This window comes from Cryptomeria japonica, chromosome 9 (genome assembly GCF_030272615.1).
Source record: "Cryptomeria japonica chromosome 9, Sugi_1.0, whole genome shotgun sequence".
Classification (NCBI taxonomy): domain Eukaryota; kingdom Viridiplantae; phylum Streptophyta; class Pinopsida; order Cupressales; family Cupressaceae; genus Cryptomeria; species Cryptomeria japonica.
Window position 1 is genome coordinate 613176544 of NC_081413.1, and position 72089 is coordinate 613248632.

Consider the following 72089-nt stretch of genomic DNA (forward strand, 5'->3'; position numbering starts at 1 on the left):
TCGGTGAACAATATAACCTGCTAGTGAACACATACCGGTGATTGTGCATAAGCCACTAACCATACTGATGAACATAATGTAAACCTCCAAGAAGACAAGTGTTGACATCAATGACAAAACCAATGCAACACATGACGAAGTCATCCATAATACCAACAATCTCCCTCTTTGGCATTGATGGTAACACTAGATGGAAAAACATCTAAGTGCCAAAAACAGAATGCCAAAACCAGTAAACTAATCAATCTCCCAAAGATAGATCAATACAAAGTTTGTTACAGAACCAAAACCAAAATACATATATCCAAAGAGTATATCTCTCCCTCAAGGAATAAAATTTTTCCATAGATATCTCTCCCCCTTTGACATCAAATGCCAAAGCAGTTAAGAATTCAAAATTTAACATTCATCCAACTAGTCCCCCTGAGAAGTAGCTCTCCTCCATCAAAGTCGGAAAAAGATTTTTCTGTTAGTTCTTGTCGGTTTGATGTCAATCTTCAACATCTAAGTCTCTGCCAGTGGGGAAATTACCCCAAGCTGCTCTCTGAGATATTCAAATGTTTCCTTAGGCAAAGGCTTTGTAAAGATATCTGTAATTTGCTCTTTAGTATTCACATAAACCAATTTCACTTCATTTGCTTCAACATTCTCTTTCAAAAAATTGTACTTAATAGAAACATGCTTTGTCTTAGAGTGAAATACCAGATTCTTTGATACATCAATTGCTGCTGAATTATCACAATAAATGATTATTGGTTCTTTGCATTTTACCTTTATATCGTTTAACATTTGCTTGATCCATAATACCTTAGTACAATTAGTTGTTGTTGCAACATATTCTGATTCTATTGTTGATAATGATGTACAAGTATGTTTCTTATTGATCCATGAAATCAATCTGCTACCAAGAAAGAATGCACCGCTAGTGGTACTCTTTCTGTCATCTACATCTCCTGCCCAATTTGCATCTATGTATGCACATAAATCAAAATTTTCATCTTTAGGATACCATAAACCAAGATTTGTTGTGCCTTGTAGGTACCAAAAAATCCTTTTAACTGTTGATTCATGATTTTCTTTAAGATTGCTTTGAAATCTTGAAACAATACATACTGCGTTCATTATATCAGGTCTTGTTTGTGTCAAATACAGTAAACCTCCAATCATATATTTGTACCTTGTTGGATTAATAGGAGCTAAATCATCCTTCAATGTCAATTTGTCAGTTGTAGTCATAGGAGTACTTACCGGTTTGGAATTTTCCATACCAAATTTCTTCAAAAGTTCCTTCAAGTACTTTGTTTGACATATGAATATACCTTTATCTGTTTGTGAAATCTGCAAACCTAAAAAGAATTTTATTTCTCCAATCATAGACATTTCAAATTCTTTTTGCATCTGATTAGCAAAGTCATCCATATTTTTTTTTTTGAATGATTTAAAATTAATTTAGAGAGCCCCCTAATGTGCCACGTAGTTTGTGATTACATGATGCTCCTCGAAGCAATGAGAGAAGTAAGTTTGGTTGATTTTTCTTTACCAAGAAAGTATTAAGTACGATTGGAGTCTCCAATTTAGGCAAATTCTTTTGAACCACTTGTATCACAATTTTTGAGTCTCCTTCAACAACAAGTTTCTAATGCCTTGTCACATAAGTTACTTTGAGGCCAACAAATAGGGCCTCCTTGCGTAACCACTCCTTGATTTCCTTTCATTGCGCCATCAAAATTTAATTTAGCCTCTTCTATTGAGATATTCTATTTGTTTTTTTCTACTAGTAATCTCATGAATAGGTTCCATGCAGAGAAGAATTATTATTTGCCCAAAAAATAATTTTTTTATACACAATGTATTATCTTCATATGATTTTTTTTTCTTTTAATGATCAAATTATAAACCACAAATTGCTTCTTTCTCATTCATGAGTTAATTCGTAAGAATAAAACTTCAATTGTTTACTATTGGTAAGTTCTTTCTTGTAGCCAGTGAGTGTTAATGTCACCATGGTTAACTTTGAACTAATATATATGTGGGATTTAAGAAATAATGTTTTCTAAAACACTTTGAGTGAAGTGGATGTGTTAACAAGATATAGAAAATGGTAGTGAAGTGCAAAAGATAGACAAATAATCAAGGTTTTAGAGTATTTCCAACATTTTAGTTCAAAAAGATATAGTTAGTTCAAAAGGTGTCAAGAAAGAAAAACATATTAGTAGGACAAAATCGTTAAAAAGAGTCCATGAAGCTTAGGTGCATCCTTAGGTGGTCCATTGTCATTTGAAAGGGTGCAATTCCAGACATGCTAGTATTTAAGCTCTTACGACTTGTCATCTCTTAAAATACAAGGTGTTTAGATCTTACTCAAAATTTTGATCCGCGTTTGTTGTTACAATTTCCTGGCTTACGGATGCCCTTCACAATGCCTTTCTGGCTTCAACAACGGGTCTTACTTTTGTGGGGTCGACAACTACTTGCAAGACATACCCTCAACTTTTTAGATATGAAACTCTCTCATTATTTTTCAAACATGAAACAATGGCAAGAGATAAACAAAGACAAATCTCGAATAGACATTGTTAAATATTTTTATTATGCTTCAAAGATGATACAATGTTGATAAAGGATTTACAATATTCTCTAGGCTCTGATACCAATTTATTGCGGAAAACAATAACAATATGAGCTAGAGCCAATATCGCCAATATTACATCAAACTGTATTACATAAGATAGACTGCATAACCTATGAAAGTTAGTTTCTCATAATCCCCAAATAGAATGGAAGTGCAAGGGTAGAGGATACTTCCAAATTTCTCCTAAGAGACTCTTCACATTAGAATCTTGATACAACACAAGATATGACTAACACTTCGATGCCTACTTGATACAAGACTAACTTCACACAAGACTCGATGCCCCAAATGAGCTCACAAGGCCTCTATTTATAGTAGTTGGAAGCCAAGGGGTAGATGGATTTGAATGGTAGGTGTGAGTGGTAAGTTTTGAATTACCAGTAGGTTTAGGTGGTAGATGGAGGAACTGGTAGATTGTGGTACTGGTAGATATGAGTGGTGGATAAGAAAAGTAGATGAAAAAGTAGGAGGAACTTTTGAAGGTAGTGGAAGTGAAGTGGTAGGTGGTGGTATGTACTATGGAATATTGTCATAATAAAGTACGTACTCTGATATTTGCAAGCTCATGTAGGCCCCTTACCATTTATTTAATAATTTCTATAACTTTTCTACAAACTTACTATTTACTAATTTATTTACTATCACTTTTTATATACCTGAAAAGTGAGAACAGCTCACTTAACACCCATAAGTGGCTACATGTATCTTGCTTTTTTCATAGGTTTTGCATCCAGTTGTCAGAGCTTCACATGGCTAACATCATGGCTTTTTTAGACAAGGATGCATCCTGTTGTCAGATTTTAATGTGGTTGATTTCACGGCACAGACAAACCCTTGTGCTTGTTGAAATCGGATCCAGGTGGTAAAAGATTATCTAGAAGTGGTTCAAAAATATCATCCCAATCTTGTTGCCTTCTATGGAATGCATGGACAATTCTGATTTATTCTTCTCCTCTTAAAAAGTCCCATTCTATGCGGACAACTAATTTAACAAGAAATAAACTTGGCATTACATCTTCAATCATTACTTCTGGAAACCATGGATATGTAAGAGGATATAATTCAATTCTTGAGAGACAATATCATCCTCCTGGTTCAACCAAATAATCAACCATTCCTTCAAAAATGTAATGAAATAAATTTCCATGTATGAGATTTGTTGGTATTATGGATGACTTTGTCATGTGTTGCATTGGTTTTGTCATTGATGTCAACACTTGTCTTCTTGGAAGTTTACATTATGCTCACCGGTATGGTTAGTGGCTTATGCACAGTGACCAGTATGTGTTCACCAGCAGGTATATTATTCACCGACAGCGATGATAACTTGGAGATCATTTGGTTATGTCGAAGACATGGATTGGAAGTTTGGTTTTGGTGTTTTGCTTATTGGTCTAATCAGATTGACAGGTTTGCCTATACTGGTAGATAGGTCTAGGTTATGGACCGGTACATATTATCTACTCCAAATCAACACGACATGTTATGGAGATTGTTTGTTGATTGGTTATTGTGGTAAATGTATTGAGCCAACATGTTGTATTGCATCAAAACTTATTTGTAATTGATTTAATTGTAATATATTTAGTGAGCCGACCTATGCATTTGGTCTTAGGTTTTGTATAAATGATTGTAAGATCTTATTGAAGATTGGGGATATGGTTATGGTATGAGTGTATTCGAATATTAAAGAGCGAAAATAAGCAGATCCTTGTGTGAATCACGCAGACATTATTTGAAGGTTGGAGGAAGGTTATGAAGGTGTTTTGACACTCATGTTCAGAGCTTAACCGATACTGAATTCAGCATTGGAGATGCTATTTTGAGCAGTACATTATCATTGGATTTAACCATCCAATTGTGTAGTCAGTGTGACTCCTATTTTGTGATTGAGCAGTGAGCTCTAGGCAATTGGCCTTTTTGCATGTGCAGACCCCATTTGTATACACATACTATCTACAATAGTATCATCTGATTGTGGGTAAGGTTTCCCACCATGGTTTTTCCCTTACCGGGTTTCCACGTCAAAATCTTTGTGCTATGTGTTGCGATATTGTTTCTCTTTCTGTTTCATGCATTAAGTTAAACCGGTACTGCTATATCTGTTAATTTGTTTTACCGACACTTAAGTTTGGTTTACCGGCATTAAGTTTAAGTTGGAATAATTTGCATTTGGTTTACAATTTATTGACAACCGGTTCACAACTGATTCACCCCCGCCACCCCCCCCTCCCCCCTCCTCAATTGTCCTTCCCAAGACCTAACAATTGGTATCAGAGCTAAGTCTTCTTTTTGCAGAAGCTTAACAGCTTGAGGAGATCCTATGGCAACAAATATTTTCAAGAAGGACAGTCTGAAGCTTGATGGAACTAACTATGGCATATGGAAGATCATAATGGAAACACATATGAACTGCATTGGAGATATATGGGATGTTACAAAGAATGGCTATGTTGCTCCTTTTCCAAATCAACCTCATCCACCAACATTGACTAAGGACATGGACAGTGATTGCAAAGCAAGAGAAGCACTTCTGAGCGCATTATCAGATCAACAAATCATGGGATTATCAGACCGATCTACTGCTAAAGCTATTTGGGATAAATTGAAAACACTGAATGAAAGAGATACCACTGTCAAGATTGCAAAATTAGAATGTTACCGGGTTAGGTATGAAAATTTAAAAATTGAAGAAGATGAAAGAATTTCTGCATTTATGGAAAGAGTTAATGAAATTGTTTTAGGAATACAATGTTGTGGAGGATCCTTAAGTGAAGATTAAATTGTGTCTAAAGTTTTAAGAGCATTGCCACCGGCTTACAAAATGAAAGTAACTGCTATTAATGAAATGAGAACAATGCCTAATACTTCAGTTTCTAGAGATACTTTGGTTGGAAAACTTTCAGCATTTGAGGTTGAGGAATTTGGTCATGTTGCTACTGTAAAAACTGATTTAGCTTTCAAAGCATCATCATCGTCATCAGCATCAGCATCATCTGACAAAACTGATTGGAAAGCACTTTATGCAAAAGAACTTGAAGATATGAGGAGAGAAAATGAAGAACTTGAAAAACTTGAAGCACTATTTGCTAGGAAAATGCCTAAAGGTCCACAGGGAGTAAGTATGAAGGTAAAGCACCTTTCAAATGTTTTAACTACAATAAAGTTGGTCATATGGCATCTAGATGTCCTGATAGACATGCAAGATTAAGGGAGGAAGTAAAAAGATCATATAAGCCAAACCCTAAATATCAGAGATATAGATTCAAGAAAAACAAAAGATAAGTCATGTTACTATACAAATGAAGGTGTTACAGATGATTCAAATGAAGATCCAGCAGATAACGGATGGGCTTTTGTTGCAATAAAGGAAGATCAATCGGCACCTATTGTCAAACCGGTAGAGCAGGCACTGGCAGCGAAGAAAAAGATAAATGGATTATAGATAATGGATGCTCACATCATATAACTACTGATAAAAGAAAATTCTTATCTTTTCAAGAAATTCATGGAGGTCTAGTAAGGTTTGGAGATGATAAAGCTTGTTTAATCAAAGGAAAAGGCACTATATCTTTGGATGGTAAGCACAATACTGATAATGTTTATTATGTTGAAGGTTTAAAGCATAATCTTTTGAGTGTTGTTCAATTAGTGGAAAAAGAATTTCAATTACAGTTCAAGAATGGGAAATGCAAAATCATAAACAGAACTGGATTGGAGGTTGCAACCAATTAAGATTTTAGTGTTTAAAATTGAGTAGGCTTGAGGATGAGATTCATCTTCTTGCATGCATAAGTTGCAACTCCATTTATTACTCACTAGACCTGAAGGTAGCATGGTGTTGAAGAGTATAGGAAGGGTTTAGATGATGGTAGAAACATGTGTTAATGTCAGCTAGTGCTTAGAAGTTGCTTTATTCAAGTCATGTTGTATGCTTGTGTTCTTTGCAAAGGGACTTTTGGCTCATAAGGATAGTGGCAAATTTCAACTTAATCAAGTGTGTCTAACTTCTAGTTAAAATGGATCCAATTATTCTTAAAGGCTTTCTTAGTGGTGAAAGCAATTTTAGGGTCCAATGGGGTATATGATAATGATAGTTAGAGACCATTATGGAGGACTTTTGTCATTGAAAGGTGTTGTGATGGATGCAAAGGTCTGTGAGAACGGGAGAGCTTGCTTCTTCACCTTGATTCTAATTTGAAGAAGAATTTCAAGACTTGAAACAACCCTCTACAATAGTGTGACAAAAAATTATTCACTAGCTTAAAAAGTACTGATATGCAAGTAAAGAATTCTAGGTTTTTGGTGTTGGTGGAATATATTCATGCCATTGATGCTTTCTACAAAGATCCCAATGTGGTGAAGAAAAATGTGGTGGTTTCACATCATAAGTGAGTTTTAGAAGTGGTTAGTAGCTATCTCGTGCCTATTTTTGAAGATAAAATTATTCATGATTTACAATATGTAGAGATGATCAAAGGCATCAATTTTCAACAATTGGAGACTGTTGATGGTCCTCATGTTTCCAATGGAGCTATTGAATGTGACAAGAAGTGGAGTACACAAGGCATTTGAAAGTAGAAGTCTATCACAAGAGGTTGCAAACATGGTATGCTAAGGAATGTCTAGAGTTTGTTTATATCTTTGGGTTTTGATTGATTTTTGTATTATGATATTGCTATCAAGATTCCATTATGTAGTTTTTTAGTCAAACTCATTGACCCATGTTGCATGAATAGTGCTTCACAAGAACCCAGCTCTCATGAAAATGAATGGTACACTTAACACATTGCATCTAGATGATGCTCACAAAGGTCAATGGGTTTGACTTCAAAACTACACAGTCGAGTCCCAATAACAATGTCATTATTTGACTACTTGCAATTTCATAATTTGACTACTTGTGGAGAATTATGACTACTTGCAATTTCAGAATTTGACTAATTGTGGAGAATTATCTCCTTTCAATTGATTTTTGCATGTTGTATATCTCCAAAATGTTGCAAATTTCTATAACATTTAATAGTATTGTGCTACTAGCATGAACCTGTCCATGGGCAATATAGATGATGCTCATCTCGCTTGTCTTGTTACTAAATGCTTTGCTTGTTCTTGGATTGTTAACGCAATTCTTATATTAGTTCCTCTATGTCTAGTAGCGTAGGTGCAGAGAATATTTAACACTTTAAAGTTCATTGCAGAACCCAGGGTTCAAATTAATTAGTACGTCCTTCCATCATAGCATCCAAGGCAAAGGAAATAAAAATCCCACAATTTGGAAACAGATATATAACATCATAAGCAGGTTACCTGAATGACATTTTCTCACCAATTGGTTAATGTGTCACAGAGTAATGATAACAATTAGCCAACCAACAATTGTTCAGAAAAAATTTGGTACATTTTTTTGAAAATGCATGAAGTTGACGGCTTTAGCAAAACTCGGATTATTATTAAGCCCTATCTGTTCCCTCGAATATTAGCCAAAAAAACATAGATTACCATTTTTAATAAAATGAAACAATTCTATAACTTTCCTAATATATATATTTACCCTGAAATTCTCCTGGTGATTAGAACCCAATAATCATACTTCAAAACATATTGCACAGTTGATCTTATAATTTGTCCAACTGATTCCCTTCAGAATTTACATACAACTTCAGGCTGAAAGCACATTCATGTCAGTTCCTTTCATCAGATTAATAACCTAGGGTTAACAGCACAAGGGTAGTCAAATGAAATTCACAAATCAATAACGTTGCTAAATTATATTTTACTCAACTTGGATTTTTCAATCTAAACATGGATACATTGATCTGCATTTACAACAGATTCCAACACTGTTTTTAAAAAATTAGTCCCAATATACAACAAAGACCATCAAATGATGCAATGTTTTGCTATAATAATACCCATTTTCCTTGGATATTCCACTGTAAGTGCTATCAAAGGATAATTTGAAGCAATGGCATATATCGCACAACATATCAATAGTTACCATCATATCCCTTAATAGTAGTTGCCAGTTGACTACTGCAGATCTAAACAGAAAGGTGTTCCCATATTTGGAAAAAGCTTAGGAGCTGCACTGCCAAAAATTTCACAAGAGACTCAACCTTGCAACGGTGTATATTGTGAGATAAATGAAACTGACACACAATTTCTCCCTCAAAACACTTTTGTCGGTTTTCTATCTTGATCAACTAGAGAAAATCACACATAATGCAACTAATTTCTAATTTCTAAACTGACAGTCTAATCAAGATCACACTTGACTTCAGTATTAGAAAAGAAAACAAGAAATATACATCTTTAGATAGGAACCACTTTGCTATCTGACATATCTTCAAATCACCTCAAGATTGTCCCTAAACTAACTTGCCTCCAACATATTCCGCCCAAAACGCTTCAGTCCCCCAGATAGTCTTACTCAAAGTCAAATCAAAGATGCAACATCCCTGGTTGTCAAGTCTCAATAGAAACAAAAATAGATACAGCCTGCACCAAACTTTCCCCTGATAATATATGGGTAAATAGTTTTGACAGTCATGTAACATGGCCGTTGACTTCTTGGAGTAGCTGAAGCTGATTAATAAATATCTCCACAAATGGTTTATTAAAAATGAGAGAGCCATGAAGAGAGGCACTCGAGCCTCACAAGACCACACTGCTTTTCTTTAGAAAGTTGTGGAAGTATGAGGCTAAGCAGTTTCAGTTAATGGTACAAATTCAAGAAGACATGTTGGAAAAGCAAAGTTTAGTTGTTACTTGTTTATGATTTACCATTCTGTTTCAAAGATTGGTGATGTGGAGACAAATGAGAGCCGTTGGCTGTGGCTTTTACATACCCATTCCTTGAAGACATTCCGTTTCCATTAGAAATGTGTGATAACTGACGACTAGGGCGTTGTGACTGTAATGCTTGATAATTGAAGGATTGGCTTGCAATATCTTTTAAATTTAACAATGGTGTGAGAGCTTCAACAACATCATCCATTGAAGGCCTGGCTTTAGGGTCCCGACTGATGCAATAGTGAGCTAATTGTGCAGTCTTTAGGGCACCTTTGATGGAATAGTGACCACTCAAACGAGGATCTACAAGACGGTAAAGCTTTCTTTTCTCCATAAGGTAAGGCCGAGCCCATTCCACAAGATTATGCTCCCCACTTGGCCTATTTTTATCCATAGATCTTCGACCAGTAAGCATTTCAAGGAGAACAACACCGAAGCTGTAGACATCACTCCTTGATGTCAAATGCCCTGAAAATGAAGACAAACCAAAATCGTGAGATCAACATCCAATATAGTCTGATTCTCCCTATAATGGAAGAAAATTACGCAACTGCTTTGTACCTTTGGCATACTTTACATGAACTTCTCAATATATAAGAAGCTGACTTTGTATATCAAAAGAAGCTTCAGAGGCAACATAAGTTACAACGATCACAGATTTCTCAAGACAATACAAGACAAAATGAAAAAAGGAATAAAGATCAGTTAATATATAGATTTTAATTTGTCTTTCATACATAAAATAGTTTAAGTAGATAGCACTAAGTAAACAACATTTCTATAAAACTGATCAAATAGTCTTTCCTTATGTCAGGACCATTATTCAATCCTTGGACCTATCCCACGAGTCAAGATCATTTTATTAGTAGACTTGCATCCCTTGGAGTGCACCATTAGTTATCAAAATCTACCAAAAGAATGCTACCCTTACTTTCTCCTTTCAACATTATTTTGATGGCACTTGTAAAAGTCAATGGTTCTTCAAAATAGACACCATGTCAACTAATTGCTCCACTGCACTTCAATACAACAGAGAAACACATCCATTGAGAGTGGGTGCACACACACCAGGTAGGGATGGGTTTCCCATCTATCAAAACAAGATGACGAATCTGCACACTCATATCAAAGCCATTAAGGATACGCTTTAGCCTATGCCATAAACTAGTATCCCAAATGACAATCCACTACAACTGGATGGGGAATTAACCTCCAATGGAACTTCTAACATTAAAAAAGAGGGAAATATCTCCATCCAATCTTCTCCCCCCAGATGACCCTAACCCACAGGGAATTATGATTTAATGTTTCCATTTTGGAGTTTAAGAAACACCAAAAAATAAATTCAATTTTTCTACGAGGATTGCATTCAAAGCGACATGAAGGCTCAAGAGGGATCATATGGGGAATTACTATAGTCTATTATTTAAAAAATTTATTGATTGCTCTCATGGTAAATAATGCATCCAATGTACTATATGCATATGAGGTAGACATTATTATTATGATTAGGTGTTATAAACTTCTCATGTCCTTGTAACTCATTTTATATTTTAGTAGTGTCAAAGTGGTCCCTCATATACCAAAGGATTGTAGCTAGATTGGTTGAGCACAATTGATGAGGATTATAGTATGATCCTTGATTAAGCTATCTACCAAGATTCAAACCCCCCTGAGGTATGATATAAGGGATGAGGCTGGGATCATTGCCTAGGCAACTTTGGCATAATGGACATCCCTCAGTCCTTAGCTCTCAGCCAAGGAGGTACCAGCATAGGCCCGTGCTCCAGTATCAAGTAGCAAAATGAACTCATGGATGATATAAAATTCTAAATTAAAAAAAATAAAAAATGGCCCTTCATGGATTGCAGTGGTAGAATCTTTGAGATTCCTTGTGTTATGCATCCTGCAAATTGGATTGTATGATACGATTTGTGTAAGAGAGCATCTAATGTCATCCAATGGTGTGTAAGTGCATCTATTACATTGTAAGATACATAAGAGAATCTATGACACGTGAGAGCACTGGTAAAGGAGTTACATGGGAGACTAGGTGTAGCATCTTTGATTTGGGAGTTACATTCTATCAAGGGAGGAGTTACTCTTGGACAAGGGCGCATGGGAGTTGCATCAAACATTTGTTATGTCCCTTCCTTAGGCCAACCCAATTTCATCTTAATTAAAAAAAGTGTTTCTCAATACTGCCAACCTATGTAAATAAATAACAAATATTTAAATATGAAATATTTAATAAAAAGTAAAATTTAAATTTGAACTAGGGCACCAAATTTTGGGCCCATGAGTCCTATTTTCCAGTCATGAATAAATACAGGATCAGGCACCATTTTGGGAAGTCTTTGGAATTGAAATTCTGCTATTGTAACCAGATCACCCTGCTCTAACAGGGACGAAAACCCCTATTTTTGAGTGCCCTGAGATCAGGACGAAACCCAGCTCACTGTTTCAATCATCATAGTATTTTCTTGATTGCAGACTTCTAATCTTGACATTCATAGTTGCCGATTACATTCAATCTCTACATGTAATGTCCCCTACTAGATTTGATCAATTTTAACCATAATTAATCTATTTTCAAAGTACTTATGACTTAAACTAACTTGATTAAGAGTCGAGACTACCTTAACATGAATCAAATCTGGAATGTTCTATCTTTCTTTAGTCAATCAAATACTTGCTATCTTACCATACTAAATAGTTAAACTTATTCTGATTCATTTATAGATCATTACGTATTAATTAATTACTATTTATATGAATTATTACTAATTTCTAAAGGTATTATATTAACATTTATTATTATCAATATCTATATTTACAATCGTTATATCATTCCTTACTCTGATTTGAGTATATGTATACATAAATAAATAAGTAAATTAAGTAACTTTACCAATTATTTGTGTATTAGCTAATATCCTATTATATAAATTACTAATACTACTACTTAAACATTAGTTGTTAGTAATATGTTTGGTGGCTGGTCATGGCAGACAGATCTGACTGGTCTGCCACTCTCATGATACTTGGTATCCTTATTAAATACACGATGCACTCTATATTAATATTTTTATTAATAGTAAATTCTGCATAGAAGCACTATCGAACTTCCTATAGTAAGAATACATCCCCATGCATACCATCAAGGTCAAGAATGCTACCGCCTGTAGCTTAATACAGTTCTGATCTGTTCTGATCGGTGGTTTCTATTTGTCCACATGGTGCCTTATCACCCGCTCACAAGTCTCTAACTGTTTGGCCTATTTCAAATTAAGACAGCATGATATGTAGATATATGTCTTGAGTCGACCTATTACCTCTAGTTCTACTTCCCTCCAACGCTCCTCCGCAAGCAAACCGCATGGCCCATATATATATCTCCTTCCCGGAATGGAATGATTGGAAGCTTAAGTCTTCCAAGGGGGCGACCCTTCGTATGATGTGTTTGCCTTTGACTATATCTAAACCCGTGTCTCTCTACTAAGACCGTTGCTAATAATATCGTTCCCTTAATAATTATCATGATTGATAATTGTCTGAATGTATAGATATATTTTTTTTTATTAATTTGTTCTTCTTTAGGGTGATTACTGATTGACTTAATCAATTAGTAATTTATTATTTCTAGATATATTAAATTAAATGAGAATTTAATCAACTGCTATAACAAATATATTAAATTAATAATCAACTATCAAAACATCATCATATCAATTGATACGGGGCATGTAATATTTGTTTATAATTTATGTAATATAATATTAATTTAAATATTTCAAGAATATTATTATTGATAAATAAATATTTAATAGTTTTGAATAATCATTCGTTGATTATATTAATTAATAATAATTATTCCTTTGTTTAAGATATATATATAACGATCAAGAAGGGGTCATGACACTACACAGGTGAAGCAGACAGGCCAGGGTCAACATGTAGCAGTTTAGCAGTAGCCCTTACAAACCATTGTTAGCAGCAAGGTACCTGGCAGATCACATCATGTAAGTTTTAGGGCATTTTACCAGGAGGCCGGTATCAGATCTAGGGTATTTCAGGAGGTAACTGGAGCAACTGTGAGCTGAAACCTTCTTTGGCACATGAAAAAAAGGCAGTTTAAATTTCTGATCAGCATTTAAACCCTTTACCAAGGCAACAACTGTTCCAGACTTTAGCCGTTCAGCAGGTCTAAGACACCAGAAGGTGCAAAGGGGTTGTCATCGTCCTGGCTGAGTGAATCACCTTAGCGTCATTTTCAAGGCAGCAGAATACAAACCAGGAACAGATCACAGGCAACAACATTAAGCCAGTTCTCCAACAGAAGATCTTGTAGGAGTTATCAAAAAAACTAGGCGACAATCATTGAACCAATTTTCAACAGCAGAACTAGGCAGGAGTCTACAGGTCTGTGCAGGAACAGGCCGGGCAGGAAATCAGCAAACCAAGAGTGAGCCATCTTAGGTCAAACCTAATTTCAGAGCCAGATCAGCAAGAATCATCTGCAGACTCCAACTCCAGATCCAGACACCATCAGAAGATTGGGACCATCAAAAAGATGGCACTGTAATAGAGGGTTTCTAAAGAACCCTAGCTGGACCAGCTCATTGTGCTGAGTGACTTATTCAATCTTGACCAGGTCAAACCCTAGGGTAGTACCCAGGTGCACAAGGGATATGTTACTCATATTCAGGGGCACTATCCATTACTGCATAGTGAAATTTTGCCAGACAAATCTGACTGCAGTGTTTGACTTTGAATTATCAAGTACCCACCTGCTCGCTGTTAACCCTTATTACATTACAGTTGTATTCTGAGGGCACATTATTGAGTGATATTGTTAAAAGAACATTTTATGCTTTCAGATCTGAGTTTCAGTTTGCTAATTAATTACAGAATCGACTGTGGCCTGATTTCCTTAAATTTAAGTGCTTTGATCACCACAATTCTAGTTAATCTTCCTCACTATGAACATATTACAACGGATACATGCATAAAGTTGATTACTAAAAGGAGGTATATGGCATTTCTTGGGGCTGTTACAGCAAAGCAAATGAAGAAAATCTTTAAGGCTAAAGCATATATAATCATCTGCACTATTCAATGGCTCTTGGGAGGCGTTTCTGATAATAGACAACCACTACAGAGTAAACACTAGCACTCTGTCAATGTTTGTTAGGGTTCGTCTCAAGCTAGATGAAGAAAAGGATGTGGTTTGTGTGCTTACAGAAGCCCAGGTCAAATATAAGTTTTTGGGTGGGTTTGAATATATTTTAAACTGCACGGTGCAAGGAAAAGGCTCCCACAACAAAATTTTCCTACAAAGGAAGGCTTTCCTGCCATGAAATGGTCCTTCGATGGTGATGGACAGAATTGTAATGGAACTCTGGATCCCTTTAACCACAACAAGCAATGACAAGAAGGGAAATAGAAAGAATGAAGCGAATAAAGGTCTCAAGTTTTTAAAACGTGTAACAAGAAATACAACCCTGGAGGTGTTAAATCAGGAATTTGCATTGGAGAAGAAGATGTTTTCCTGTTATTTGACATTTTTTGACATGGGATAATGCTTGGTGGTCTTTTTCAACATGCAGCAGATATCTAGTCTTCAGTGCATTTTTCTTGAGTTTGTGTGAAAAATGAAGTTGGTGCTTCAAGGAGGGTTGGTGCTCACTTAAGTAATCAGAGTTGGAGCTCTCAGTGACTTGATGCTCACTTATGTATTTCTGAGTTGGTGATCATTTGGTAATTGAAAGCTATTGATGCGCCGTGGCTTTTCACCCGAGAGAGTTTTCCACGAGAAAATTTGTGTTTGCGTCTTGATGTTTGCTCTCTCTAATTTTTATTAGGTTTCATGTCTTTAAAAGTTTTAAAATACTGATTCCCCCCCCCCCCCTCCCAGTATTTTCTGTGTGCTTTTCATAAAAAGCATCAAATTAAACAAGATATCAACCAATAATTTCATCATCTAGGCCACTATTTCCCACAGTTAAATCTTCACCAAGAGGTCCCTTAAGAGATGCACCACCTCACCCTGCAATATCATGCTAAACTTGACCTTGTTCTCTAGCATCAAGGAACTCAGGCTGCCTGCAATTGATTTACCATGCCTTTCACATGCTCCCATGCCATCTTGTCCACCCAACACGGGTACACTCCATATTCAAAAGCAAGATGAGGACAATCAATAAGAGAAGAACAGAGGAGATGAGGCACTCAGATTCATTGCCACCATCTCCTCCAACAATATCACTTGAATGAAAAGAAACCTGACTAATCATTTTTGGTACCGCATCTTGTCTATCAGCACACCCTTCTGCATATGCATGAGTTCGTATACAGGCCAAAAAAATGCAGGAGAACCATCAACAATAGCAACTAGAAAAAACTCAGTCACCATTCCCTTCATTGAATGCACCACCATCTTCCACAATCTGAGCTGACCCAAAACTAATGTCTTACTGATGCACAAAGTAATGGTTTTTAAGGCTATTCCACCCTTAATCCATCTCAACCTCATCATAGTCAAGATCATGCTTGGTACAATCCAAGAAGAGAAACTCTTGGGAAGTTCCCTGTGCTTACCAACTAATCCCGGTAAATAGTTGTGGAGACCTTATCAAGAAACTTTCTCAGTTCAGTCTGTGAAACAATAGATTATAGTTCAAGATTGACCACTCAAGAAAACTAGAAGTACCCTCCTATTACTTTGGAACACATCTTCATTCCTAGATTTCACAAAAACCAAAGAACATCAATGGACATGACCAACCATAACTTCCTATAAAAACCAAAGAACATCAATGGACATGACCAACCGTAACTTCCTATAAAATCTGCTAACATGTCTATCACAACTACTAACACAAACAACACATGATACCATTTAAAAACAATTTTTGCGCAAACTTAACCCAAGCAATCAAGGACAATATCAAATCCATAAGAACTAATAGTGGTGCCCACATCCAAATTTTCATGAAGCATCAACCATCTAAAATGAACATTCACAGATTCAAGATAAGTAAGCCAAATAATAAAAAATCTTTTATTAAGATGAGCTGATGACCACGTTGGATTGAGCTTTAAGGGAAAATCTTTGGAAAAGGAGAATTTAAAACACAACTACCTAGATGAGATATCCAACAAAGGAGGAAAGTTAATCCATCTCAAATTATCCCAATCTGAGTGTCAAAATTGTGCCCAACACCAGAAGCAAGACTCTTGAAAACATTGGAAAGGAGAGAGTAAGTCCTTCCCTAAGACTGTTAAACCAACTTCAAAAATGGCAAAGAGCCATTTCAAATCTGTACAAAATATCAGCGTAAGTCTTAATACCTTCAGCAAACCATCATCTAGCAAGGAAACTTCTAATATTAGCTAAAAACTCACTCCTATAGGTCAAATTCCACCAAAAAGACTTGGAAATTTGGGAACAAGTATTACACCATGTGAACACATCTTATCCTACCACAAAATGTCAGTCAGATTCTCAGGCCCCACAATTTCAACCAAAAAAAGCAGACTCTGTTGGCTTTACAGAGAAAAACCCAAACAAATAGAACGTAATATTGTGTCTACAAGAACCTTTCAACTTGAAAAGATCTCAATATCCACCTTGCTGCAAGAGAGACCCCTTGAAGTCTAATATCCATTAATCCAAGTCCTAAACTCTTCGGCTAGCAAGAAACCTCCCAGGCCATAGCATGCCTTTTACCGTTTTCTTTCCCATCAAACCACAAAATGTTTTGGACCATTTTATTCAGCTTCCCGATATGAGAACTATCAAACATCCAGCATAAGGCATAATAAATACTATAATAAGAAAGTACCTGTTAATGCACCTGAAACCCTCCAAGCCAAAAAGAGTAGATAATCCTTCCAATTGGTCATGCTATTATTAATTTTATCCAAGACCCACAGCCACACATCTTTGAAAGAATAATTGAGAGCAAACGGGAACCCCAAATACCTAACAATCTTATCAGGACACCCCCACCTCCACCAAGACTATCCAATATCAAAAAATCAGTTACGGGGGAGAGCTTTCCAACACAATATCATAGACCTATGATTAGTAAATCTTAGATCTTGAGGTAGAGCAGTAAGCATCAAACCTAGAAGTCAGCTGATCAAAGTTGTTCTTATCAAGAATGGTAGGTTAAGATATATCATCAGCAAACTGGGTTTCAACCAACAAATTGATCTAGTAAAGAAGCACCCCTAACAGGGGGGCCTAAAAAGGAGTCCCTTGAAAGGTAAAAATGGTCTTCAACAGCAATGACAAAAATTGAAGGGGCTAAGGGGCATCTCTATCTATGATTCTATTAGGTCCTTGCAACACACAGAGATATATAATCTTACCATTTATCTCCACTTGATAAAAAACATTTTGAAACAATACCTCAACCATACCACCAAAAGAGCCTCTAAACCCCAGCATCTTAAACATCAACAAAATAAGGAGCCACGCAATTCTGTCATTTGCTTCTTTAAAATCAAGAAATGCCACACATGAATTCTGCCTTGAAGCTTTGGCCCAATGCATCCCTTCTCAACAAGTGATTAAATTATCCAAAATGAATCTGCCTTCATCAAAACCAATTTAAGTGGCATGATGAGTTTAGAAAATACTTTACCTACCCTATTAGCCAAAACTTTGTAAGATATGTTCAGAAGGATCTCCTATTTTTACTTGAGTTATGTCACCCTCCTTAGGGATAGCTGATACCAACTCAACTGATGTCCTTACCCAAAGACCCACCATGAAAGGCCTCCTTATATATTCAAAGAAAATCAGAAACAATCAGGATTCATACATAAGGGGGGATGATTTAGAATATTAAAGACTTCAATAAAGCTGCGTCAAATTTTATTTATTCACAAATCATGTACTTGGACTTGTCTTTTTTCATTTGCTTTTTTTAATTAAAAAACTGTTTATTTCCATTTATAGCCTTTGAATTATATGGGCAACCTTCAAAAGAACAAGAATGAAAGAGCTTTTCAAGAAGCAACCCTGTGAGCTTTTGTATGCCCAAAAAGTAAATAGCCCTCTTTTAGGAAGTCTAGCTACTCTTAACTTAAATCTTTACTTCAAAAATGATTACCAGTCATAACATATTCTGGAGCTGCATAACCATATGTCCCCATGACTCGAGTAGAGACATGAGTCTTGTCTCCTTCAGGTCCATCTTTTGCAAGCCCAAAGTCAGAAAGCTTTGCAATGTAATCCTAGACCACAAAATTGTCAGAATAACAAAAGCACAATTACATAATCGAATGCTGAGGTTTAGATATACAAATGGAGAACTCAAAAAATTGAGGTTTTAGGAACCAACCGCATCCAAAAGAATATTTGAAGTTTTAAAATCCCGATAAATCACAGGTTTTTCAGCCCCTCCATGAAGGTATGCCAGGCCCTTTGCTGCAGCCAATGCAATTTTCATCCTGGTAGACCACGGGAGAGGCAGGGCCCCTTCTGCATGCACAATGTATAGCCAAGGGAAATAAAACATCCACAAAACTATTCTATAAAGAAAAGAACTTTGAAAATCAAAGCAGAACTCCATATCCAACCTAGAATCTTTAAAAATGAAGATTTTGAAGGTTCTTTTACAGCAATGCCAGTTCCATGATGTAAAGTTCAAAATGACAGCTCTTCTAAATTTTCAATAAATGTCTTCACAAATCACTAAATGCTCGTGTACATCTGACCAGACATGACAAATATAAGACACCACAACACGATAATCTAAATACAACAAGTGTTAACCATCTGTAAATGTAGAACAACAGATAATAAAATGACTGTTCTATGAATTTGTGCTTCCCAAAGATGCTACCCCTAATTAATACTATACAACTAAATTGTGTACAACATGATCATCAACCAACAGGAAAATAAAATTAGGATACCACTCGAAAGGCCACAGAATTGAAGTAAAAAGGTTTTAATATGATATAGAATATACCCAATCCAGAATTCCACTGTTTAAACTTAGTACCTGTACAAATAACTACAAAAGTATATCAAATTAAATGAAAATTAGATTTTATAATTTTAGTATTATCAAGCCCTTATTGAAATCGGTTCTTTAAAAAAAGGAAGTTAGGAATAAAGTAAGCTACCAAGGCAAGTGGAAGGCCATGGCAAATTTTGGTTACAATTTATAATTTATTAAGATATGAGCTACAAGAAGGTGTATACATACACCACTGCAGAAAAGTATGAGAAAAATGTTAAAATATGCAACAAACACCATCCAACTTAAACATATTCTATATATGTTCTGTACTGAATTCTTCTTTGTTGCCTCTGATTCCCAGTCTACACCATGTGAATCAGAAAAATACAAAAGTTCTATCAAAATCTGATAAAAAAAATACAAGGACCCATAAGTAGAAACAAGCTAAAATTGTCAGGACATTGAAAGGAAGAAATAAATTGATGTCCACAAATGACCAAAATAGGCCATTGGGACTCAAAAGTATACCAAATACAGTAGCTAATCAGATGTACTGATCTCCAACGACCAAAACTAAAACATCTAGAACCAAAAATAGGAAGCAATAAAAGCACCCATAAGTGGAAACAAGCCAAAATTGTCAGGACATTGAAAGGAAGAATTAAAACTGATGTCCACAAATGGCCAAATAAGCCACTGGGACTCAATAGTATACCAAAATACATTAGCTAATCAGATGTGCTGATCTCTAACAACCAAGACTAAAACATCTAGAGCCAAAACTAGGACACAATAAAAGCAAAAAATGGGTTCCAATCCTAGAAGATACAGTATACAAAAAGACTGAAAAGAAATAACCCTATGAAATGAAGAACCCTTGTCAAAAGGACCACTGATAAAGCCAAGAGATGGATAATAATGCTCTAGCATGTGTCATAATCAGGAGTATGGAAGGGCCAACATCCTCATTGACCATCACGAAAGGACCAATCAGGAGTCTCATGATATCCTCAAAACAATGGCTTGAACAAAGAGGCCATGAAGAATGCTGTGAGGAAGCAGGATACTCCTGCCAGAAGCAAGGAAGTTTTTCTTAATTTTTCTTTATTATTTTTATTTTATTTAGTAGGTTATCCATGAATCCAAACTCTCCCTTCCCCCTCTCCACTCCCCTTTGACTATAGGCAGGCCCTTTCCAACAAACACATCCCCTCGTCAACATAACCACACCTAGAACTCGCATTCTTATACCAGAATTAAATTGTTTGATACAGAATTTGATGGCTTTGCAACGAACCTTTCACCAAATTCTGCCAAAAAAGCCACTCCATCATCACCAACACCATACCAATCACTCCCATCACCATCAGTCAGTTAAATTGTTCAATCAAACGTCTAATATGGTTTGTTAGGGCATCCAAGTTCAAAAGTGGATGCCACTATTTGCAATTGCTTCTTGATTATTATTCATTTTTAAATGGTTTGTAACACCTCTCTATTCTCAGTCAGATTTAATTGCCCAATTGATCATTCGGAGAGATTTGTTAGCGCCCTCCCTTCTGCCCCCTCCCTTAGGCATCAATGTTTATAATTATGTTGCTCTTTGATATTAATTGATTGTATTGGTCATATCACTTCACCAATCAGTTAAATTGTTCAAACTTCTAAAATGCTTTGTTTGGGCACCCCAGTACAAAAGTGGATGTTACTCTTTCCAATTATTACTCGAATATTATTTATTTATTATGGTTTATAACACCTCCCTATTCGCATAGTCGAGATTAATTGCCCAAATGATCACTTAGTGAGTTTCTTTGTGCCCTTTAGCCCCCTCCCTCAAGACATCAATGATCATTATTAGATTGTTCTTTGATATTAATTGTTTGTATTGATCATACTATTTCACCTATTCTCCTATTCAGGTTAGAATGCCCAATCAAAAATTTAGTGGACTTTTTGTAGTCCCATTAAAGTCCTCCCTTCAATCTCATTGAATCCCTCTCCACAGACAGCAATGTCTGTAACTTTGTTTTCTTTATTACTATTTGTTTTCCTTTGTTTATGAGGTCCTCTGCGTACTCTGTTTGGGCCCATCCACTTTTAAGCCCTTAAAGCAAACCTTTGAAAGTTCCATTGACATGCAAATTATCAGCACCATCTTCCACTGACTATACCCTGTTAGCAAAAATATTATGAGATGGTAGAAGTGGATCTAGAGAGCTGAAACTGTAGTTTAAATTGGATGAAATAGTCTCTGAATCATCAAAATATCAAAACTGGAGGAAAACACATCACCAAATATTTAGGAGTATACTAGAATATCTCATTCATATTCTGCATTCCTCACTGAAGAATATAGCACAATAGCTGCAAAACCAAATCTTTTACATCAGTTGGAAGATTTGGAATTTTACACTGGTATATTTCAGGAGCACATCTCAACTTCAAATGAGGATTTAGTTTTAGAACCCTCCGAAGGCATGCAATGATAGTATTATCAATACCTTTAAATGTGAATATTACTCTCAAATTCTGATAAAATTTTATATCATGCACCCTATTTGAAGTCTACCAGAACAGAATTTCCATCAGACACTAATTTCCTCAAATTATTGCGAATTGATAACTAGAACTTGTTATTGTGGTTCATGAGAGAAAAGCTATATTCCACAAAGACACATCCCCAGCTCTGAAATTCATGTCCCCGTCGCTAATGGTATTTTTGATATGGCAGGATGGTAGGGAATGTCCCCTGGCTGTCCCCATTTTTTTCCAAATTGCCAGAATGTCCTTTAGATCTGTACTGCAAATGCAGAACACTAAGGGGATGTTTGGACATCCTGGGGGCATCTGAGACATCTGTCAACTGTCCAAAGGACTTCTGCAACATCTGTCAGCCATCCCAAGTACATCCAAGCATATCTCTGACACTGGAAACCATTTTGTTACGTTTCTAAAGAAAGTTGAAAGTTTGAACCATTCATGGATGTGGATCATAAATAACCAGATTTTAATAGGCTGGCTAACGAAGTTACAACTTCCCACCACTATATTCTTTTTCCCTTATCTCCATTGTGATACTGGGATTCCACACACAAGTGAATTGGAGCTTAAGCATGCAGCCACAACCCCTCCAAAGTGGATTTGTTTGTCTGATGGCAGATTTGTCCGTTTTGTCTATGACACTCAGCATTGATTCTCAAGGACCCAGGGTCCATATTGCTTGAGTGGGTTAGAACATTCATTTCCATATTGAAACCTACATTGCTGGTTCAGATTCAAGAACCTGGTTCGCCAATTCAACAAAATTTAGAAAAAGGTTTTGGGTTTGTTAGTACAAAAACAATATAAAAATATGTATTATATATAATATTATATTAATAAATAATATATAATAATAATATATATATTATATTATATAACAGTATATATTATAATATATATTATTATATAATTTAAATATATGATTATTCAATATAATATATGAAATATAAAATATATGAATATACTATATAAAATATAAAAACATTAATTCATACATGTCTGGCATTCTCACAACAGTCAGGATATATAAAATACTCTGACGAGTTTTGACCTAGCTCGAGGCGAGTAAAACAGCAGAAAATTGTAGGCACAAATGCAACCCTAAATTATGCTAGCCATTTCTAAGCTTTTCCAAGCCACGACGGAGCAAGAGGAATTTCGAGATGCCGGATTGACAGATTGACCGAAACCAAAGGCGTACCAGCTCCGAACCCAGACCCAAATCGAACCGGACCAGGAGCAGGGAGTCGGGGAAGAACCCGGTAACTTAGATTGAAACTAATTCCGTAGAGATGTCCATTGGTACCAAGTTGTATGAGATATGTTCTTGCTCGTCCAGCATATTTCTTTACTTAGAAGAAGTCATTAGTTCCATTCTTCAAAAAGCAAGATGGAAGATGAGCATTAAATATCGCACATAGCTACATTACATAGTAAAGCACCGCACTTTGAATATATTTAGGGATACTAAAATTTGTACAAGTTTAACTATACATGATATCAATATGGACATTTGACTATATGTACATGTGTGAGTACTGTTGTCCTCCCCACCATCCCCAAAAGAAGCCCCTTGGACTATTGCCCTTGAAATGTCATGGAACATGGGAGAGAGAAAAACAATTGGACTGTTATGCATAGTATACAAATTTGCCGAGTACTCACAGAATTTTCACATAGGCAAGTACTCTTGAAGTTAACTTGCAATCTAGAGACCAAGTCTTTGGTGAGTCACAGGGCAGAAAAGCAGTGAGGAATAGCAAAACCTCAACACATTTGAGTGCAAAATTCACAATGTACAGTAATAACAGGTGCGCGTGAGCAGAAAAAACATTGTAAAAATGCAGTTCTATGGGGCATACTTGGCCTATGTAAAAGACAAAGTCTAGACATGTAAAAAAAGTCAAAAAAATGCAATTTTTACACTCAAAAAGCATAGCTTTTAAGTTTTACCCTCATAAAAACTGAAAATGGCATGCGCCATGAATGTCCATGTGGTCTTGAAGGTCTTCATTTGAGCTTGGTGGAGGGAGCTCCACCCCTCGACCCCACCTTATACAGTGATGGAAAACACGCCAAGGGCACTACCCCAACTCCAAAAGGGGTGCTAACTGCAAACCCTCTGCAAAGAATGTTATCCCTCGACCTCTCCAAGGTCACTACCCCAAACACCCGCCAAGACTCATTTGATATATTTTGTAACACTATATTTGGATACGATTTATATTTTTTTAAGAAGTTTAAGTACTCTTTAAGTTTCCAGGTTCTGTCAAGTTAAAAACATTTTGATCTCATCATGTCCAACTGTGCAAACCAGGCTATTATGGATTACTCATTCAATGACTCATGACATTTTGTGGAAAAATGCAACCCCCTAAAATGTTTTAACCCTTGAAGCAAGGAGTTAAGTCAATTCTCTAAAGATTTAGGTTGAAATCTTCCACATAAAGAAATAATAGCATTAAATGTTCAAAGAATGGGTTATAAATCACACACATATATTACAAGTTTTAAGTCATCAATAAATGTAACACAACAGCTCTAACTCTCGTATTAGCAACCATATAATGCATGTTAATAAACAAAGCAATTCTGTCTAACGAAATAAAGTCTTCCAAATATAAATTTACAATTAAATATCAAGTTCGTGTAATGTCATCATATAACTATAACACAATCACAACCGGATGAGGTGAACCAGATCAACCATCTAATCAAAACAGCTAGTCAAAAACTGAAAAAGACATATCACTGTTTAAATTATTGAAACAAAAAGCCTTGGCATAGCATAACTGATAAACATTAGAAAAACTCCATATTCTCAAAAATTGAAGAGAAGCAACTGTAAAGGAAGCATGTTTTTGAACAAATGGAATACAAGCTTCATGGACAGATGATGGCAAGTCAGGTACCAAAACTTAAGTTCCAAAGTCAACAAGGATAGAATGATTGCATCAACATATAGCTAAAAATTGATTAGTGGACTAATAAACACGTAAAGAAAGAAAGAAAGAAAGAATTATATTAATGTCCGTGGATGACCACAATATATCAACAGGACTCACACATACAGTCAGACTGAATCAACATAAATCATGGTAACCAAGAGACTTATACCCTACCCCTTGTACTTGTGTCCTGTATCAGAGCGAAATCCCTATCTTAAGGACACATAGAGGGATATCTCCAAGGATCCGGAGGCTTCAGATGACATTTACTTGCATTATTATTTGTCTGTATGGAATTTATGTATAAATGTCAAAAGAGGAATTTATTTTTCCTCGAGTGCTAATATATAGCGGACAAAAGCTGAATGAACTAAAGAACACAAATAGACATGATATTTTCTGATTTATGCATGAAGATTTAGGAGTTCTCTAATGACAGACTTTTTTAGTCAAATCCCAAAGAAGTATTAGCAAGAATAGAATGAAAAAGGCCTAAAATGTCTATATACACAGAAAATTTATCAATTGATTGGAAACTCCATGGTAATAAACTTGTGTTTATGAGCTTGTGTTTATGACAATTAAATTATGCAAAATATTTGTATTTTCATATATTCATACAATTTATCAGTGCTACAGGGAAGGTAATAAATTCACAGACAGGCTGGCGAACTATGCACTTGATCAATCTGACCTTGAAATCATTAGCAAAAGATTTTCTGATTGTGCAGGTTTAGGTTTAGCGGACCTAGATAATTGCTCTAGCAAAAATAGGCAAGATTCACCAGAAGTTGGTATGAGATCGGTAGACCAAGGCAAAACAAAGATGGTGGTGCTGGAGTCACGACAAGCCATACTACTCAATAGGGAATGACAGAGAAGTGCCTTTGACAGGAACAAACTCTCTTAATAGTGATAGGCCAGAGAATATGGTAACATATATTTCAACAAAGATCTTGATTGGAATTGAGTTGGAGAGGACAGGATGGCATGAGTTGAAGTGTGTGGTAAAAAGATACATTCCTATCTAAACACTGCTGTCATTTGACCAACCAAGTCATTTGTGGGTGTCATCGGCAACCACGAATTTATTATATCTCATGCCTGGAAAGTGAGACTCGGAACATTACAAGGTTTGATCTAGAATGCCTTGGGTGAGTCTTCATCATTGGCTCCCCCTCTTGTCAGAAGCATCATGTGCAAGGTAATAGGCCCAAATTTATTACAGAAATTTCTACAGCACTGCCTTAACAATTGTAGCATCAGTCTTCTTCTCAAACATGATGGGCATTTTAAGGGGCAAAGAGATGATAGGGATCATCAATAAGGCTTGCATTCACGAGATACAGATCTTGGTGCCAAAGCTTTCAGAAGCACCAAATATGGAGAGGATTGTTTTCCTTGATCTCCTGGCCACTTCAGCTGAGGCCAATTAAATTCTTCTGGCAGCCAGAAATGAGGTTGTCACAGGACATTTGGATGAATTCAAGTTAGTGTTGGGCTCTCAAGGAAAGGCTCTTTCAAGATGTATGCAAGAGTGTGTCAGAAATGGGGTCAATGCCATCTCCTTTCTGTTAAGGAATGTTGCAGCTGAGGCCAAGGTAAAGGAGAAGGAAAAGGATCTTAGGGTGCAGCAGGTCAACAACTCTGGCAACAACAACTAAGATAAGGCTCTTTCAAGATGTACGCAAGAGCGTGTCAGAAATGGGGTCAATGCCATCTCCTTTCTGTTAAGGAATGCTGCAGCTGAGGCCAAGGTAAAGGAGAAGGAAAAGGATCTTAGGGTGCAGCAGATCAACAACTCTGGCAACAACAACTAAGATGTCCTGTATCTTTTGTAATACTGAATCTATGTAACTTATATGGTGCAAGGGTTTATCCCACACAATTAATGCTCCACCTGCCTCTCTCGGTGGCAGCAGAGATTTCATATAACTTCTGTCCATATATAAAAATGGCATGCCAGTCTTGCATATCAAAAAAAAATGGTGTCCCATCCCAGGCCCTTTCGACTGTCTCCAATGACTCTGGTTTAACTAGCAGAAGGGAGTGAAAAAAAGCTCCAAAGGGAGGCTATAAGCCAAAGCTAAATTAAATGCATGATAGAGCCTAGTTACCCATGGGGTGAACTCAAAGTAAGCATAAAATTGCCAAAATGACGACAGGTACAAGGTGTCTTCAGTTAACTATAAAGAACAAAAGATATATTAACAAATTTAATGCAAAAACTAGTATGGATATTTATTAGAATTATATTGATTTCAAATTTCTATAACATGTCCATATATACAATAGAATTATAGAATATAGGGTGGAGGAGGAAATATTGCTGGAGAATGAGCAACACCTGGACCGTAGATGGGCTGTTGACAAGTGGGCCAGTAGCTCAGTACTAGAACACCCCAACAGCAAATGGGTGGTCATAGGTTCAAGTCCTAGCTACTCAATGAATATGGTTCAACATAGTATGAGAGACAGAACAAAGGCTAGAAGCTCTAAGCACCCATAGAGTGGCTCGAGGGGTGATGTTGGAGAATGAGCCACACCTGAACATGGATGGACTGGTCACAAGTGGAACAGTAGCTCAGTAGAGCACACCAAAGCAAATGGGTGGTCCTTGATTCAAGTAATGGCCAGTTCATGAAAATGGTTCAATAAATATCACAGCCAAATGAAATAACAGATAATTGTGTTACAAAGACTAATGATAATAACGAAACCCAATAACAACACAACATAAATTTTATAGATCACATTTCCAAGAACTATGATGGATAAAGTAAACATTTGTTTATTTAGTGATCATCTTCAATATATCTTTTCAGATAAGGAATGGAATTTCACCAACTTTATTTTCACTAAGCAATAAAAATTGTATTAAGAGTATGAATGTGTACATGTATAAAAACAAAGGCATTGCCAATTCCCTTAAAAAACAATAAAAAAGAAAATTTGCAAAATTCTTGCAATATGAACTTCGTTTGACCTCACATACTGTGTATCAAAATTTATAAAATTTGTCACTGTAGGTAAGAAACACAGTGTTTCAATATATGCAAAAGTTGTATTAAAGCAGAACTACTGAACCCAAATGCATGGGTGTAACATTTTATATAGTAAAGATATGCTGAAACCACCCAATTGTAGCATGCAGTTCTCAGTTGTAGCTGCAACTCTGCATCCTGAATTTTTCCTGTACTTCACCAATTTGCAAAGGACATTGCTGTAGAAATCACCATAATCTTGATGGAAAGCAGAAGCGGCTGCTGCTACGACATATGAAGCATGTACTTGAGAGAAATTAATGGCATCCTTATAACAGATAGCCTATGCAAAATATCCTTTAGCAACTAAAGCAAATGGCTCTTGAACTGTGTTGCAAAGCCTGCAGGTGTATCCATAATACCAAGGATAAAATCAGACACAGGACCTTCCTTGATATGTGCCAGAGTCGCCAACAGTCTGTCTGAGAAAAATCACCTTTTTTCTTAACAGGTTCTCAAAAAATTTAGTCAATTTTGTTTTCCTAGAAGTAGCTTTTGTTTATATGATTTTTTTTGTGTTAAGGTGCATATAAAAAAGGTCACTGCATTGAAGTGAGTGCACTTCAGGTGAAACAATGTTATTTTTTGATCCATTTGATTAACTTCATAATGATCATTTTGAAAAAATGCTCATGTTGGAGGATTAGTGTTGGTGGTTGCTGGGTGTTTGATGCACCCACAAGATTGATAAAAGAACACAGAGGGGTCAGGGGCACTTTTCTCTGGCATCTTGACAGAAATAAATACCAACACAGCTCATCAACCAAACGATGCAAAACCAGTAATCACAGATCCCTGCTATGAAATAACTGCATCTGGCTCCTTGCAAGCTCAGCACACAATTAACAGACCTAAATCTAAATGTAACAGACGCTCACCCAAAAGAAGACAGACAACAGACCGAAGAAAATGGCTGTTCTGACTCCAGCAGCATGCATGCAATTAGAATTTGCCCAGTAGAATGTCAACTTCTTCATTCTTTTAAAAATTTTAAGGACTGGAGAATTTGGCTCCGATACCAAAGTGGGGAAGAAGAGGACTTTCAGTATTATAAAGCCTCAAACAAGCAGTGCATTCGCATCATATTTGTGCCTATTAAATAGGATTACAAAAGGAGACCAAGTTGGCTGTCCATGAAACAATTTACACAAGCAAACAAATATGAAACCTAAACAACTCTGCTAATTTGGGGGCTAGTTTAAAACCACTAACATGAAACCTAGGCTAAGTGGTGTGGCATAAATTTTACATTTAATACAAACTAATGACTAATTCGTCTATGATATATCTAACATCTCATACGAGATCCTACATTGAAACTCAAAACACTCTAATATACATTTTTTAAATAGTTATCTATCTTATATTAGTGGTGTATCATAAATTTTACATTTACTACATACTAATGATTAATACATCTCCAAAATATCTAACATCTCATACAACATCATATATTGAAACTCTAAACCTACTAATATACTTTTTAAAAATAGGATTACAAAAGGAAGCCAAGTTGGCTGTCCATGAAACAAGTTACACGAGCAAAAACAATGAAATCTCAACAAAGTAAACAACTCTGCTGGTATGGGTGCTAGTTTAAACCGCTAACATGAAGCCTAGGCTAAGTGGTGTGTCATAAATTTTCCATTTACTACAAACTAATGACTAATACATCTATGGTATATCTAACATCTCATACGACATCCCATATTGAAACTCTAAACCTTCTAATATACTTTTTTAAAATAGTTCTCTATCATATATTCCCGCCATTCCTTTAAGTTCTCATTGGTAGTCTTGACATTCTCAATTTTACACTCGTCGTCTCAAATCATTATTTCAAATTCAGACATCCCTAAACCTCAATTCTAACAAATTTCTAATGTTGATGTTCGCTTTAGCAATCTGAGCAACTACCATTATGGCTAATAAATTATAATATAAGTAATCAAACAGCCGTCCAATGAACTTTAGAAGAGACAATGAAGACATTTTGTTCGATTACCAGAAGAAGTTTCAAAACATTTACTATATACTATATAGTCTTGACTCTTACATGTAATATTGACTGAAGCTCATAGTACATGAGATAGAACATCTTCAGACATACCTATTACCAACAAAATATTGAAAAAATGTGAACATTTAAAAACTTAAACATACTTTATAATCTCAGGAGGTGGCTATGCCTGTATATAACTAACTCTACAGACTATAATAACTAAATACATCCAGTGGGCTTCTTTATAAAATTATAGGACTGTGAAATACACGTCTACAAGTCAACTTTGGTAACACAGCTAATTATATGTCGAAGAGTCACTCATCAATACCCTTGAACATCTTTTAAGTGTACAGCTAATATAAGTGTATAAACTTCACATAGGTGCCTAACAACCAACGTAAGCGTCAAAGAATGCATGTAGCCTGACCTGTCTGATTCCTATGAAAACAGAAGTCTTTAATTGGATGGTCAAGGATCCTTCAACTTGAATCTTCAGGTGAAAGTTCTACCAGAATTTTGTATCTTTTTTTCTGTAATGTACCCTGCTATTTTTGATCCAGAATTTTTGCCCATCTAGTAGTTTGCTTCAGATTTGCAAGGGTAATGGCATTCTTTTGATTTGTGTTTAAGCAGATTTCCTTGCTCAGAAATGAAGAGAAACATATATTGACATAACAGTAAAGATTTACATTTGCACACAACTGAGATGACAGTGTTCTTTTAACATGAAATAGCTGATAAAGAATTACAAAAACAGCAATACAAAATGCTGACCTGTAAATGATTTTATAGAGCTCAGAATTACTTATATCAGACTAAAAATGGAGTTGCAGCTCTCAGAGAATACACAACAGCATATAGCAATCTGCTCACATGGTATGTGCAAACTTCAATGCCCTTAGGACACCCTATACATTGGAGAGACCTTACAATGAAGGCAAGACTTGTATGGGAAATGTTATCGCTGTTGAACCCAATCAAAGGCCACACTCAGACCAAGAGCTTCAGCACTGACTATATCTCTGTCCAAAACGCCCAGAATATACCACGCCCCCTCTTTTATCCTTCACATCTTCACCAAGACAGCTGTTAAAGGTAGGATATGCAATGGCAACCAGGAAGAAGTTCCCACGATCAGCAAAGGAGTATCAATATCACCAATGAATGACGGCACCCAAACTAGGTGCAGATAAATATACTCCTCGGGTCCTCCAAGAAAGCCCAGCTGCAGCTAGATTGCAAGCACCATTCGCCTCCAGCAATCACCATGATTTCACTCCTGTATTGGCATCCAATCTCATGCTCGATTGCCTATTTTATAATACCACATAAAACCTTCATGGCATCCAGATATGCATAACAATATTGGCAAGTATCTACAATAACTCTAATTTGTCCGAAGGACTAGATTTAGAAGAGTTGGGACTACCACAAAAATGCAATCTTTGCCCTGTGCCTTCAATAGATTAGTGATGAAGTCCATAGATACAATCTACCATTTCTACTCTAGAATAGGCAATGGTTGAAGCAAACAAGCTGGAAGTGTGCTTTGACTTGTTCTGCTGAGAAGTCATGCACTCCCGAACATGTCGCAAGACATCATCCTTAAGGTCCTTCCATGAGAACCTCTCTAATCTGTTTGTAAGTCTTAAAATATCCTGCATGTCCTGCTAATGGGGTATTGTGGATGGCTCTCAAAATCTTCTCCTTAAGCTTAGACTCAAAGACCAAGTAAATTTTCTCCTTGTAGTAAATAATATCACCTACTACCCTGTAGCTGTCATCCTAAACCTTCCCATCCATAACCTTGCATGCAAATGTGTTTTTGGAATACTCCACCAAAAGGTGAGCCTTCCAATTAACTGAAATCCTTGTCAAAGAGCAAACAATGGATTTCTTAGATAGAGCATCTGCAAGGATATTCTTTTTCCCTTCAACATACTCTGTATCAAAGTCATATGCCTGCACCTTACTAAACCACTTTTTTTGCCTTTTTTTCAAATCCTTCTGCTCTAAGAAGTATTTCAAACTATTGCGATACATTCTACCAACAATTTTTCCACCTACCAAGTGTTGTCTAAACTTCACCAACGCAAGCATGATGGCAAGCATCTCCTTAATGTAGATGGAATAGAGTCTCTCTATGTCTCTAAGCTTCTGACTTTCATGGGCAATACAATGCCTATTATGCATTAGCACTGATCCAATCCCCTCATCCAAAGCATCACACTCTAGAAAAAAGGACTGAAAGAAATCTGGTAGGGCCAAAAGTGGACAATTGCTCATCACCTCCTTAAGTCTATCAAACGCCCTCTAAGCCTCATCCATCCACCTAAAAGACCCTTTCTTGGTGAGAATTGTAAAATGTGCACCTAAATGTGAAAACGCATTGACAAACCTCCTATAATAGTTGCATAAGCCAAAGAAACCCCACAACTCTATCAATGTCCTCGGTGGTGGCTAATTTGGAATTGTCTGAATTTTTTCTTGATGAACCTGAACAACCTTAGCAATAATCACATGTCCCAAGTAGAGAGTCTTTATCATTTTGAACTCGCACTTGGAAGCTTTAGCACACATAGATTGTGCCTCCATGATGTCCAAAACCTCCCCAAGATGTCTCAAGTGTTCTTCCCAAGTACTGCTATGTATGAGTATGTCATCAAAGAATAGCAAGAGAAACTTCCACAATTGCTCATTAAAAATACAGTTCATACAGGATTGTAAAGTAGCGGGAGCATTAGTCAACCCAAATGGCATGAACAAAAACTCATAGTGCTCGTTGTGACACATAAATGTTATCTTTTGAATGTCTTGCTCCCTAACTCTGATCTAATGATACCCTGATCATTGATCAATCTTCAAGAAGTACACTGCATCGTGCAACTCATCGATTCTAGGAATAGGGTATCTGTTCTTAATAGTCTTTTTGTTCAAGGCACAGTAATCGATACACATCCTCATGGTCCCATCCTTCACCAAGACAATTGAAGAAGCAAAGGGACTCAAACTGGGTCTCATGTGTCCCATATCCAATAACTCCTTGATGGCTTTTCCTATTTCCTCCTTACATTTCTTGGGGTGCCTATAGCGAGTAGTGATAACGAGCTTAGAACCCTCCTCCAATTCAATAACATGCTCAAACCCTCTATCCAAAGTTCACCCTGTAAGAATCTCACTGGATACCAAACTGTGTTTGTCCAACACTAACTAAATGTATGCATGATACTGAGACACTACCATCTATAGGGGCCTTAGATGAAATCAAACACTGTGTTGCCCATGCCACGTCACCATGTCTAAAAATACTCTCCATTCTCTTCACTGACACAATCTTGGGCATACCATTCGATATAGCTCTCAACACAACCTTCTTCCCATCCACATTGAACTTCAACTCCATAGTGTGAAAGTTCTAAGAGTACTTTCCTAGTGAATGAAGCCGCTATATGCCCAATATAGCATTACTATCCCCCAAGCCCACCACATAGAAGTCATCGGTAACAATGTAATTACCAAGTGTAATACTCAACTGAGGAACCCATTGGGTACAAGCCATAAATAAACCATCTACCATCATAACATTGAATCCCTCAAAGTCTTCAATCTATAAATATATACCCCTCTTAGCTACTAGTGTTGAATCTATGAAATTATGGGTTGCCCCATTGTCTACTAAGACTTTCAAATGTTGCTCCTGCAAGACTCCATGCACTCTAAAGGAATTAAATATAGGGGTAGCGAAGAGAGTAGCGATCGTTCCACCTTTCACCCCCTTAGGTGACTGCTCACCATCTTTCATCCGCTCATCATCTGAATCACTTTGTTCACTACCCTAAATTCATTCTACCTTCTCTTCCTACTCGCTATCAAAGACTACCTCAATATAATGCACCTTACCCTTTCCTAAACACCTATGGCCCGATTCCCAAGGCTCCTTGCAACTGAAACATAGCTTCTTTCAGCATAATTTATTACAAGCCTCGCCATCCAATTTTTCCTTCTTGGTCCAATCCTTCTAAAAAGGTTTCTTATCATTACCTTTCTTATGTGAGAATCCTTTTGACTGAAATTTACTTTTTGTAGTTGATAACTCTATGTCTCTAGCCTTTTTAATGGCTTCCTGTAGTGTGGGTGGGCTAAGTGCCTTTGTCCATCCTCTCAACGGATTAGAAAATCCATCCATGAACAACACAATCAATCTCCTTTCTAAAATGTCAGTTACCAAAAGTGATAACTTTTAGAAATCAGCAATGTAAAAATCCTCTCAACGAATTAGAAAATCCATCCACGAACAACAAGATCAATCTCCTTTCTAAAATGTCAGCTACCAAAACTGACAACTTCTAGAAATCAGCAATGCAAGTATCCACTAAACCCCACCACTTAAGCTAAGCCGTTAAAGTGAAGCTCAGGATCCTTTTTATCAAATCTATCAATCAACCTCTCAATGAACTTTGCATATGAGTTGATTTGATCATGTCCCAATGTGACCATCTTGTGATGCCACCACTCATGAGCAAAACCATCCAAATTTATAGCTTCATCCTCTAGTCGTGGTTAAGCTGAAAACAAGTATCTAACTTCTACACCCACACTCTAGCTGTAGTTTTTCAAGACCCATCATAATTAAAACGGGGAGCTTACCAAACTTCGTCGGTAAATCTTGGTTATGTAATCTACCACCCCTGTGAGGTCTATGTTTCAACCTGAGAACCATATAGTCATGGAAAGACATTTCAACCTGAAAGTCAACACTTGAATCCCTCCAATCTTGTAAAATCTGATCCTGCAACTCTTGTAGTGTTGGTTCATTTTCAACTTGAGAACTGTCTCTAGGAGGAAAGTTAGACATAAGAGGCCTAGAGTTGGATGTTACAGACATGTCACGTTGATTTGCAGCCTTCTTGTTAACTGAACCATCTCCTTGACCATTGTTACCACCAGTGAAACAAACATCTGCAAAAAATCGCGATTATACCCGACTAATCGGGAGTCGGGGAGTTTGCCGATTTTTTCCCCCAAAAAATCGGATATAATCGGTCAACCCTAGGTCAACGATTTTTCCAAAAAAAATCACCAAAAAAACCCGATTTAAACGTAGAAAAAAGCATAACCCTAAACAAAGCGAAAATGACGGAAAGTATTGGTATTTTCTTTGGTTTCTTCCAAGTTCGAGGAGAAGAAATCGCACGCACAACCGATAGCCCCGTCGAGAAGAAATCGTGAGTTGGTCTGTTGAATCTCGAACTCGTGATATGCCTCAGGTCAAAGAAGGGTAATGCCAATATTGAAATTTTAATATTTCGATCTTAAATTTTAGGGTTTGTATGTCATGCTGCTATAGTTTTAATATTTAATATTTCGATTTTTTATTTTTAGTTTAAATTTTTGCTTTTTCTAATAAAATTTATATTTTCATATTTTATATTTAAAACATGTCTATTTGTTATTTAATTTTAAAATTTCTTATAATGTATTAAAACTTAATATTTTTAAATATTTAAATAGATTTAAATTATAATATATTTATTATTTAACGTTTAAAATTTAATATATCTATTAATAATAATCGAATTAAATTTTTAAATATACTGTATTATATCTTTTAAAAATTTATTATAACGTATATTTAAATTAGATTTTAATTATAATATATTCATTATGTAACATTTAAAATTTAATATATCTATTAATAATAATTTAATTAAATTTTTAAATATATCATGTTATAACTTTTATAAATTTATTATAATGTATTAAAATTAAATATTTTAAATTATTTAAATTAGATTTTAATTATAATATATTCATTATTTAACATTTATAATTTAATATATCTATTAATAATAATTGAATTAAATTTTTAAATATATTATATTATATTGTATTCAAATTTAATATAATGGTCTTTTATTTTTATTGATTTATTACTCATATTTAAAAAAATCAAATTTATAAAGGTGAATTTAATCACGAATTTTCTTTCAAACTTTTTCCCTTTGTTGAATTTCGTTCGAATTTAATGGTTGCCTAACACAAACTCAAACTTGAACCTTGTGACATTGGGTGGGGGGGTGTTGACATTCAGCTGGTTGCTTATTTTTTCACCAAATACATTTCGCAGAAGTATTATTCAGTTTTTTATATTTTTTTCTATCAAAATTTAGTGTATTAAAATTTGTTGTTATGAATAAATGCTTACGAGGAATAATACATAACGCTGCTTATTAAATGGAACCCATTCATTGAGACCCTTATCATACTAAAAAGGAACTATGCCTATCCATCTAATGTTCATCCTATATATATTTCAATACAAGTAAGCAATAGCACATTATTACTTCCTTTTATTATTGAGGACAACAAAAATTAAGTCCTTGTATCTTAATAGTTGAATATAGGCAAAACCATCATCATTGTAATTGTTACATAGAATCATAGATAAGCGTCCCCTTGCTTCATACTACACAAAGTGATCTTTTCTTAATCAAGAAAAAAAGAAAGAAAGAAATGTTCACAGATAACCAAAAATGCTCAATGGGATTCAAATATGCAACATAGAGCTTAAAGTATCTTCAACTTGAACAAATAAAAAGGTGTACAAATCTCATTTTAGATGAAACATTGGAAGACTACATGTTCATATGCCTCAACCTCTAAAAACAACAAAAAATGTTTTGTTTATCCTCCCGAGATCTATGGCAGTTTGTGTTGATTTTTTTGAAATTTTGTACTTAGTTTACAGGTTGACTTTGTACAAAGACACAAACTATATTGTAATCAACATTTTGACATCTATCACCATCTAGATATTATTTATGTTGTGTTATGTTTTGTGCAATGTAATACGCGATATGAATATAAAAAATGAAAATCTATTTTCTACAATTCATGTGTTGGAAGTGTCTATTTTATTTGCCTACAATATCTCTATGCTATGGAGATGCCCTTAAACATATAAAAAAATAGTTTTCGATTGCTTTTTTGCAATTTTTTATGTTTTTTTGTAAATCCGATTTTTTCCCGATTTTTTCAAAAAATCTTATACTATTGTTTTGCCGATTAATTCCCCAAACGATTAATGTTTCTTTGGTTACCACCATTGCTATTATTATTGTTATTGTCATTGCCCACAATGTGTTGAGCCATCACTGCACACATTTGGGCTATGTTTTGTAGTAACTCATGATGTAACTCATGATGTCCTCTGACCAATCATTGAGAATGTCTCTTGTGCTAGGTTCCTAGTGGTCTCTATGCTCTTTGTCACCCATGTTTGTTTCAACCCTTTCACCTTCTGCAAACGGATCAAATCTTGGTGCTTCTTCAATGTTAAGGTTTGATCTATTTTTTCTCAGGTTGTAATGGTGTGTAAAAGGCTGGCATTGATAAGTAGTAGATATTTTCCACAGCAAGTCAAATTATGATATTGCTATCAAGATTCAACTGTGTAGTTTTTGAGTCAAACTCATTGACCCATGATACATGAGTAATGGTTCACAAGAAGCCAACTCTCATGAGAATGAATTGTCCACTTAACACTCATTGCATCTAGGTGATGCTCACAGAGGTAGAGCATTGGGCCTTCCCGGGAGGCCCCCCATCCCAGTACTACTCCAATTCAAGTGCGCTTAACCACAGAGTTTCTTCCAAGGTTAAACCCACTGAGCTTGCAACCCACAAAACCTTCAGCAACTGTTGTGCCTTATGAACCATTCATTATAGAGCCCCTTCCCAAGTCATGTCACTGTTTATCATTCACACACCCTCCAAGCTGGTAGGAATCAAAGCTCCGGTACCACTGTAATTGCACCCCACTATTTATGATCCAGAATTTTTGCCCATCTAGTAGTTTGCTTGATAGATGGAATATATTGCTTCAAATTTGCAAGGGTAATGGCATTTTTTTTATTTGTGTTTAAGCAGATTTCCTTGCTCAGAAATGAAGAGAAACATATATTGACAGAACAGTAAAGATTTACAATTGCACACAACAGAAATGACAGTGTTCTTTTAACATGCAATAGCTGATAAAGAATTACAAAAACGGTGATACAAAATGCTGACCTGTAAATGATTTTATAGCGCTCAGAATTATATATATCAGTCTAAAAATGGAGCTGCAGTACTCAGAAAATACACAACAGCATACAGCAATCTGCTCACATGGTATTTGCAAACTTCAATGCCCTTCATACACCCTATACACAGGAGAGGCCTTACATTGAAGGCGAGACTTGTAGAGGAAATGTTATCACTGTTGAACCCAATCAAAGGCCACGCTTAGACCAAGAGGTCCAGTGCTTGCTATATCTCTGTCCAAAACACCAAGAATATACCACGACCCTTCTTTTATCCTTCACGTCTCCACTAAGTCACTTTATAATACTTTATTAAATTAAGTAAATAATATTACCCATAAAATATACTTTGTCAAATAATATTAAATAATTAAATTAAATTATTCCCTTTCACCTGACTTTAGCCAACAAGAATTAAATAGGCTAATTAGTCACTCTGAGCTACTCCTCAAATGGGGACATTACACTTTTTACCTTGTTTTAAGCTTGTGAGGGTCAATGTTCATGATAGGGCCTTAGGCTGATTCCTGTTTTCTCAACAACTGAGGATGTCTTCAAAGGTTTTCATATGGATGCTTGGGAGAATTTCAAAGGCATTTGCAAACTATAAAGCCATGGCAAGGAAATCCACTAACCCCTTTCCTTGTAATGGGCTATATACTTCCAAAATGGGTGGGCAGGGAATAAATATGTCTATTACTCTACAGACGTGATTTCTATATCTTCTAGCTCAATCAAAACCTGAAGAAAAAAATCCAAATAATGACGAAGATAGAACTAGGGGCTAGCCGTAAATCATGATGCAAATCATAAATGACATGAAGTTAGTTTTTGGTCCATATTCACATTACGGGAGATTTTAAGAGAATTATGTAGACTTTGAAGATGTAGAGTTAGATGGATGACACGAAAGAGATTGTTACTTTGCAATATCAATTCCTAAATACGTGACTCAGGATCAACCAAGATCCAGCAGAACATACATACAGAAGCTAAATCAAAGAAAATGCATACAGAAGCTAAATCAAAGCCACAAAAGTGCTAATTGCTGTATCAGATTTTGGTTCAATGATTAATCAGGAAATCAGTGAGATCTAAGTTACCAGGTTCTACCCCCAGAAACTGTAGCAAATTCAAACCAAGTTGTGGTCCCCGACTGGTCTGCACTTGAAAACAGATTTGGCCATGCCTGGATGAACCCACATGGTGTGTGGTCTTTTTTTCAGTAACATTTTTTAACAATAAAGGGAAAAACATAAAAAAAAAAAAAAAACACATCATCAACGAAATATAAATTTATAAGCTTAAGCCCTAAAATGACAATAAGGGGACAAAACCAAAATGAAAAAATCTAAACTTCCCTTCGATTCTTACTTTTCATTGATGCGCAAGGCCAAAACCTCATCAAGTTAGTGTTTCAACTTCAGTGTTTGGCTATTCAATACATTTATCTAAAAGAGGTCTAAGAGATATCTCTTGGTGTTTGGCCGTGTTTCTTTCCATGCGCCCCAAGAAAGCATCCCCCACCCTAAATGACCTCGTCCCCTATAGAGAACATTTCAGGGATGCCGAGATGAGTAGGAAATGTCCCCCACCCAATCCCACTTTTTTTGAAATTTCGGAAACGTCCTCAGGATGTCAAACAAATTGTAGAGTACATTTTATTTTATTGAAAAAAACTTACAACCTTTCAATACTTGTTTGGTTTATAACATGCAGATGTACAAAAAATTATGAAAATGGTGTGCACCATGAAAGTCTGTGTAGCTTAAAGGTCTTCATTTGGCCTCAGTGGCAAGGGCGGAGTCAAGTATCACAACAAGGAACATCCTCAAGTCATTGCCCTCAAACCACACAAGGGGCACTACCCCTCAACCCCATTTGGGATGTTGCTCCCAAACCCCTAACAAGTTAAAAGTCCAACCAAGTAATAGACCAATGATTAATCATGATCACAAAATCTACAAAATAAATATCTTCTATTGTAGATCTCTACATCTTCACAATCAAAGTCACGGTCAAAGATTACTTTGTTTCATACATTGGACAACTTGTTCAATATACAATTGATTGGCATAGGCAAAGTTGGCATGCTATAGTCATTACACCTAATAAATATGAGTTAAGTTATAACTTATAGTTGGAAGGAAATGCCACTTTCAAAATGCAAAAATGTATCAAATTATCAATCATGCCTTCCACAACTCATGGAACAATCCCATCTATTAGTATCTCAACTAAGGTCAAACTAGAACATAAATTGTTATATTTTTACTTAGTCATTCCTCTTTGTTAATCAGTTTCACAACAAGACATGTAATCTTGAAGGCTTAGGAAAACCTCAATAATAAATCCCACTTGTATATATACACCAATCAGGCATGTCTGTATTAACTCCTACTCGTGTATATATACTAATATAGATATCTTAAATACATCTATCTAAAAAATGATGATATCTAAGTGTGGCTTATTTTTAAACTGGTTGTCAAAATTAAGATAAAAAATAAGAGTTTTTGTTAACACACTCACACCATTACACTTCACCCCTTGCTGCATTGTAGAATGCCTCTCAGCATTAATAAAGAGCATCATAATTCCTAATCAATTACCCATGCTTACAAAAGTTCTATAAAGTCTATGATGAATGCCTAATCAATGTTATAATATAAAATTATAAATATTTGATGTTTCCTTATATTTTAATTTTTCCTGTTTTTCCTTATAGCCATCCCCCCATCCCTTACCGACCTCGTCTTGGAAACTTGGGGAACATAGGTTTTCTTCAAAAGATGTATTTAAAATAACTTTTTGTCTATAAGATTACTAAATTATTTACTATATGTCTTGTGTACATAGCCAAATCAAAAGTGCCAAAGTTTTATAAAACGTATTATTTTAATAGTTTTATATGTTATTTTATTTCCTAAAATACACAACTTTTCCAATTACTTTATTTTTACTTGAAGAGCTTTTTTTTTCTTTTTAAAAAAATTAAATGAAAACTAGACAAAATATTTACTTCATATTTTTAGGTATTTTTTAATAAGAAATTTATTAACTTAACTACTACAAATACACAAATAGATAACTAAACCAATGAAACAAAAGGCAACGTTATTTTATTTTTACTTTGGTACTAATTTATTTCAAACGACATATTTCTTGTAATAAACTTATTCTCATAAAGCAAAATATTTCAATTTTAAATTTTGAACCCTAACTTGTAATTGTAATAAAATAAATTAAAAAAGATCTAATTCAACTTTACTATCATTTTAATCATCGCAACCCTAATTTTTTTCCTACATTGTTTTTAACCCATTCTATATTGCATTTTTTGTTGTTTTCTCGTCTACCCAAATAGGTCATGGCCATGGTGAATGAACCCAAGTAAATCTAAGCAAGTAATAGAAAATTTTATTTATTTATTTATTTTCTTCTTTAACTCTAATGGTTCAAGCGTACTATTTTTTTTTTCTAAATTATGTGTTTAGAAGAAAAAGACTGTGCAGAAAATAAAAAATCATTTCAGTTGTATTTCATATATTTATATCTATTATTAAATATTACATCTATAAACAATAGTTCTGCAAAAACATTAGAAACTTTAGTTCTGCGGGGGGTGAGTGAGTATCTTGTTCCAATGATAACTCTTGGTTCGAGAGCTTCTTCCCCGTATGTTGACGTGTAAATGGCCGCCAAATTTAAGGTACAAGGTTAGAGTTTTTGTTAACATGCTCATGCCATTACACTCCACCCCTTGCTGCCAATGTAGAACACCCTCGATATATTTGGAGTGCTCATTTGCTGCCAAGGAGATTAAGGAGCTTGCAACAAGGAAGAATATTTCATTGGAGGCAAGTTTTTTGTTTTTGTTTTTGTTTTTTCTTCTTCTTGTTTTGTTTTCAATCCCCATACACATTTTTCTTTTTCCTTTTTTAAAATTGATGTTTTTATCAAAAGCTAGGTTTGCTTTTTCCCCTTATACCTCAAGCATTTGCTATAATCACAACAAGTTCTTTCTCTAATGGGCAAGAGGCAATATACTACACCTTCAAAACTAACAAAATTTTCACCATTTTATATGTCTAGGGCTTTGGAGATGCGATGATAACAAAGCAGATTTTATGTGGAAGGAGTTATGTTTGGTGTTATGGCAAAAATTCCATATCAATTAAAAAAGAACTCATTACTGGATGAAATCCCATCTACACTCGATTCTTGGCCAAGGAATTAGAGCTTGTCTTCGGCCAACCAAAGGTTTCCAACAAGGCAACAACACATTTGTAGGTATATTAACAAGCAAATTGAAGTGAATAAAGCAACTAAAAACCCTAAGAGCAAAACAAAACAAATAAAGTGATTGAAAGATGTTTGATCAAAGCCTAATCATTTGTCAAAGAAAGGATCCAGATTGAGCAAATTTCCTACAAGTCCACAACTCCCTCCCCGATTGTGGCCACCTCACACCCTTTTATGATGGCACTCTCTTTCAAAAAAAGGATTCTCCCCTTACACAAAAAAGAACCAAAGATACAAGCCATTGAAAGGATTTTTAAACATCACCCATTGAGCTCATTGGGTGATGTATTCAATCCAATGTCATTCCATTTAAACTCGTTAAGACAACATCCTAGCAAGAATGTGAAGAGAATTAATAAAGTGCCCAAAGGGTGCATACACCCTAGTTGTTATAAGGTGCACACCACACAATTGGGCAAAGTAAAAAAATAAATGGATAATTTATTGAATGATTAAGGATCTTTGAATGAAAAGAAGAGTGTCCATCATTTCTAATGGATGAAAAGATCACAGAAGTAGGCCCTTAATTAATGTTATTGCAATGTTCCTTAAAGTGCAACTGATTGTGAGAAGCATGTTAAGGATGCATAATTAATTGCTAGAATCCTTATTGAATCCATAGAATTGTAGGGGCCTCATAAGTGTGTCCAAGTCAAAATGGAAAATTCTTAATATTGGAGAGCCATGAGGTTGTTGATACAGGTGAAGTATAAACAATATATTTTGGACAGCTAGTGTCATTCATTCACTCAACTTGAAGATGCAAAAGTTCGGTAGCCAGATTAAGTGCATAAACAAATTTATAAGTAAAAGCCAATAATTTCGAGATGTTTGCGACCAATCACATGTTGCAAGTCATTTTCAAGTCGATCTTGAAGTTGAAGTTGTTGAAGATAATTAAAATGATCTATATCTTTTAATTTACTTCAATAATTTTAATTTTGAATTTAAAATTTAGTTTTATACTACCTAATTTGCTTCCAGATTTTAGAAATTAAAAAATAGAGTAGAAGAGGTTGTAAATTGAATAGTTTTAAACATTTTTTAAATTTTTATATTCTACTTCTAATGTAAAGTCGAAATTTATTTTATATGTTTTAACTTTTTTATTTCTTGTTAGATTCCTAAAACTAGGTTCACCATGCACACACCTATCTATTGGAGATTGTTAGAGTTTGTTGATAGCATGAGCTTGTATGGTTGTCATTGATGTCAAACCTGGTTATCCGGATGGATGTTGGTCCAAATATGCTTTGTCAAACCTGGTTATCTAGATGAATGTTGTTCCAGATATGCTTTTGGTGTTGGTTGTATCATCCTGTATTCAAGGTGGTCTAAAATGCTTTTGGTGCACTCTGGATATGTTGCTAATTGTATTGCGGTTTAGTGGATCATATTCTTTTGGTCTGGATATATGTTGGAAGATGTGTTGAGATGTTATTTTGGGTCTCACCATGGCATGTGGAGATCCACATGGAGTATTTTGCATCAGAAGAGGTTATGTAGCCGACTGATTGATTATGTCTACAAGTTACATTTTGTAACACCTTTGGAGTATGTGTCAGCGTGTACGGATTGCTGGATCAATTGTGGGAAGGATGTATTGTGATATGTTTTGGTTCCCTCTTTCTCCTGAGTAGACCGATCTAAATGTTTTAGGTCCAGGTGGCTTAATTTGTGTAATATTGCTTATTCTATTTTGGCCAACCCTTAATTAGGATTTCAATGTTGTATTTGTGTGTAATGAGAAGTGAATTATGTGAGAAGTGTATGCGAATAATTTGCAAGCAGAATTGAGTTTGTGGTGATGCAAATGTCAATTTGAGAAGAGCTTTGAAGGTGATATATACTGCAAGACAGTGTGCCGTGACAGTGAAAATTATCGAAGATGTTTGCCATGATGTTGGTCGCTTGATCCAGTTGTTCAAGGACAATTTTGTGTTCAGGAGAATCCTTCTCAATTTCAATTCAGCTATTCCATTCATTGTTGATTGACAGTGAGTCCTTTGGCAGCAGTTTGTATATTGTCCTGAATAAGTGATGTTCAGTTGTGCAAGTCCTCTTTGTATCTTGCCTAAGGTTATGCACCTTAGTTCACCAAGTCCTTCAGGTGTTGGTGCTCCTTGGCAAGAAGCCTAAAATGTTGTAAACATTGTTATTCATGTTGTGAGTTAGATTCTCACTGTAGTTTTTCCCTGTTTGGGTTTCCACGTAAATTTGGTGTTCATGTGTTGATGTTTGTGTGCTAATGATTAATGTGTTAATGCTAAAAAAGTTAATGTTCTTTACTAATAATTGAATTTGAAGTTCAAGACTGATTCACCCACCCCCCCCTCTTCTTAGTCCTGTCGGGTGTTCAACACTATCTTGAGGAAACATGTGACGACATGGGAAGCATTGTGCATCATGGTTGTATGTGATCTTTAGGCTGTGTGGAGGCAGTTAAACACAAAGATGGCCCAAAAATGGAAGAGCTAATTGTAAATGGCAATTGGTGGGATCGTGTAAATTATTTGCTTATTTTTATGAGTCAATCAGGAGTATGATCATATTTTCCACTATAGGTTAGCATGTTTGTACAAAACCTACAATGGCACGAAGTGAATGATCAAAAAAATTCAAGTCATTATAGCAGTGAAAAAGCAAGAACATTCAAAGAAATTTTTCAAGCAAGTAGCAAAACCTCTTACTGAATCGTGGAATAAAATGACCACTCCGCTGCATTTCATCATTAGTTCCAAATACCATAACACTTGATTTCTCCCTTTGCCCACAAGGATAGGGATGTTTAAGTTACTGATGGATGTCAGGCAGCATTGACTAAAATCTTCCCTAAATTCGATACAGAAGATAGGATTGCAGACAAGCTTGTGAAATTCATAGCCTTAATAGACTACAACAGTAGAACTCTTCAAGACAAGTTTAAGTAATGTGTCACTATCATAAATGGTGATACTTCCATGGTCAAGTATCCATGTACATGCCACCTCTTGCCATCAAATTTTTAGCATAAGTATTCTTTTTAATTCTCTAGCTCTCTTTGGATTAAAAAATAACAATTTTGCATTGATTTTACTTCAATAGGTTGCAAGTTCATCTTCAGCTAAGCAGAACTAGAATACATACTCCTTATCACTCAGTTGTGTGCAATTAGATGGTATCCAAAAAGGCAGACGAATTGATCTGTGTGTATTCAAACATGCACCTCCTATCAGATATAGCAGATGACTACAAGGAAGGGACAACAATGCATTTTAATCTACTATCAAAGCATCCCAACTTGAATGTATTCCTTGCCATCTTTCATTAGTCAACATCTATGAAGGGGAAGCGCGAAACTTCCTCCCAGGATTTACATGGTACAGGTAGTGGCACTGGCACTGGCAATGTGTTTCTAATGAGCCAAAAGACAATGTTGAATCTTGATGCTCTTGATGAAGAGCAATGAACTGATTTACTTTGAACATGCATGTACATTGCACAGTCTGACCATTGACTATTGGTCCATTTTAAAAAAAAGATGACATAAACCATTCTAATTTATTATTTGGCATCCGGCATTGAACTAACAAGAATACCCCAACTACAGCTGTCAAATGCACAAGAAAAGAGTTGTTCAATACAACCGCATGGCTTAACTTCAAAAGGGGCAATGGTTTACAAAAATAATTCGTCCACGTGGGAAGACAAATGCTTAAACTTTGATGTTTTTTAAACACATTAACATTTCAATAAAACCTTTTAAGCTTTTAATGCATCTAAGGAAGACACATGTTCAATGGGGACAATCAACAACATCAATGCTCAAAAGAATAGGAAGTTACTCACTTCTGAAAAGGTGGTTTTCCAAGCTGCCTCGGGGCATATATTCATAAACAAGCAACCTTTGATCATCTTCTATGCAGTATCCAATGAGTTTCACCAGATTAGGATGGTGAAGTTGGCCCAGAAAGTTTACTTCTGCCTGCAAATAAACAATGACAACAAAAATTTAATCTCCTGAAACATAAATTATCCTAATAATCTTTTTTCTTTTCCGACTTAGTGGAAAATACCCTGACTGGACCTGCCATTTCCTGAGATGCTATGACCGTGTACTTTCTATTCTCTTAAGTCTATGCAAGATAATTCCATCATGCCCATTGAGAATTCCAATTTTGCTTGGATAAATAATGAATGTGAAGACATGTTCTCTGTTGGGGCATCAAGCATGGATCTGAGCTTGCAAATTGAATACACATTGCCACTTGACTTCAACTGTTTTGACACAGTGCTTCTGTTTACTACTCTGAAACATATGTCCTTATTTTATCATGGCCATAAAGCAGATTATGTAAAGCTACAGACAAAGTTCTAAAGACTTCTGACTCATAATTTTAGATTTCTTAGAAATTCAGCAAGAAAACATATATAAGCCAAAATATGCTACATTGCTTACCAGCCATTCCTTGTGACCTTGCAACCCATCAGGATTGAGTGTTTTGACAGCAACAGTGAGGCCGGTCCCAGGCTTGACAGGAGCTGTCCCATTCTCTTCTATCCAACCTTTAAAGACATAGCCAAAACCCCCACCACCAAGAACACTCTCTGGCCTGAAGTTCCTAGTGGCAGACTTCAGCTCACTGAAAGTGAACTTTTTCAACTTGGAGGACAATTTCAAGTCATTCTCCAACTTGGGAGTAGATGGAATACTTTCTGTGTAGACAGAGGTGCCACTGGAGGAAGCTGTCTGGGAAACGGCCAACGGTCTGCTGCTATCATTGGGATTTTTTGTTTCAGCTGGTTTTTCCATAGCACAAGCAAAGTCTGTTCATTAGTTCATTTCTCATTTAAAGGAAACATATAAACAAAAATAACTTTTTTCTGCCCTGTCACAGTTGCCTTTCATAATTGCCCTAAACTTTTTAGAAAAAATGGTAGCCGGACATCAAAACTGTACTGCATCAGCCATGCAAATTCATTCATACGTGTATAGAAAAAAAAACATATAAACAAAATTAACTTTTTTCTGCTGTCACAGTTGCCTTTCATAATTGCCCTAAACATTTTAGGAAAAATGGTGGCTGGCCATCAAAACTGTACTGCATCAGCCCTTTCATTTATATATTTAAATGAAACATATAAACAAAATAAACTTTTTTCTACCCTGTCACAGTCGCCTTTCATAATTGCCGTAAACTTTTTAGGAAAAATGGTAGCTAGCCATCAAAACTGTATTGCATCAGCCATGCAAATTCATTCCTACATGTATGGGAAAAAAAAAAAAAAAACTAGCTCACTGATGCAGTGCAGTTTGGCGACATGTCATCCTACACTAATTTAAACCCATCCGTACTAACAACTGCCATCAAAACTGCACCATATCTACAATGAAAATTCATTCTAAGCATGGAGGAAACCTCACTATTGAAATACTGAGAAATGATGACTTGTTCATCCTACCCTTGGAAAGCCCTAACTTCCTTTAAAATTTTAAGATAGGTCAGCTAGCTATCAAAACTGTACCACATCAATGATGAGAATTCCCTCGGAGAGGTAGGGAAAAAACTTGTGCCATTGATGTAGTGCAATTTGATCACCAACTCTCCTTTAGTTTAAGGAGGTTATTCCCTTGTAAGAGATTGATCCACATTTTCAAGGAATAGGATATGATACCTAGCCCTCAAAACTACCCCACATCACTAGTGCAAATTCAATCCTCCAAGCATGAAGAAACCCTGCAACTTTGATGCAGTACAGTTTGAACACTTATTATGCTAGGTATTTGAAGAGCAATTCATCTAAGGTGAGGTGATACTTGCCCAACATTAACAAGGACTAGGATTGATGGGTAGAAAAACTGCTTCACGTCAACGATACAAATTCACTCCCACGTGTGTGAAGACCACCTCTGTCATCGATGCAGTGCAGATTGACCGCATCTTATTCCACTCCACTAAAGAGAAAACTACTTGTGGGTAATTTTCCCTTGCAGCTGGCAATCCCAGGATAAAATTCTACTGGAAATACATTAAAACAAATCCATACCCTTATTCGCACAATAAACAAAGGGGAAACAGCGAGCTATGTTAACTTACCGGATTGAGTACCTGTGCTAGTGATGGAAGTGTCTACTTTTGATCTTCTGGAGAAACAGATGCCCATGATCCATCAATCGGCTCCCTCTGCAGTATGATGGAAATCTGCTAACTCAGTAGATACCCAACGAGCATATGGGCTGCAGCCACATCGGGTTCAAGCACACGGACAATGCAATGGAACAAGACATGTACAATAAATATACTACAATACGCAGTCACAGATCAAAACCAGAAGAGAAACAAACGGGGCAAACCCACATCGGTACTCAAATGCAGACGAGAGAATGGAAGGGGATATACACAACAAGTATCCTGCGATGAGAGAGGATATACACAACGAGTATATACAGTCAGCGAACAAGCCCAAACCAACTGGGCATGTTGATTGAGATGGGCTGTTTTTGGGCCCAGGGGAAGAAAAAGAAAAAAATTGGGTGTACATTTTTTGGCCCAACTTTTTTAATGCGAGCATATATTCGAAGCATCTCTTTTCTGCATCGGATAAAATATTTCAAGAAATTATGCACATCTTTCCACACATTTGACCAATACAAAGAGTAAGTAGATTAAATTTTGTTAAAAAAAATTGTTATTTTTTATATTTTAAGTACTGCTCTCAACTTATTTGGGAGATTTGTAATGAAATCTGCAAGTTTCAATTAGAACCTCATTAATTTTGAGTAAAAGAATCTATGAATTCTCTAATTTTAATCATTAAATGAAGAGCAAGTTATTTGTCCACATGAACATATAATAAATATTTCACTGTGAAGAGCAAGTTATTTGTCCACATGAACATATAATAAATATTTCACTGTAAATTTTGTATTTTTATCTTGCTTTTGTTTTGTTTGGGTTTGTATGGAGTTATCCTTTGGGTTTGTGGGATAACGTTAAAAGAAAGCTTCCTTTCCTCTTTTTGGCTCTTTCTTCGAGTGTGATAAGGAATAATTGTGAAACTAAAAAGTAATGGACCAAGTTAAGGTAGGTGTGCTTCATTTTTTATTTTTTATTTTATTTTATTTTTTATTATAATTACCAACGGATTTTGAATTGGATTTGAATTGAGTTTATACTATAATTTTATTTTTTTAATATTTTCATAATTTTTGGATTTGGAGTATCATATTTTAGTTTTTATAGATAAGTAGGAATGTTTAACTTTAAAGAGGGTTTATATCATTTTCAAACATGTTTCTATTTCTTTTCTTTTTGTTTCTTTTCTTTTATTTTCTTTTCTTTTTGCTTTTTGTCTTGTCTCAAACAAATATTGAGATGATTTCAAAGAAGATTTTTTTGAAATTGAAATTTTGATTTACTTGTATCTAAATTTATAAATTTATATTTGATTGAGATTTTTTTTTAATTAGAAATTTAGACTGATTCTTTAATATTTATTTATTTATTTATATTTATAAAAGCTCCTAAATTTGTACCAAAGGTAACTAAGCTTATTATAAACAGGTTTTTAATAATGTTTTGTAAATGTCATTTTTTTAATTTTGTTGTAAATAGTTAAATAAATTTACTTTGATATGTTAGTTTGTTATCTAATCGCTTCTAATAATAATGCTCAAGATGTAGTTTACACTATGTGACATCCCATTGGAATCAAGCTTAAGGTTATTTGAAATTGAAAAGAAAGGTTATCAATCTACTCTTAAATCTTCTACTAAAACATAATTAAACCTCCTCTTTAGTGTTCCTACTTGAGAACTAAACTAGATTATTAATAAATAAATAAATAAATAGTGATACTCTTATTCGATTTTAGCACTAAATGTGAAGGTTATGAATGAAAATAACTAAATTACAAAAAAGGTTTGTAAGATAGACCAAAATTACCTAAAATTGTGGAACTCGATGTTAGATGTATTGGTGTAATTATAGAAATGCACCTTACATTAAATGTACTTAGGTGATATAATTTATTTATTTAGATAGCATAATTTATTTAGGTAATTTAAGAAATAATAAGTAAATATCATCTCCTTGATTGATGGTATTATTTGTTACCTCTACCTCATTCATTTCCTTAATTGTCAATGGTTAGGAATGACCACTCTCTCATCAAGATGGATTCACTTGACACCTTTTCTCATACGTGTTAAATAAGTACATAAATATCTATGGCTAACTTGACCTCCTTAAAGACACTTGTCACCTTGAATGTACATATTAGAATATATATATCATCCAAATACAATGCAATAATGAGAATGGGACCATTATCAATTTAAAGGTAAACACAATGATCATGTTTAGACATATGAAATCCCAAACTCAACACATTAGTATCAATTTTTTGGTACCACATCCTAGGAGATTGCTTCAAACCATACAAAGACTTTTTTCAACTTGCAAATCGAATTTTCTTTACCTTTAATCCCAAAATGCTCTGGTTGTGACTTATAGATTTCTTCCTACAAATCACCATGAAGGAATGTTGTCTTCACATCCATTTGCTTGATTTCCTAGCAAGTAATAACAAGAATGAAATGGATGTCATATTTGCAATGATGGAGAAAATTTCACCATATTGTATTCCCTCAACCTAGGAATACCCCTTTGCAATCAATTGTGTGTCATAACTTTGGACCTTGATATGACTTGCTATTATTATTATTATTATTATTATTATTATTATTATTATTATTATTATTATTATTATTATTATTATTATGAGTAATGTTAGATAGAAAAGATAAATTATAATGAGGTTGAAGTTTTTAAATAAAAAAGAATTTAAGTGGTGACACACACATGAGATCATAATTTGAAAATTACTTATTTTCTCAATATCTTGATTGAGCACATGGTGTATGAGAAATAAGAAGATTCTAGAAAGAAAAAAAATTAATTCAAAATATTAAGGAATATATATTATATTTAGCAAATATATGACATGGGAGTTACAAAATTATTCTATGACAAGAATAATTCTATTCATGGCATTTTTATGACAAAGGAGTTACAAAATGCATTTTGGTAAAATGGAGGAAAATTCAAATTTAAAATGCATGGTCAAGTGTAACCTCCAACAATCATTTTTTTTGTTGCATGAAATTAATTTTGAAATTTCTTATTTTCTCAATATGACAATTTAGCACATGTTGTAGGAGAAAATGAGAAGCTTTTAGAAGTAATTTCAGATCCCATATTCTTGCATGTAACTCCTCCACTAAGTTATCAATCAATTTTACATGAGGACAATTTGGGAAAAGAATCTCTGATTTCAATTAATTCATTCTGTAGTCACATAAATCTGTCCACTTAATTAAATAAATACTTAGTATTTATTTGATTATTTAACCATCAATTAATAATTAATTAAATTAATATTTAATTAATTCATCTTAACCCTCTTCTCCTATTAATTAAATAAATTATTCAATTTATTTGATTTAATTCACTTAACCAAATTCAGACCATTAATTAAATAAATAAATCATATTTATTTAATTAAATATCCTCTCACATTTAAATAAATAAATCATTTATTTAAAATCACCTTTATCCTCCACCCACTTGTATTTTCCTACAAATGCAAGTTGCACAATTATTTTAAATAAATAATTTATTTAAATCACCTTTATCCTCCACCCACTTGTATTTTCCTACAAAAGCAAGTTGCACAACTATTTTAAATAAATTATTTATTTAAAATCCTATTTATCCTCACCCACTTGAAACCTTTAATGGTTTCCCTTAAAGTATTCAAACTTGATGGCTTTAAAGTCTTCAAACTTGATGGCTTCCTTCTATAGTCTTCTTAAGACTTTAATGGTTTTCCTTAAAGTCTTCAAGCCTTTAATGGTTTCCCTCAAAGTCTTCAAGCATTTTAATGCTTTATCTTTTTTTTTTCTCATTTAAATAAATTAATATTTATTTAAATATTTATCCAAATTCAACTTACACCATTTAATTGAAATAAATGATTTTATTTTAATTGAAAATACCAAAATTTCTCCCACTTGCATTTTCCTACAAAATCCACTTGTATGCCTAAACCCCTTCTAGATTCTTCTAAACCCTTCCTAATTAGCCTAAATCCATCCCTTAAATATTGTCACATTCCTAAGCAAATTGGAGTCACTTCTCAAAGACTCCAAAGTCTTTGAAAAGCAATTAATGCTTTGTGTGTTCAACAAATTAACCCTCAAAGTCTTGGATAACCTTTGAAAGCTTCCAACCTTCAACCACTAAATGGCTCAAAGTCTTTGATAACCATTGAAGGCTTTCAACCTTCAACCACTTAATCCCCAAAGTCTCCAATAACCATTAATGGTTACCTCAAACCCTCCCACATGGTTAAAACATTTGTTTTGACTCAACCTCTACCCAACCCAAAGGTCTCATCAGGCCATTAATGTTTTGACCATGATTATCTCTTAATCATTTGCACAAAGGTTTATCCTTGCATTAACTCTTAATCCAGTGGGTAATCTTAATTTGGACTTGACCCTTACCTTCTAGATAACCATGAGGTCTTCTCAGGCCTTTAATGCCTCCAACCTCTTCTCTCAACCCAATCCTATGTTGACACTTGTCACCATTTTATTGGTGCCAATTGTGCACATGGATCCCCAACTTTCAAACTTGGCCCTTGATTAAACCATTCAATCTTAACCCTTCATTTCCCCATTTCTTCTATAAATAGAACCCTTCTCCTCAAGCAAAAGAGAAGCATTTTAGAGTATTGTTGTTATACTGGCATTAGCATAGAGCTTTTTCATAGCATCACTATCTACTCTTGCATAGTATTTGCTTATCATATTCAACCATCTTGAATCTCCATATGGCATCCATGGCTAGTGCTAAAAGCTGAGAGCTACACTCGTTTGGGACTTGGAGAGGAGAGGAACAAGGGAGGAGCAACTATGAGCATCTTGATTAGCTATTTCATTTTATGTTTATATGCTTTCTATTTCATGCTTAATATCTCTCTTGATATGCCTGTTTAGGATAATCTTTTGTTGCTAACACTAACGTTTGTTTCTTGTGCTCTTGTGTGTGTGTTGCCATCAAACAGATTTTCTAATCCTTTTTGCAGAGCATCACATTCGATAGTGGAAATGTTGCATCTTTTTTCTCAACTTTCAAAAAGAGAGATCATTGTTTTGATGTGAAGAAGTAATTTTCTCAAGTTCTTGTAGATTAATAGTATTAGGATTTTGGAGCCACATTTCATTGTAGAATTGTTAAGTTTGTTCTTGAAGAATTCTCACCAAGCTACAAGGAAGTATTGAAGAAGGCTAGTTGGGAGATTAGAGATGATTCAACAAGAGCTTCGTCAATCCAGGTTCCCCTCTTTGTATTCAATTAATTGCATGTATGTATCTTGTATTTTAAAAGAAATATCTTTTATCTCTCTCTTGAATTTTTATGAGAATTTTCCTTCAAGAAATCCTCTTTTAATTATTTAGATAGATTAAATTGGATGAGAGTAATCTTCCTTCTTAATCTTTCCAATTTCTTGATAATGGAAATAAATAAGTAAATAAATTTATTTTTTAAATCCCTATAGAAAAGAATTTAATGAAAGTAATCTTTCAATGTGCATATAAAAATCTTTTTTTTTTTCAAACATATTTACCCTCCTTGAGTAAAGATCTTTGTATTAGATATTTATCTCAAATATGCATTGAATAAACAATTGTTTGCTTTTTTAATGAAAAATCTCTTTCTTTGTGAGTAGCTTTTATCTCAAATTTGTATTTAATAAATTATTGTTTTTTAATGAGAAATCTCTTTCTTGTGAATACACAATCTTAAATATATATATAGATATAGATATAGATCGATATGTGAATACACAATCTTAAATATATATAGATATAGATATAGATATAGATATAGATATAGATATAGATATAGATCGATATATCGATCTATATCTATATCTATATTTTATTTATTTATATTGGATGAACTAATTTTCTAGAAAACTCCTTTTCCGTGAAAACATTATCTCAGAATATATATTTATTTCATATAAGTTGTCTCTCTTGTGAACCTTTTCCTTCCTCTGAAAAAATAAATAAATAAATAAACTTATCCCTTTTTGTTATCTCAGAAAATTATTCCTCTCTCTGGCATGTGTGTGTGTGTGTGTGTATATATGTTTTGTTTTTTTAGAAAAAAATTGTTATTGTTTTAATAAATTAATTAAAAAAAATTTAAAAAGAAAAAAATAAATAACCTTGTTCTTGTGCAGTGTTAAAATTAATTTTAAATTAGTTTATATATAATTTAATTTAGAGTTGGTTAAAATTTATTTATGGGGGTTGTTTTATTTTAGATTAAAAGTTATTTTAAACTTTAATGAAATTTTATAAAAGGATGGTTTTAAAATTTAATAAATTGAAACCAAAAAACCTAGCAGCGTTTGGTATCTATGGTGCCTCTGGGTCATGCTTACGAGTAATATCGTCATGTTGAACTACTGCACTTAATGCCTAACAAAGCTGCAACAACGGCGTTTGTGGCATCGTCCCTCTAAATCGCTGAGGAGAAATAAGGGGTCATTTGGAAGTTAAAATCCAAGGGGCGGGTAATCCCCCTTGGATCGATATTCTAAAAAGATAAATCTTAAATGAATTTACATCCGCTCAGTTAAACCTTAGAAAACCCCTTTAGGGTTTGGTTGTGTGTTATGATTTTGGAAATTATTTTATCTTGGTGATTTTAGTGGATGATAATGGATTAAGGGTGACATATTTAATAGGAGATAGGACTTGGTTGTTTTAAGCCACAAGCAGAAGGCCATCTTGAGCCTTTTTGCTAAAGAGCTACCATCGTGGGTAGCAACCACAGAGAAACTGTTTGGGACATTGACCCTAGAAAGGGTTGCGTACCCACCAAACAGTTTACATTAAACCATAGTTAGAAACCAGAACTACATACTTTACGCCTTGATCCCGTGTCGAAATGGGTATGTAGGCAGTCAAGGGACGGAGTTGTCCCTTGTACTCAGGCGTTCGGGGATGGGGATTAGGATTTGGTTAAGGGTGAATTGTTCAAGGCTTTTGAAGCTCCTTAAGCCCTCAATCAAGGGGTACGGATGATGCTAACTGGAAGATAAGATTAATTCAATGCATACTCAGGAAGAATCCCGTATGGATTCGCTTGACTTCCCGAGGCCTTAGGTCGAATTCCGAGGTGGAACTCAAGCTTGTTTATGGAATTATTTTTATACTCCTAAGGACAGTGACCTCGGTGCACTCTTAGCAGGGGAGTGTAGTCTTTAGAGAGTGACTCAGGACCCGAATGGTCCCGATGAGTCTAAAGTCTCTCGCCAAAGCATATCCTATTCTTATGAATAGATGCCTACCCCGTTTGGGTAAATGCCTATCACAGATTGGATAGATGAAACCTCTTGTCGCATATGGACAAATGCCTAACTCGTATGGTTAGATGCCTAGTCCCATATGGATAGATGTCTAACCCGTATGGTTAGATGCCCATCCCGGTTGGATGGATGTCTATCCTATTTAGATAGATGTACCTGAGTATGTGATTGAATCAAACACAATCAAGAATAAGTAAGAGAAAGTAATCAATATTTTTATTTTTTTAAATATCAGTTGAGATTTTTGAGTTAAGTAAGTGGGTTATTACATTGTGCTTTATACTTATCAACACTACAATCAGGTTCATACTTTTCTTGAACACCCATTTGCATCACATGGGCTTACGTCCTTCGAGATAAGGTATCAGATTCCAAGTATTATTTTTCTTCAAAGATGTCATCTCTTCATCCATGGCTTTCATCTAGGAACCTTTGTCACTCATACTCATAGCCTCTCTAACAATCCTAGGCTCGTTAGTGTTAGCAATCAAAGCAAAAATACAACTAGAATCAAACATTGAATAACCAAACCTATCTTATTGTTGCCTAATTCTTGTAGACATCCTCAAAGGTTGAGGTTTTTCTTCTTCTGAACTAAACCAAGATTGTTAGAGCTCTCCTCATCATCAGGTCAATTGGGAGATCGTAGTTATTCTTTCTCAAGGGTAGAAAGAACTTGAACTACCTCATTTTTTTTCTCCTCTTTCTCTAGTTATAGCTCAACTAGAGAAGGTTCATCTCTCTTAAAATAACACTTATGTTGTACAAAACTGTCTCTATCACTAGACCCAAAGGTTGTATCATTCTACACCAACACTATAGCTAATAAAGATGAACTTTATATACTTGTACTCCAACTTAGATCTTTTCTCATTTGACACTTGAGCATATGCCTTGCAACCAAATACTTTGAGATGTCTCATTGAAGGATTTTTCTTGACCACACCTCCATAGGTGTCTTGTCAGCAAGTGTTGATGTAGGAGATCTATTAACCAAATAGCATGCAGTGGCTACAAATTTAGACCAAAACTTTTATTTGAGGCCAGCACCAATAAGCATACTCATATCCCTCTTCATCAATGTCTTAGTCATCCTCTTTGCAACTCCATTCTATTGAGGGGGTATGGAGTTGTCTTATGTCTCTCAATCCCATGGTCCTTATAGAACCTTTTGAAATACAACAATCCTCAAACACTTTATCTTTCTACTCGTCTAATTTTCAACAAGATCCTTAAACTCCTTAAATTAACTAAAGACTTTAGACTTGCTTCTAATAAAATAAGTAAATGTCCTATTACAGTCATCAAATGAATGAAACAAAGTACACAAATATAGAAAGCAAATGAACATTTACTATACCAAAAACATCATAATGTACCAAATCCAACAAACTAGAAGACTTATGAGAACTCAAATAAAACTAAACACGGTTTTATTTACCATACATGCAATGTTTGCAAAACTTAAACTCGAGTTTACAATCATCAAGCCCCTTAGTGAGGCAATTATTTTTTATGGTTTTGACAACCATCTCGCCAATGTGACCAAGTCTTTGGTGTCATAACACCGTCTTCTCCACTAGAAGCTTCATCTCCAAAGCATTGACACCCTTAGGTACCTAGAAAGCACAACCATTAGATGTAGAAGCAATAAACCTCTTCACAACTTGAACTGATAGTGAGGATTAAGAATCTAAAGCCCTCTTCTTCGTCTCTACAACAGTACTATTACATTATACAATGTGTGCATCCAATTTATACCGGACCTCAAAACTGTGCAAAACATGATAAAGCAAACTTTTCCAAATCGAATGACATACACACATGTCGAATAAAAAGACTAACCATGACATCAATGAAAACAATGATAAATAGGCCAACAATCTCCCCCTTTGTCATTGATGGAAATATAAGTTATATAGAGTAAGTTTGCTAAAATACTAATCTGGAAATAAAGTGTCAATAGTCTTTGCATGAAATGAAAGAGAGTAATTAACTATTGGAATTGCTCCTACCACTACTACTCCTACTACTCCCCCTTTGACAACAATGACAAAGGGTAAGCAGAGTATCAAAAACTTATGAACTCCCCCTAATAAGAACAACTACCGATTTTTGGAGGACTGTTTGAGGTCTTGGGTGTGAGCGGTCCAAGAGTCCGTGTGCGAGTCCCAATGAGAGATTGCTTTTGTTAGAAGCTTTGTTTGAACCAGAAGGGACACATGAAGTTGCTTTTCTTCATGAATGGAACTAGGATCAAAATAAGATAACTTTGAAGCATGAGAAAGAGTCATGTTCATAAAGGCGATGCTTTTATTGCTAAGATCTCTCATCTTGCCTAGAAGCATGATGATGTTGTCACTTTGCTACTGCAGCTTATAGTATTTGTCATGCAGTTCCCCAATCTTTCATCTTCTGGAGCCAGATATATCTTTGGAAAGCTTGAAATTTGCTTGTGCCTACCAGATCTTGTCTTCAATGATGTTCATCTCATTTTTTATTCTTTGAGTGGCATTCGACCACTACAGATTGAACGCAAACAATATATCTCCGTTCACCAAATAGGACTAACCTTTAGAGATAAGCTGGGAAAGATGTTGATGGGCTAATTCACATTTGGACTTGATTTCCTACAAGAGCCTTTCTCTGTCATTAGCTAAGTCCTTCTCATACTTTTTCCTGATAGTATCAGCCCGACTATCCAAAGATTTGATTAGTATTTTGCACTTTTCCACACTCAAAATATCCAAATTCAACTGACATTTAAGTAAAGCAGCATGGAGTGTTGTCAGGAGATCTTCAACAATTTTGTTGCTTTTACAAAAATCTTACCTTGCAGAGGAAATGAATGTTTCACCAACCTCAAGTTTCTGCAATGGATCCACATTGGAGAAATCAACTGATTTCATGGAAGATGTGATTGATGGGAGTATCAACGAAGCAGAGAATTTTTTTTCCATACATCTTCTGAGGAGCCGAGATTGGTTCCAATGATGGATATTGTTCACATTAAAATCCCTGAGGTGAGTTTTCAGTCAGAGTATCCTTTTTCCCCTCTTAGCTTTCCAACAGTGTGTGGCGTACAAGACAAATGTCATCTCGGCGTTCCAGCGATCTGTGTTTTGTGTTTGAGGATTGGAGTAGTGCAATGATGACAAATGGATAGGTTTTGTTGACTGGGCCTTTTTCGGGCCCACCTTGTAGCACAAATGGGAAAGGGACACCTAGCATCTTCGTGTTGGTGGATGCGTTCCTTTTTGGAGAAGTTTTTTCAGAAGAGGTCTCCTTGCTTGTTATGTTTTCTTCTGCGGTTAGCGAAATCTTTTCTGTTTGGGTCGATATGAAGATCATCGCAGTCAAGCAAAACAACAACCTCGAGGCCATTTTGCTGGGTGTAACCTCATGGAATGACACGGCTTGGTTTTTTCTGTTCAGGGGCAGTTATGCATGTTTGGCGTACTTTGGAGCTGTTAGCAGAGTCACGGGCTCTATTTATGCTTGCGTTTTCCCTGTTGTAGGGGTTCAAAACTTTTAAGAAAAACAATTAAGGTCTTAGATAATTTTCAGTTGTTATAGTTTCCCAAGAGGAAGGTTAATCAAAATTGTGCCTGCAGCCTTTGTGATTGCCTCTTTTTGGATGCTTAAATAGGCTTTTCTGTGCTTTTTCCTGTATTTTGATGACTTTAGAGATATCTATCTAATACTCTACCGATTAAACTATGTTTCACACTTGTTATCTGGTGGATGCATGATATATGTTTCTTTATGTTTTTTCAAAGGAGTCTTAATTGTATCTTAATTTCAGTTCTATTCAGGCATGTAGATTGTTGAATGGGTTTTAAAACCGTGTGTTTCCTGGTTTTATATGCTATCTTCTTTTTATGAAATGTTTTGGTGCATCGCCTCCATAGTATAGATCATTTTATTTTAAGTTTCCTTCTTTTCCCTTTTCCCAAACCCCAAGGAAGAGTCGGCTTCTCAAATCTGGAGGTTATTCAGTGAATTTCGTGTAGTAGGTCCCCCATCACTGAATTTCTCATAAGGCTGTTTGTTTTCAAAGTAAAATTTAGAGTCAAGGTTCTTTTTCTGGCATGCCTGGTGGGACCTCAAGTTCAAATATAACTCTGAGCTAGTTTATGAGTCATAGGCATGTAACCAGGAGTCAAACAACTTTAAATCCTCACCTTCTCTTACCACCTCTGGTGACCGTTCATTCAATCGCATCTTCATCCTCACAGAGCTTTCCCACTTTCCCTGTACTCACCTGCACATCAATGGAACACATTCCCCCAGAAATTCAGTGACATGGGATAACAGGAGGCCCCTCATTCCCCCAACTCCACCCATGGTCTGGGAGCTATACCTGCAGCCGCGCTAACAGTCGTGCCCAAGTTCACTAGAGAATGTCATAAAACTCCTGGGGAGCATTTACAAGATGTAGCCACTATCCATGGAATTACCAAATAGAATGTGGCCTTAAGATTGCTCGTAGCTTCTTTCAAAGGAAGAGCTTTGGATTGGTTCAGATCGTTGGGCCCTAACACTATAGGAGATTGGTATCAGCTGGGAGACCGGTTTTTCTAGAGGTTCTCCGATAAGGCTGACAGATTGTCTTTGATGCACCAATTGATCACAATAAAGAGGGTCCCTCAGGAAGCACTAACTGATTTTAATCTAAGGTTTCAGCGTACCTGGCAGAGGATACCTTTGTCTACTCACCCCCCGATGGATATGGCTTTCGTATTCTACTTAAAAGCTTTCAATTCTAACATATCAGTGATGATTTAGTCTCTAGGAGGCAATACGCTCCTGCAAGCATTGGACATAGCAGTCCAAGCGAAAAACAACCTAATCGATGTCGAGAAGCTAGCTCCCGACCCTATCATGCCAGTTTTTCCTGAGATATCTCCTCAAGCCTTAGAAGAAGTCACTCGCAGTACATCTGTTCCACAGTCTATATATTCATATCTCGCTCCCCCGCCGTCCTCTTTGGCTACCGAGGTCAGTGATATGAAGAACCTCCTGAGATCCTTCTCCAATGAGATTGTCAATTTAAAGAGAGCCCAAGTCTCACCCGCCAAACCCCATTTCCAAGTGAGTTTCCAAGGGAATCGACCTCCATACCAACATAACCAACATACAAATCACCGTATTGACAAAACTTCCCAACTGAATGGCCAAATAGTCTCGGTCTCGAATTCATTGCAAACTGTCTATCCAACCACTGCTAAGGAGCTGACAGTGGGTCAAAATAACCCTGCGGATGATACCAATTCCTGGTGCTTTCCATGTAACAATGTTCATGCTCCGAGAAATTGCCCAAGAGGGAACTTGCAGTAGAAGGTCGTAGAACAAAGAAGTCTAGGCATGACGCCAGATGAGTCCGTGTATACATCTTCGGGTATGGATAATGTGGCTTTTGTCACTCAAATGCAAGGTATGTCATTGCAGCAAGAAACAGAGATTGCCCCAGACCATGCGCTTTTCTCATGGATGGAGGACGAGGATATCGTGCTCACCAACAACGCATCCACTTCAAAGGATGGAACCCCCTTCGTGCAATCGGATTATAACCTCTACTCCAAAAGGCGTTTCACCGGGGAGAATGTTGGCATTTCAAGAGGAACGCTCATAAACAAATCTCCTGAATGACCGATGATTAGCTCTATCTATCCGAGAAAAGAGTTTGTCCCCTATAAGCTGAAGGAGCCGAAGGTTCCCACACCTCAAATAGTAGACGTGGTGGAACAATTGAAGAAAGCTCTGACTCATGTCTCTCTGTGGGACCTCTTGAGTATTCTTGAGCAAAAGAACTAGCTGAAAGAGGCCTTGTCTAATGATGGAAAAGATGCAAGCGAGAGCGGCCCCAAGTCGCCACAAATCAATGAAATGGGTTTCCAACCCACAGTAGGCAAGTCACACTCTCCGACCGTGTTGACTAATCAGGTTTCGCCCCCTAAAGTTCAACTAGAAGGTAAGCCTAAACCAAACCCATTTTACCTCACCCTTATAGTTGGAGATAAACTATTACATAATTCCATGATAGATTCTAGAGCTAGCACCACCGACATGCCTAAGCAAATTGTTAAGGTGTTGAATATCAGCTATGAACCTTTGAATAGGGGGGTTATGTAGCTTGACGAGAACAGGGTCCAAACCGTAGGTCTTATTAAAAGCCTTCCTCTGACCTTATTTGCATGCCCTAGTGTTACAGTGTCCCAAGAAGTAGTGGTCATCGACATCCCTCCTATTTTCGGGCTTTGTCTTTCCCGAGACTTCACTGCTAAAATAGGAGGTTATCTGTCCTTAGATTTGTCCCATCTCATCCTCTGCACCCAACATGACACCAAGCTAAAAATCCTCTCAGAACCCCTCCATGTCGAGCATGTAGCTGACTAGGCCATGATTAATTTCGAGCCTACTCACACTTCTATATCAAACGAGGAAAGAAAAGTGGTAGAACTCTTAGAAGATGAAGAAGTGACTGAGGAGATGCCACTCGAGCAGGAAGTCCTAGGTACCTATTACATTTTTTATGAAAACCAGATCATCCCGAAGCTTACTAAAGAATCATTTTCTGAAGAGCAATTATCTTCGGCATTGTGGACCCTGCACTTCGATGGTGCAAAATGCAAGATGGGCTTCCAAGCCGGAATTTGTCTCACACCTCCCTCAGACGAACAGATCTTAAAGCCTTTTCGGTTACAATTTGCATATTCTAACAATGAAGCAGAGTACGAGGAACTGATCCAAGGCCTAAGCCTGGTGGAAAGGATGGGCATTAAAAAAATTGAAGGTCCTGGGCGACTCTGAGCTGGTTGTCCATCAAGTTCGAGGGATATCCAATGCCAAACACGTCTGTATGAGATCCTACCGTGCCAGAACATGGGATCTAATAGAGAGTTTTGATTCTTTCAATATTGTAAGCATCCCCCCAAAATTAAATGTTGTTGTTGACCGGATGGCCACGATTGGATTACAATTTGATCCTGCCACGGACTTACTCACTGACTCTCAAGTAGTCTGTGTAGTCGTCCGCCTGGCTATTCTTGATAATGATAGTCACTGGCAAGTTTTTAAGAGCGATGAGCAGATTGCTTTATTCATCCAAAACTCAGGAGGATTTGCAGATCAACTGCAACCTAAGGTGAAAGAAGCCTACGAAGATCAGATCATCCAACTGAAATCCAACAAGCTTCCTAACAATTTGATCATTCTAGAGAACCTGTTTGACCACGATGATGCCAAAAATGATAAGCGAAAGCTCACAACCAGCAAAGGGGATTATGTTGAAATGTTGGTAGGAAGTGGGAGAGTTCTCAAGGTAGGAAAAGGCGTTTTCCCTGAAGACCGAAATAGATTGGCCCAATACTATGATGAATATGTAGGCATCTTGGCTTGGTCTTATGATGATTTAAAAGGATACGATCCTATCATCATTTAGCATACCATTGAGCTCGTGGACGGAGCTAAGCCAATTCGATAGAAGCAAAGGCCAGTCAACCCAAAAATCGAGTCCCTCATGGCTCAAGAGCTGAAGAAGCCGATCAAATCAAGGATCGTTTACCCCATAAAACATAGCACATGGGTATCAAATCTAGTGCCTGTAAGGAAAAAGAATGGAGATATCCGACTCTGTGTAGATTTCTGATATCTAAATCAAGCGTCTCAAAGACCACTACCATTTGCCATCAATGGAGCAATTACTGAGTACAGTGGCGGGGTCAGAAATGTTCTCGATGCTCGATGGTTTCTTGGGGTACAACCAGGTACTGGTAAAACTAGAAGACCAACACAAGACAACATTAACCACCAAATGGGGAACGTTAGCATACTAGAAGATGCCTTTCGAGTTGTTAAATGCTGGAGCAAATTTTCAGAGGGCCATGGATTTGGCTTTCAAAGAACTCATTAACAGGATCACTTTGATATACTTAGATGACCTAACTATATTTTCCAAACACCGAGAGGATCATTTTAATCATCTCGAGCTGGTTTTCCAAAAATGTCTTGAATTTGGGATTTCCCTGAACCGAAAGAAGTGCATCTTCGGTGTCCCTCAAGGAAAGTTACTTGGGCATATAGTATCAAAAGAAGGTGTTTCCATTGACCCAGATAGAGTCAAAGCCATAAAAGACCTCCCCCTTCCGGTCAACAAAAAAAGAGTCCAGTCTTTTTTAGGTAGTCAACTTTGTTAGTCATTTCATTTTAGACTTTGTCGAAATTATAGGACCCATCACCCTAATGCTAAAAAAGGATATACATTTTAAATGGAATCCTTAAGCCAAAAGAGCTTTTGATAGAATCAAAGATGCTATCTGTTCAACCCCTGTGTTGTCTAACCCTGATATGTTAAAAGACTTCATAATGTATGTCTTCTTTAGCCAGTATAGCATCGCCATGGTCCTAACCCAAAAAGATACCGAAAAGGGGGGTGAACATCCCATAGATTTCCATTCAAAGACCCTCAAAGACTATGAGGCCAAATACAACTTTGTTGAAAAGCAGGCCTTAGCCGTAGTGAAAGGACTGAAGAAATTCAGGCATTTCATCACCTGTAATAAAACTATAGTGCACGTAGCTCATCCTGCGGTCCGGGAATACATTATGGAGGGTGACATCACCGAAAAAAGGGAAAATTGGATCACTAAGATCCTGGTATATGACGTCGACGTCAATCCTGTTGTTCTCAAATTTTGATTTCCCAGTCTCCTCTATAAGATAATTAGAGCCTCGGTTGCATATGGAGAGAACAATAAGAAAATCAAAATCTAGAATAACATTTAACAAAGTTTATACAAAACCTTCTACACTTTAAGCTTATCCTAAGCTTAGGTGGGTATAGCACTTGTGAATACTTTCACAATTATAATATAAGATCCACAGTAAACCAGTGTTAGAAACCTATGAACCTCTCACCTCAACAATACTAAAATATAAAAGAAAACTTGTGTTCATCTTCAGTCTTGACCCCAAGGAAGATAGAAAAAACTCCACAAATGATATCAATGCCTTATCCGAGCTATAGAGTCACCCAAACTAAACAAGAATTCCAAATTTGGACATTCACATACATCTCATCACTTCGGCTTTATCAACCTAATATATGCCTGACATATATATAAGTCTTTTCTTTATGCTAGACCCCATCATCAAATTCAAGCATAAAACTATTGATTTACTAACAAAAAGGTTTAATGTATGTTTAATTCCTCTCCTTGAGAGAAAAACCTAAAACATGTCTATAAGATTGCCTTGCAAACCCTATTCAATCAAATAACCCTAGATTATTTAAAAGAAACCAGTAAATAAATGAATGCACACAAGAAGACAACATAGATCTAGGCTCAAAATGCTTTGATTTGTATATTAATATTCATTTTCAAAATTGTACATAACTCAAGGTGATTTCTGAAAGAACCAGAAAACCTCAGATATATTTCAGCAAAGTTTCTTTACAAATTCTTGTGATGATTTTTTCAATAGTCTTGGTATCCATTTATAATGATATGGATGCAAAAAAGCTTCGGACTTTCCTAGGAATAGTTTGTTACAACCGTAATTCCCTCTTGAAAGAGGTTACAAATAACCTTCATCCCTAACTTCCTGAAGGTTGTTACAACACTGCAACATCAATTGATTATTCTTGATCCTCTACTTCTTGCACCATATATTTGTCTTTCCATCCTTAAAATACGTCATCATTGGGCCAAGAGTAGCTAATAATTTTCTTCTTCAATTTATTTAATCTTTTCCAGGTGTTCCTCAATTGCTGAACTTCAGTTTCCAAAAAATTATAGTGTGACTTTATCTTTTCAATTTCCTCAATTGTTCTAATGAATAAAGATGTATCATCTAAATTGAAGACTTCATTGATCTGTTGAGACAATTTATGTCCTAACTCACCAAGCCATGCTTCTTCATCTTTCAACTGACTTGAACTAACAAAACCTCCAGGAAATAATTCAAACTTCTGGTTAGCATATTCTTTTCTGTACAGGTTGGCCTTTCTTTCTAGACTAGATCTCTCCTCTACCAACCTGGGCATGCCCTTTACCAACTCACATGTAGACTTAATAATGGCAGCAACACTAGCCTCTTCATGAGATGAACACATGAGTTCCAAATCCACCTCTCTACTCATCCATTTATCCATAATTGGCTCTAGGGTAGTCTTGTCCTCCTTCAATGCCATCAACATGCTCAAAACTCTCTTCATATATATGTACACAATAGAAGCTCTCACTGTGTCAGCAAACTTCAAAATTGTGCCCCTAACCTTTTCCTCATATTTACTTGCAAATATGGCTTGAGCTTGCTTCAATTTTTCCATTTCATCTTGAATAGATTCAATTGATAGGAAACTAGGATTTACAGGGGACAAGGGAAACTCAATGATTGGACTGGCTGATGGAGGTTTAGCTGGAGAAGAGGCAATCATCAAGGTAGAAGATTCACCTTTATGATGTTGCCTTGAGATTTGATTATTCAGTTTAGCAATCATACTATCCCTCTAATCTATTTTAGCTTGGGCTTCATTGTAGGCTTTTAGGATTACCTCCAACTTGACCTGGAGATCAGCCTTTTCCTTGGCCTCTTTCTCAGCTACAACCTTGTTGAATTTTGCTGATTCCAAAATTGTGCCAGCAGCCTCTACTACCCCTGTGCCCTTTACTCTCTTCACAATCATGCCTCCGAGATAGCTAGACTTTGAGGTGTCTTTCCTCTTTTTGCTCTCTTCCCTCCTTAGAGACCACATGACTAAAGCAACATGATCATTGCTATAAGTTATTCCTTCCAAGGGCTTTGTCTCCTTCCTTATGGCCTCAAGCACTAATGCATCTGCTATATCCCATTCAGGGAGAATCAACACCCCTGCTTTTGCAATCATTTTCCTCCCTTGTTCAAGGGTAATATTCCCAAATTCCGTCAACATTTCTTGCTTTATGTCTGCTTCAACTGCAAATGCATCTTTGTGAGGATTCTCATTTTTTCTCTTCTCACATCTTGCCTAGAACTGGCTTATATTTCTCCTCCAAAAAAACTTCAAGAAGGATCCTGTTTTGATGAAACTATCATCTGCCAAAAATTCCTCACTGGCCTGCTTAATGACAGGGTCCAGTTCTTTTCCTATAAAGTCCTCTATAATTAGGTCCATTTGGGCACTTTCTGGTTCCTCAAGCATTCCTTCTTGCAACTCCTCATAAGTGAGAGCAATTTCCCCAAGGCTTCCTAATTGCAACAATTATTCTGCTACTACATGTTCATCCCCTACATGGATTGGGGATTGAGATGGAGAATATAAAGGCTCATTTGTTTGTACCTCCTTTCCCGCCCTTTGCCATTTAGGAGAGTCTTGGATCTCCACAACATCTACTAATGGCCTTTTCCCCTTCGAGGAGGAAGATTCACCTTTTGTTGGCATTAGCACATTGTAAGTAGGTCTTTTGTGCATCACATAATCACCTGGGGGCACTGCCTTTGCAAATGCAGGCTTAGCTAAGACAAGTTTAGCCTTTTCAGGGTCATTATTTAATATAGCCTCCCTCTTCTCCTTTAAAGTTTTCAATAAATCTTCAAAATAAAGAATCAAAAACTTGACCTTTTCCTCAAAAGGAGTAAAACTAGCCAGGGGGTCATAGCTACTATCAAATTGGTGGATGAAGTCAAGATCTTTCTTAAAAGCTATCCACTTTTCTTTCCTTAATTCCTATTCATCTAAATTGAACTCATTTCTGATCAAATCTTTAGGAAAATGGAACTGGTGTGCCCTACTTTTGCACACAGCTCTCTTCTTAAACATGCCATTAAAGAAACCCTTTGGGTCGGCAAATCTTGCCACTATAGTAGACAACCTGTATGGCTGAAAGAAATCATCAAAATGTGTCCAACCACCCTTGGTGATTACAAATTGATGTGCCACAGTAATAGTTGGGAAAATTGTAGGCCTCCAATTTGCCTCAGGACCTCAACAATTCCTATCTTCAATGGGACTTGATATGGGAGAAAATATGGAGTTCCTCTAAAACCAAAAACTCTAAACACAGTGGATACAGGGTACAGATATATATCACCCCAATTATGCACAATCTTAATATCTTCAGCAAATTCCTTAGGCCCAAGGAATTCAAGGAGAGCTTTAGGAATCCTAGGGTTCTAAGCCTAGATGCAAAACATCTATCAAACTCTAGGTAACTTGCATCTTCTTTGTCCCAAGACAAAATTGTGCTCCACAACTGAACGGGTATCTCCTCGCCATCTTTTTCTTTGATCAGGTCCATTTCATTAGCAAAATATTCAACACCTTTAAATAGAAACATGTGCATGAGGAGAGAGTACCATCCAAAAGGTCTGTCCACCTTAGTATTTTTTATTCCTATCAATCCCTCATGAATGGCATCAGTGAGATAAGGTACAAAATCAAAAGTCACTGCCAGAGATGGGTTCAAAATCTGTGCTATCATGAGCATATAGTGGGTTGGCATAGTAGTTTCTGCATCCTCCCCAAAAATCTGACATAAGGACCAATACATCCCTTTAGCCCTCAAAGTAAATAATTTTAATGAAAACTGTTCCATGGTGCTAGGGCCTACAACTGTTAGTCCTCCTATTTTGGCGTAAAAATTCCTTCAAGGGGCCATTTCTGAGGTGGTCTCTTTGTGCATCATAGACCTTTGCAAGTGTTTCAAAATTGATGGGCTTTAAATAATTTGATACCTCACCGAGTCTGAAAACTCTCTTGAACTCATCATCATTTATTTCAATTAGAGACCCGCCATTTACATTATTTATAGTCCTGTTATTGGGATCATAATTATTTGCAATTTGGGCTAACAGGTCCATGTCCATAAAAACCCCAGGGACTATGAGCTTCCCAACATCTAGTTCCCATATACTATTCATTAGAGCAGGGGAATTTCTCTGGCTAAAACCCACTTTGAAAAGTCCCAAACCTGATATTCCTATCTGGGGATCCCTCAACCAATTCCCTTTATCATATAGGCCATCGCCAATTTTCAAGCGGGAAGCTTTAGGCACCAATTCTTTCATTTTACCTGGAGCATCAGTGGACTTAGTTAATTTCTCTAAAAATTCATCACAAATGGCTCTCCTGGTAATTAACCTTCCCCGTGAAATCTTTTCGTGGTGCCATCTCAGAATTACAATTGTTTCAATTAAATCTTAGACAAATTTCTTGAGAAATCAAACACACAGTGATACCAATTCAACTGTAATTGTTAAGCAATTTGCAGAAACTTACTTGTTGCTTGAAAAAAATTTCGCTCTGTGCACTGGTTCCTCTACAAGATTCTTTGAATTGACGCCAAAGTTTCAACTGATGTGAATATTACTATGGCAACTGAGCATTGATTAGAAACAATTAAGCCACATGCTTTGGCAATTAATTCATAATTGAATTCAAAAAATGGCTCCAACGGACCACATAAATTTTCTAAGTGTTTTCCTTTTCGTTGTTTCGCGAAGAGTAAACTTCACGCGTCTTTGCATCATGAAACAACACCAACTATTGGATCATGCAAGAAGTGCACATTCTTTACCTTACCTGCGCCATCCTTCTTAAAAATGGGCCCTACCATCCTTTCGTTGTTTCGTGAAGAGTAGACTCCGTGCATCTTCGCAATGTGAAACAACGTGCATCATCAGATCAACCTCAAAATGCTCGGCCTTTAGCCTTCACCATGATTGCTTATCCTTATAATCGTGTGTAACCGCCACTGCTAGTGGTTTTTTGCTATTTCACGAAGAGTAAACATCTTGCACCTTCACCATGCGAAACAACGCACAGCGTTCGATCGACTTCAAGTTGATTGGTCTTTAGTCTTCAAAGTGGGCCCTCTTTGCAAATTCATTTCATCTGCAAACCTCTGGCAAGTATCTTCCATGTGGCCCTCACTTATTTGTCCAAGAAATCTGCCAGTCTCCACATCTGAACCGCCACGTGTCTCACTGCACCATGAATTTTACTGACACCGCCACCTTTTCAAACATACCAATTCAGAAATCCAGTCGAAGCCACATGTCCCATCGACACATCATTTTCTTTCTTAGTCGTACATCCAGTTGTATCGCCACCTAATCAGCCACGTCATAGTCAGCTTTGTTTCACTATTTCACAAAGGATAAACATCATGTTACTTTTCATTGTGAAACAACATGTGGTGTCTGATCAACTTCAAGTTGATCGATCTTTAAACTCGGGAGCCGCTTACCTGCCGGGCCCACCACCTTTTCGCTACTTCATGGAAGGTAAACATCTTGCACCTTTTCAATGTGAAACCACACGCACCATTAGATCATCTTCAAGATGCACGTTATTTAACTCGCAAGCAAATCTATCTGTCGGGCCCACCACCCTTTTGTTGCTTCGCGAAAGGTAAATAGCACGCATCTTCGTAATGCAAAACAACACCAACCATTAGATCAACAATAAGATGCACGACTTTTATCCTTCACCATGACTGCTTTGCCTGGGCCCGCCACTTTTCGCTACTTCACAAAAGGTAAAGTTTGCGCATCTTCTCATCACGAAACAACGTCTGTTGTTGGATCCACTGGAACTTGCACGAACATTATGAAACCCGACACATTAATAAAATGAAATAAGACTTAGGAAAAGGGCATTAATCAAAAATAATTTTATATCCCGACAAGGCAAAGACATAAAAAAGGATCCCTTCTCTAACGATGGACCAACCCTTCCACTTAAGTGGAATAAGGTAACAAGAAAATAGAACGTAGGGCTTACAAGATGGAAAAGGTGAATTTGCAAAAACCCTAAACCCTTAGACAAATAACCATTCAGAGGCAGAATGAAGCCATGAAAGCCCAAAATTAAAAGGATTGAAAAGAGAAATCACCTAGAATTCTAAACAGTGATAACAAAGCCAACAAAGCTCGTTCGCAGGAGGGGCATTTGCGAATATATAGTTCAGGGATGCGAACCTCGTGAAGATGAAATGGCCGCGGAAGAGGTTGTTATGTTTTCACCTGATGCTCCACAAGCTTGTTGGATCGAGACCAGCAAGAAATTCATGAAGACCAAGATTTTTCCTAATGACCTCCCTTCCGAAAAGAGAAGGTTTTACAGGCTACAAAAACAACAATTTCTGTTTGATAGACGAAGTACTCTTCAGGAGGAATTTTGATGGAATCTTGCTCCGCTATGTAGGTTGGAGCCAAGCAGATAAAATCCTACATGAATTCCACTACGACTCCTCGGGAGGCCATTTCTCTGCACCTACAACTGCTATCAAAATTACCCAAGTCGGATATTTTTGGCCTTCTATGTTCAAGGACACAGACAATTTGGTAAGGGAATGCAAGGAGTGCCAGTATTATACTGGCAGAAGCAAAAGAGCTGCAATGCCCGACAAGCCTATATCAGTAGAAGAGCCTTTCGCCCAATGGGGTCTCGATTTCATCGAAATGATCAATCCCCCCAGTTTGGCCAGACACAAGTGGATCCTGACCGCCACCGACTATTTCACTAGATGGTCCGAAGTTGTTCCTTTGAGGAACTCATCAGAAAGTGAAGTGTTGGCTTTCCTAGAAGACCTGGCATGTCGATATGGTTCTCCCAAAACTATCATATCAGACAATGCATGCGCATTCATCTTCGCTCTCGACAGAGGTATCTATCTTAAAACCTCTTCTAATTACTATCCTCAGGGGAATGGACTTGTTGAGTCCACTAACAAGAACTTGATCAGACTTATTAAAAGGATAGTTTCTGAATATAAAAGGGAGTGGCACCATCATTTGAGAAGTACATTATGGGCAGACCACATAACATCCAAACAAGTCCTAAAAAACTCCCCATATAAGCTGGTATATGGAAAAGATGCACTTTTCCCCACATCTTTAGAGATCCCAACCCTGCGGCTACTGAAGTCCATGGAGGTGGCAAAGAACGACCGTATGGTTGTAAGATTAGTGCAGATTATGGAGCTAGAAGAGGCAAGGGAAAAAGCCTTTATGACTCTCCAAGACAGGCAGGAAACCATCAAAAGATGGTTTGACGATAAAAAGAGCTCCAATCCAATTTTCAGCCCTGGGGACCTCATGCTGAAGTATAATGAAAGGGCGGCGAAGCCCGGTCAGCACGCTAAGTTTGATTGCCTGTGGGAAGGGCCTTTCCACATTCTAAATTGCAAAGGTTTCAATGCATTCAAACTCGAAGACATGAATGGAGACCCCCTCTGGATTCCGGTTGATGGTTTCCACCTCAAGTCGTTTCACTAAGCTTTCTCTTTTCATTTAGTGCATATATTTAATATATTGTGAATAGTTATTTTGA

General features: G+C 36.1%; 1 protein-coding gene across 3 annotated transcripts; it reads right to left on the reverse strand.

Moving 5' to 3' along the window:
* Positions 1–8376: 8376 nt before the first annotated feature.
* LOC131042834 (serine/threonine-protein kinase PBL34) lies at positions 8377–48839 on the reverse strand. 3 transcript variants are annotated; one of them, XM_057976156.2, is made up of 6 exons: positions 48430–48839; positions 46779–47119; positions 46169–46304; positions 18784–18923; positions 18553–18676; positions 8377–9895 (listed from the first exon to the last, which is right to left on the reverse strand). In XM_057976156.2, exons 1-6 carry the CDS (start codon positions 48482–48484, stop codon positions 9408–9410), a joined length of 1284 nt encoding a protein of 427 aa, XP_057832139.1. In that variant the 5' UTR covers positions 48485–48839; the 3' UTR covers positions 8377–9407. The 3 variants fall into 3 exon arrangements, with proteins under 3 accessions (XP_057832139.1, XP_057832138.1, XP_057832137.1); XM_057976155.2 differs by having other exon boundaries at positions 18784–18920; positions 48418–48838; XM_057976154.2 differs by having other exon boundaries at positions 48418–48838.
* Positions 48840–72089: the final 23250 nt, after the last annotated feature.

What these genes read in the sequence shown, in the direction of transcription:
- LOC131042834 (XM_057976154.2), bottom strand. Translation starts at nt 48,484, where the DNA reads ATGGGCATCTGTTTCTCCAGAAGATCAAAAGTAGACACTTCCATCACT. An exon ending in TAGCACAGGTACTCAATCCG is followed by an intron (nt 47,120 to 48,417) that starts GTAAGTTAACAT and finishes TGGAAAAACCAG; the next exon opens with CTGAAACAAAAAATCCCAAT. An exon ending in AAGGTCACAAGGAATGGCTG is followed by an intron (nt 46,305 to 46,778) that starts GTAAGCAATGTA and finishes GTTTATTTGCAG; the next exon opens with GCAGAAGTAAACTTTCTGGG.